At 48.3% G+C, this 70,165-nt stretch overlaps 2 protein-coding genes and 1 pseudogene across 11 annotated transcripts; 2 read left to right on the top strand and 1 right to left on the bottom strand.

Annotated features, from left to right (window-relative positions):
* The first annotated feature begins 5,593 nt into the window (after positions 1 to 5,593).
* On the top strand, positions 5,594 to 7,330 carry LOC133752802 (ragulator complex protein LAMTOR5-like; annotated as a pseudogene).
* Positions 7,331 to 43,519: 36,189 nt separating this feature from the next.
* On the bottom strand, positions 43,520 to 53,092 carry SLC38A5 (solute carrier family 38 member 5). Of its 5 annotated transcripts, none has more exons than XM_062184020.1 (16): positions 53,067 to 53,092; positions 52,501 to 52,557; positions 52,341 to 52,416; positions 51,634 to 51,749; positions 51,464 to 51,536; positions 50,687 to 50,780; positions 50,473 to 50,551; positions 47,830 to 47,912; positions 47,492 to 47,550; positions 47,259 to 47,396; positions 46,984 to 47,063; positions 45,945 to 46,045; positions 45,558 to 45,673; positions 44,640 to 44,784; positions 44,445 to 44,548; positions 43,520 to 43,945 (listed from the first exon to the last, which is right to left on the bottom strand). In XM_062184020.1, exons 2-16 carry the CDS (start codon positions 52,554 to 52,556, stop codon positions 43,844 to 43,846), a joined length of 1,422 nt encoding a protein of 473 aa, XP_062040004.1. In that variant the 5' UTR covers position 52,557; positions 53,067 to 53,092; the 3' UTR covers positions 43,520 to 43,843. The 5 variants fall into 5 exon arrangements, with proteins under 5 accessions (XP_062040004.1, XP_062040003.1, XP_062040002.1 ...); XM_062184019.1 differs by lacking the exon at positions 53,067 to 53,092 and adding an exon at positions 52,916 to 53,017 and having other exon boundaries at positions 50,687 to 50,770; positions 51,463 to 51,536; XM_062184018.1 differs by lacking the exon at positions 53,067 to 53,092 and adding an exon at positions 52,916 to 53,017.
* A 6,349-nt stretch (positions 53,093 to 59,441) lies between these two features.
* FTSJ1 (FtsJ RNA 2'-O-methyltransferase 1) lies at positions 59,442 to 67,014 on the top strand. Of its 6 annotated transcripts, none has more exons than XM_062184067.1 (14): positions 59,442 to 59,459; positions 59,700 to 59,913; positions 60,311 to 60,469; positions 60,758 to 60,827; positions 60,933 to 61,023; positions 61,620 to 61,698; positions 62,825 to 62,877; positions 62,970 to 63,023; positions 63,111 to 63,213; positions 63,306 to 63,389; positions 63,915 to 64,018; positions 64,123 to 64,320; positions 64,487 to 64,530; positions 66,253 to 67,014. In XM_062184067.1, the coding sequence occupies exons 3-13, from the start codon at positions 60,349 to 60,351 to the stop codon at positions 64,523 to 64,525; spliced, it is 996 nt and encodes a 331-aa protein (XP_062040051.1). In that variant the 5' UTR covers positions 59,442 to 59,459; positions 59,700 to 59,913; positions 60,311 to 60,348; the 3' UTR covers positions 64,526 to 64,530; positions 66,253 to 67,014. The 6 variants fall into 6 exon arrangements, with proteins under 6 accessions (XP_062040051.1, XP_062040050.1, XP_062040055.1 ...); XM_062184066.1 differs by lacking the exon at positions 59,442 to 59,459 and adding an exon at positions 59,466 to 59,554; XM_062184071.1 differs by lacking the exon at positions 59,442 to 59,459 and having other exon boundaries at positions 59,519 to 59,913; positions 63,921 to 64,018.
* Positions 67,015 to 70,165: the final 3,151 nt, after the last annotated feature.

Here is a 70,165-nt window from a genome sequence, read left to right as displayed (position 1 = left end):
CTGAAATAATAATCATTGATGTATATATACAGATTTCACTACAGGAATCTTTAAAACAGCTTTGTCTTTAACACCATAGTATTGAAAATAACCTAAATGCCCAGCACTAAAAACTGGGGGTTGGGGAATATGGAACTTCTAAAAGGTGGAAAAGCAGGTGACCATTCAAAATAACACTGTAGATTATATAAAAGAGGTTCAAGGGATACAACCAGCAAATATAAAATGTAGACTTTGTCTGGGTCTTAATTTGAAGAGACAAAAACTCAAGAAAATAATGCAAGACTGAGTCCTGACAAGATATTTGATATCTTAACTACTGATGCTCTAAAGATATTATTGTTAATCACTGTACCTTGGGTAACAGTACTACCCCTTGAGTTCTTATCGTTACAGATATACAATGAGGTATTTATGGATGATATGCTATGTCTTGGATTTGTTTCAAAGTAATGAGGACTATACATGCAAAAATTTATTGAGCCAAACACTTAACATTTGTGCTCTTGAACCTCAATTTAAAAAAAGAAAACAACAATCTTGGAAGAGGAAATGAGTGGGTAGTTTAGATCAGGAGTTGGCAAACTTTTACTGTGAAGCAGGGATGGGGACCCTCTTTTTTCTGTCAAGGATCATTTGTATATTTATAACATCATTCACAAGCCATACAAAATTGTCGATTTAAAAATTAACCTGCTATACATTTACTGCATTTTGAGTTCTGCCTGCAGTTGCCTTAGCAGGGCCAGACCAAGTAGTTATATGGCCCATGGGCCAGATGTTCCCCACCCCTGCTGTAATGGGTCAGATACCAAATGCTTTAGACTATGTGAGTCTGTGGTCTCTGTTGCAACTTCAGGTTGAATATCCCTTACCTGAAATACTTGGGACCAGGAGTGTTTGAGATTTTGACATTTTGAGGATTTGAGAATATTAGCATAGACTTTACCAGCTGAGCCTCTCTAACCTGAAAATCCCAAATCCAAGATGCTCCAGATGATGGTGGGCACAATGGGAGCCCCTTATATGATTCCCTGTATTTGTATGAATGTTCAAAATTTTTCATAAAAGGTTTTTAAGTATTATCATATAAATAAATAGTACTATGGAAATAAAACTAATGGCATTGAAATACAGTTGCAAAATGAGGAAGAGGTAGATCACAATTGTTTAATGACAAATAACCATATAAATCATGCATTCTCAATGAAAATCATATTGCTCCAAAGGAGACAAGAATTGGTTCTTGGAGATTTAAAAAAAAAAAAAAAGCTCTTAAATATTACAATGGTTTGCGGTCCTCCAAAGCTCAACCCTACCTAAAAGAATAATCTTATTCCTTGGCATTTAATTCCTTGAATTGGTTGGATTTTCTTGGGTATCACATGAGCATCAGTAACCTTGAATTCATGTTAGAGCCAAGATCAATGCTACAAAACTACAGCAGATAGGGGCCGGCATGGTGGTGCAGTGGTTAAGCAGCCACTTGGGATGCCAGCATCCCACATCAGAGTGCCGGTTTGTGTCCTGGCTACTCCACTTCTGATCCAACTTCCTGCTAATGTGCCTGGGAAGATGACTCAAGTGCTTAAGACTCTGCAACCCACGTAGGAGACCAGGATGAAGGTTCTGGTTCCTGGTTTTGGCCTGGCCCAGACCTGGCTTTTGGAGCCATTTGGGGAGTGAACCAGCAGATGAAAGATAGCTCTTTCTCTCTCTTGCCCTCTCTCTCTCATTCTTCCTTTCAAGTAAATAGATCACTTTTAAAATCTACAGCAAATAGATAATAATCAGGTATGAAATCACTTAATTCTCAGCCCAAGCCTCACAGGGCGGGCTCTGATATTATCTTCATTTCAAAGTAAGGAAACTGAAGGCCTAGAAAGATTAAACAACATGCCCAAGATCACAGAGCCAACGTGATTAGAGGGTGAAACGGGAGAACAAGAAGCAGAGAACGCCTCCCTAGCTGTGGCAGCTGCAGGATTTTCTGAGATTCCACTGTGCTTGCTCTGGATACCTTAAAATACCAATTCCCTGAAACTACAGAAGATATTGTCTGTTAGTCAACTCGGGAATAACGAAACATTCCGTTAACACCGTGCTCTGCAGTTTAAATTTAACAAAATCTTCATCTTCAAGGCCATGAGAAGGAAAACAACAACGCAAAAACTAAAACGAGCTTTGTGTAGAACACATACCATTGGTAAAGCAGTGGTATTAGAATATATAAAAAAAATTCTACAAAGCACTAAGGAAAAGACATAGAGGCTAACAAGCAAAAAGGATCTCCAAGTCATATATATATATATGAAATATTTATATTAATATAAATATATAAAAATTGTTCAATCCCAGCATCATCAGGGAAATACAAATCAAAACCACGGCATCTGGCTCCTCCATTGGAATGTTGACAGCACAGGGGCAGAAGCAGTTTCTTCACAGATGTATCATTAACCTCAACGAGCCACCCATCATGGACCCCAACAGTATCCCAACACTGATGCCACGCATTCCCATTCCTGTCCTCATGTACCCTTATCCTTCACACCACAAAGTCCGCTATTATTTAGGTATGGACCACTGTCACTCAGCCTGCAGACCACCTGTCACTCACTCCAGTTTCCCTGCACCCATCCAATGGAAGCCCCATCACTCCTCTGAAAACTCTCCACAGCATAGTGGATATACCGTTATCCCTAGTCCCACAGACTCCCCTATCACTGTTCTCTACATCACTCAGTCCAAAGGATCCCTCCTTAGTCCTATCATGTGTTACCATACATCACTGACAACAGAGACCGGCATCACTCAGCCAGGACCCTCACCCCAGCTCTGCTCTCACAAGGACTTGACGCCCCTGTTGCTCAAATGCATCCAGCACTCCCTCAAAAAGCCCCCTCCCTTCCAGCCTTCTTGGGTGAGTCTGCATGACTCAGTGTCTTACCTTTCCCACGCTCACACACAACTGCGAAGTCGAGCTTTACCGGTAACAAGTGATGTCATCCCGTCGGCGTCCTGCTACGTAGCTCACACGTCTTCCTGAGAGTTCCATTCCACGAAGAGAAGTAGCGTGTTCCGGGAGGTCCCCATTATATCTTGGAGGCAGCATATTCAGAATTAGTCCTACAGAAGCCTCGTTAGCTCGGACGTTCCGGCTAACTCGCGGCTGGACGAGTGGGCGTTCCTGGCCCTCAGGAGAGGCATGGCCTGAGCTAAGGTGTGGAGATGTGCGGGCAGGAGCGGGGCGGAAGTGGTGGGGTTAGAATGTAGGAACACGGCCTGGGAAGTCCTCTGCAGAAGTCTCATTTCTAAGACTTCTTGAGACAGTGAAAAGGCCTTTGCCATGATCTGTTCACTTTAACGGCTCATACACACACAACCTGCCTGCCACTCACAACGTGGCGTCGATGTTCTCAAAGCACCAGGGCCCGCCCTCCTCTGTCACTCAGCGCCTGCAGGGCCTTCCATTGGCTCCTTCTAACACGGAAAAGCCCGCCTTCACTCAGCCTGGTCTTTCTTCCTGCCTTCCTTAAAGTGGTCAGGTGCGTGTAGCACTTTGCAGCTCTTACCAACGGAAAAGAATTAAAAAGTTAGAGGTTTGGGGCCGGCGCTGTGGCGCAGTGGGTTAACGCCCTGGCCTGAGGTGCTGGCATCCCATATGGGCGCTGGTTCTAGTCCCAGCTGCTCCACTTCTGATCCAGCACTCTGCTATGGCCTGGGAAAGTAGTAGAAGATGGCCCAAGTCTCTCTCTGCCTCTCCTCTCTCTGTGTAACTCTTTCAAATAAATAAATAAATCTTTGAAAAAAAAAAGTCAGAGGTTCAAGGCAAAACCTAAGGAACCCTGACTTTGGAAGAGTTAACACAGAACAGGATTGCAAAGTTAACAAAAGCTCAGTTATATGTACACACACACACATAGAGAGAGAGAGAGGGAGAGAAGAGAGAGACAACAACAAGAACTCTGATGATGTGATACTTAAGATAGTCCAAGGGCTCATAGACCTATAGACGAGGATAGGGTATGTGGATGGAGAAAGCATTTAACAAAAACCCCCACTTCAAGGTTAAACCAGAGGGGGAAAGGTGGAATAATGGCCCAGTTCCAAAGTCATTCTAGAGAGACTTTGAATAAAATGTTAACTTAGATCCAAATTGAGCTATATATCAGATAAGTACTAATACTGGTGTGGTTAATAAAGGCTCATGATTCGCAGCCTATACCAAAGGTGCAGTGTTGAGGAAAAAGTTAACGAAGACCTGGCTTCAAGGTCAAACCAAATGGATGGGTGTTACTGATAAAAGCATTAACTGGGGACTGGAGTTGATGCACATAGGAGAAGAGAGAAGGTGTAAAATGACAAAAGAACACAAGTTTGATTTTCTGCCAGATTCAAAATCAAAAAAGAGGAACTAAAATCTATAACTGAGTGCTAAAATGTATAACTGAGATCTGAGTATAACATAGATTAGAATAGGAAAGTAATAGTGTCAAGAAACATGGATTTGATTCACAGATCAAAGGCACTGATGGAAGAAGAAATGGAGACCAGGTTTGGTTTTCATGCCTGCAGGGTCTTAGTCCACCCGAATGAGGATGGACTGGGTCCAAGGAAAGGTAAGTGCACCACTTGCATATTCCCCAGTCTCCCTTGATCCCGGAGACAATCAGACGCTGCTGGGAGTTGAATCAAGCAGGAACTCGTTTATTATTGCGCAGTAAGCCTCTTAAAGCAAAAAACCGCAAAGCTATAGGGGAGGGAAAGAGAAGCCAGCCAATCGTTTCAAAGGTGACCCTATCATGCGCTTGGTTTCCATAGAGTCTACGTGCTGACGTCATCTCTCCTGATGCCTGTGCCCAATCAAGTTTCCTTGTAAACAACTCGGACTCCGCCCATCTAACTTTCCTCTCAGCGCTATCCTGGGGGAGCCCGCACGGCTGCGCCAGCATCTTACGCAGACACCTGTGCACCCCGGAAGCAGAGCGCACCATCTTTGCCACCCTCATGCCCCGCACATGCCATAATTTAATTGATGATGAAATAGTATGCCCTAACTTAAACTGAAACCCAAGTTAAATGTGCCAAGTGAGGTATTAGTGGCAGAAGCATTAACAAAAGCCTACACAGAGGCACTGGCACTGTGGCACAGCAGGTAAAGCAGCCACCAGCAGTGCTGGTATCCCATATGGGCACCAGTTCAAGTCCTGGCTGTTCCATTTCTGATCCAGCGCCCTGATAAAGTGCTGTGGAAAGCAATGGAGGATGGTCCAAGTCCTTGGGCTTATGCACCCACGTGGGAAACCCAGAGGAAGTTCCTGGCTCCTAGCTTCAGCAGCCCAGCCCTGGCCATTTTGACCATTTGGGGAGTGAACCAGTGGATGGAAGATCTCTTCTCTCTCTCTCTCTCTCTCTCTCTCTCTCTCTCTCTCCCCCTCTCCCTCTGGTGTGTGTGTGTGTGTGTGTATCTTTCTCTGCCTCTGCCTCTCCCTCTCTGTAACTCTGCCTTTCAAATAAATAAATAAATCTTTTACTTGAAATAACCCTATATTGAGACTGAACAGAGAACAAGGTGTAAGGTCAGACCTGAATGGCACTGAGGGTGGATGAATTAACAGAGGACCAGAATCAAACCTCAGATCCGAAGGCCATATTGGTAGGAATGTGACTCCAGACTCAGATTCAATGTGGAGAAGAAAGGACACATCGTTTTCTGAATGGTCCTGACTAAAGCAATAATCATATCTATACCCCATTGTGGTCAGATGGAGTGGCTATTTCTTATTTTTTTTACATATGTGAAACATTAATATTCATGAAAAAATCAAAACGCTACAAAAAGGAATTACTCAGAAGCACTATTCCCTGCTCATCCCTAGTTCCCATCTGTGATATAGCCTGCCTCTTATCCTGGAGGAAGAAATGCTACATGCAGGGGCCAAGAAAAATCTGAATAGGCTTTGCTGGGTTTCTCCACCCAATCTAGCAACAATCATACATATATAATGTACTCTCCGGGGACAGGGTTTGGAGGGCTCCCTGATAGCTGAGCATGTGGAGGGCCTGGGAGGGCGGTATGACCAGAGAGGGCATGCAAGCTCCACATCCCTTTTCTTATACTGGATCCTATACAACTCTTCTTCTGTATCTTTTGTAATAGTCTTTATAATTAAAGAGCAGGGGCCAGCATGGGGGTACAGTGGGTTAAGCTGCTCTTTGCAATGCCAGCATCCCATAGCAGAGTGCCAGTTCCAGTCCTGGCTGCTCTACTTCCCAACCAATATTAAGAAGTGGAACCTTTAAGAGGCAATTAGGGGCCACCTGCAGTGTCAGCATCCCATATGGGCCCCAGTTCAAGTCCTGGCTGCTCCACTTCTGATCCAGCTCTCCGCTGTGGCCTGGGAAAACAGCAGAAGATGTTCCAAGTCCTTGGGCCCCTGCACCCACATGGGGGACCCGGAAGAAGCTCCAGGCTCCTGGCTTCGGATCAGCAAATCTCTGGCTGTTGCAGCTATTTGGGGAGTGAACTAGCAGATGAAAGAGCTTTCTCTCTCTCTCTCTCTCTCTCTCTCTCTCTCTCTCTCTCTCTCTCTCTGCCTCTGCCTCTCTGTAACTCTGCCTTTCAAATAAATGGATAAATCTTTAAAAAAAAAAAAAGAGGCAATTAGGTCATGAGGGTACTGGCCTCACAAATGGGTTAATGCCATTACCATATGGGTTAGTTTTCTCAGATTGGATTCCTGATAAAAAAAAAAAAGATAAGTTCTCAGCCCCTTCCACTCTCTTTCTTGCTTTTGCTCTCTCATGTGCTCTCTTCCCATAGGATGGCTTCCATCATATGGAGACACAGCAAGAGGCCCTCACCAGATTCAGCCCCTCCACCTTGGACTTCCCAGCCTCCAGAATTGTAAGCCAAATAAACTTTTACTGTTCATAATTTTCCCCGTCTGTGTATTCTGTAATAGCAGCAGAAAATGGACTAAGATAGGGGTGTATGGCAGGCAGGCAGGATAGAGGCAACCTTGGAGCAACACATGGAAGACACAATGAAGAATTCATCCATCGTTGGAGTTCCGTGTGCAGATTCACAAGGACTTAATCTGGGCCGCCTTGGGCTACTGTCAGATGAGCATGCTGGAGTGATATCTGTTCTAGCCGGCAAGCAGCTAAGCTAACCTCTGACCCCACAGACACTCCTGTGGTGTGTCTAGAATCAGATAATGGGAACATTATGATCCAGAAACACGATGGCATCACGGTGGCAGTGCACAAAATGGCCTCTTGCCATCTCTCATCAGTTCTCCAGCAGCCTGTCACAGGGGCTTGATCCTACAGGTTACCTTCTGGAACTTTTAAAGTTCCGGTCGTGAGGCCATTCATTCAATGTACAACGGGCACTATTCTATTTATTTAAAGTCAGTTGCTTTTTAAGGATTATGTTGTGTGTTGTAGATTTTGTTATGCCCAATAAATCTGTTTGGAGGAAAGCTTGTATCTTTTATGGTTTCTTTAAACTCTTATGAAATGTTCATTATTTAAGGGAAAAAAAAAAGAAGTGGACTAAGACTATCCTATACACCAGTGTGGCCAAGTCACAAGTTACAGTCATTGGCTCTAGGGTAATTGCTACAAGAGTAGGAAATAAACACCATGGGAAGTTATTTTTCTAACTAAAAAACATGAATTAAAAATTTTATACAAATAAAATCTATTCAACTATGCAAAAAAAAACCTTTTAAGATATATATTTTAAGATATTTTTGCAAAAGCCAGCAGCTCATAGGTATCAAAAGAGGAAAAACATAGTTCTGAAAATCTGTAGTCTGGGTAGAAGAGAGGACTAAACAGATGGGCCCTTTCCAGTTGAAAAGACTTGGTGTGAAGCGGAAAGATGATGCTGGGAGTTCCTCATCTTTCCCTCATGGCCTCTCTGGGGGCTAATGCCATGTCACCAGAGATGGTTTGTTGGGAATTGTTTCATTCAAGGCTGGAATTGAATGATGCGCAAGTGACTTCAGCAGCACCCCCTAATGTGTGACAGTGACAAGTGCTTAGAGACAGATGTTTGCACCTCTAGATATTAGGATTTGGACAGTGGCTACCCCTGTGGGGCTGCCAACGCCTTAATCAAAACATAAGGAAGGAGGCTGGCGTTGTGGTACAGAGGGTTTAGCTACCAGTGGTGACACCTGCATCCCATATCAGAGTACTGGTTTTAGTCTCGGCTGCTCCACTTCAATCCAGATTCCTGCTAATGTACCTGAGAAAACAGCGGAAGGTGGCCCAAGTATTTGGGCTCCTGCAACCCACATGTTAGATGTAAATGGAGTTACAGGCTCCTGGCTTTGGCCTGGTGCAGCCCTGGCTGTTGCACCCATTTGGAGAGTGAGCCAGTGGATAGAATTTCTTTTCTCTCTACTTTCCCTCTCTCTGTTGCTCTGCCTTTCAAATGCATAAATAAATCCTTTTCTAAAATAAATAATAATAAATCATTTTAATAAACAATAAATAAAAATCCTTTTTAAAAGAATGAAAAAAGCAAGGCACAGACCATGGGGAAAACTGTAAAACATGTATCTGTTAAACAATTTGTATACAGAACACAAAAGAACTCAGAATTCAATAATGGGGCTAGCGCTATGGCATAGCAAGTAAAGCCACCACCTGTGATGCCAGCATCCCATATGGGCGCCAGTCCAAATCCCAGCTGCTCCGCTTCCAATCCAGCTCCCTGCTAATGTGCCTGGGAAAGCGGTGAAAAATGGCTCAAGTGCTTGGGCCCCTACGCCCATGTAGGAGACCCAAATGGAATTACAGGCTCCTGGCTTCAGTCTGGCCCAGCCCCCGGGTCATTGCAGCCATCTGGGGATGGAAGTTTCTCTCTCTCCCTCTCCCTCTCCCTCTCCCTCTCCCTCTCCCTCTCCCTCTCCCTCTCCCTCTCCCTCTCCCTCTCCCTCTCCCTCTCCCTCTCCCTCTATTGTGTCTCTGTGTAACTCTGCTTTTCAAATAAATAAAATAAATATTTTTTTAAAATTCTGTGTTGAACCTGGAACATATCAGAATGAGAAGCAGAATGAATACATGGTGTTGCTATTACCATGTTCGTGGTTTAATCCTAACAACTAATCTTTTTTTTTTTTTTTTTGACAGGCAGAGTTAGACAGTGAGAGAGAGAGAGAAACAGAGAGAAAGGTCTTCCTTTTCCGTTCGTTCACCCCCCATATGGCCCCTATGGCCAGTGCGCTGTGGCTGGCGCCCTGCGCCAATCTGAAGCAAGGAGCCAGGTGCTTCCTCCTGGTCTCCCATGCGGGTGCAGGGCCCAAGAACTTGGGCCATCCTCCACTGCCTTCCTGGGCCACAGCAGAGAGCTGGACTGGAAGAGGAGCAACCGGGACAGAATCCGGCGCCCCAACCGGGACTAGAACCCGGGGTACCGGCATCGCAGGTGGAGGATTAGCCAAGTGAGCCTTGGCGCTGGCCAACAACAACTAATCTTATAGCACAACATACCTAGCTATATGCTAAAGTACATTATCCCTGTGAAAGAGGTATAGTCACAAGTTACATAACCCTGTGAGAAAGGTATAGAGTTTTTTTAAATGATTGATTGATTGATTGATTTGAAAGGCAGAACATTAGAGAGGAAGAGATAGAGAGATCTTCCATCTACTGATTCACTCCCCAAATGAGTGAATCAGCCACGGCTAGGCCAAGCCAAAGCCAAGAGCCAGGAACTTCTTCCAGTCTCATGTGGGTGGCAAGGACCCAAGCACTTGAGCCATCTTCCACTGCCCCATCAGGTGTGTTAACAGGGATCTGGATCAGAAGCAGAGCATCTGGGACTCAAACAAGCACTCTGATGTGGGATGCTGGCTTCACAAGTGTCTCTCCTTCTCTGTGTTGTTTTGCCTTTCAAATGAATAAACTATTTTAAAAAGCAAAGAACAGAAGATGGAAGAGAGAAATCTGAGGGTGCTGGCCTCCAAGGTTGGAGGAGCACTGCCAGAGATCAAGCAATGGCACCAGCCCTTGGAGGCTGGAAAAGCAAAGGAGGGGCTGGCACTGTGGCATAGTGGGTTAAGCTCCAGTCTGCAGCACCAGCACCCAATATGGGCACCAGTTCTAGTCCCGGCTTCTTCATTTCTGATCCAGCTCCCTGCTGGTGTACCTGGGAAAACAGCAAAAGACAGCCCAAGTGCTTGGGCCCCTGCACTGGCATGGGAGACCTGGATGAAGTTCCTGGCTCCTGGCTTTGGACCAGTCCAGCCATTGTAGCCATTTAGGGAGTGAACAAGTGAATGGAAGATCTCTCTCTCTCTCTCTCTCTCTCTCTCTCTCTCTCTCTCCCTCCCTCCCTCTCAAATAAAATAAATAGATCATTTATTTAAAAAAATGAAGGAGAGGAGTCTTTCTAGAGCCTCTGATTTCAGTCCAGCAATACTGATTTCAAAGTTCTCGCCTCCAGGACAGTGAGAGAATAAATTTTTATTATTTCATGGAAGAAGTTTTGTGGTAATTTATAGCAGCCACAGGAAATTTTGGGTGACTGTAGGGAGTTATGTAAAGGTTAAAGGTATCTTATTGTTTGGGTTTTTAAAATGTTTTTCCGAAGATTTATTTATTTAGAAAGCAGGGGTAGAGAGGGAGAAGAGAGAGAAAGAGAGAGAGAAGAAAGAGAGGATCTTCCACCTGCTGGTTCACTCCCCAAATGGGTGCAAAAGTCAGGAATGGACCATAGTGAAGCCAGGAACCAGGAACTCCATCCAGGTCTCCCACATGGGTAGCAGGGACCCAAGTACTTGGGCCATCAACTACTTGTTTTCCCGGGCACATTAGCCTGGAGCTGAACCAGAAGTGGAGCAGCCAGGACTCAACCCAGCACTCTGATGCAGGACAAGGCATCACAATTGGCAGCTTAACCCGCTCTGCCAGAGTGTCAGCCCCCTCAGAGAAGCATTTTAAAGATAAAATGAGGTCAGGATGAGAAAGAAGAAGAAAAGATAGCTGCTGTGTTTGGAGAAAAGAAGGACTGCAGGATGCCCTTGGAGAGAAGCTCTCCCGTGGAGCTGCTGTGTCTTTCTTTTCCCCTGCACACAGCCCTCCCGTGGGTGGGGAAGGCATTGCAGGAAACACAACCAGGGACTTCAAAAACGCTATGAGCCCCAAAACCCGTCCTTTTCAATGACAGGACAGAAGCCCTGCTGACAGGGGAAGAACTGCGGGCAGCTTCCTGGGAAAAGGTCCTGAGTGTGGGTATCACCACATCTTGTTTCAATAAGATACCGACATGGAGCAGAAAGCTCACCTCCCTTTGCCTCTGCAATCAGGACGTGTCCAAAGCAGAGGCACGGAACACGTCAACAACTTTCTCAAAGTGACACCGCCAGAAAGTGATAGATAGAGCCTGGGTTTCCAGTCTCACGGTAAAGGGCCATGCTCTTATCCAGCAGGTGTAGCTAGGACAGCTCTCAGTGTCTGCAAAGGTGAGGAAGGGATTTGGCTCCAAATAGATTTGCAGCAAGGCAGTGGACTGAATCTGCATCTCGAGAATTCTGGATCCTGCTTCTATCACCATAATAAAGAGATTTAAACCAGCTCCAAATGTATTGAAAAGACCTAGGCTCTGAGGGTCGCCACGACCTCCACCCCAATAACCTAGGGACCCTAGGAGGAGGCTGCCTTCCTAAAGCAACCAATCCTCATGGATGCCTAAGCTGAACTGAGCCCCCAACACGTCTCAAAAAACAAACCAACCAAACGTTGCTCCGACACGTGGTCCTAGCCCATCCCCCCCAACCCAATCGCGAACGTGTGCTGGGAGCGCGCGGGTGCGCACACACACACTCGCATAAGATTGTCCCAGGTCGAGCCTGCCCCAATCCCAGAGCCGTGGCCCTCACCCAAAATTACGGAGCCAGGTTTGTCTCCTGATCCCACCTCCCACAACCAAATCTGCGGCATCAGACCTCCAGGAGAGCTGAATTGTGCTCAGCCCCCGAATGTCAGGGACGCAGACCTCTCCCCATCATGACCTAGATTTGCTGTCGGCCAAGTCCATCCCCACTTCCAGCCAAAAGAACCCCCTCAGATCTACGGGACCACCTGCCCCACCCTCACCAGAAGAGCAGCAAATCCCACACACTGAGGACCTAGGTACCTCGGTAACCCCATAAAATCGTGGCTGTTTACTGCGCGAATGTCTCCCCTCATCCCGGACTCATCCCACGGCCCTCCCAGAGGAACCACTGCACTCTCTTCCCCGAGCGCGGAGACTCCGGGCGTGAAGTCTCCGGATGCTTCGGGCCCCTGGAAACATCTGCCATCACCCACAGGCCCGGCCTTCCCCAGCCCTACTCTCCAGGCGGGAGGAGCACGCTGGAGAGACCGACAAGACAGGGCGGTGAAATAATCAGTGGTTGGACATGAGCGGCTCAGGAGCCCTTACTTTGTTATTTTAAGATGCATCCCTTCCTTGCTTCATTCATGAAACCAATCAACAAACAGTTGAGGCAATATAGAAAAAGAATTGAAAGCACAGACTTGGGAGCCAGCCTTCTGGTGCAGCAAGTTAAGCCGCTGCCTGCAATGCAGGCATTCCAGATCCGAGTGCTGGTTCAAGTCCTGGCTGCTCCACTTCCCAACTAGCTCCCTGCTAATGTGCCTGGGAAGGCGGCAGAACATGATCCAAGTGCTTGAGCCCCTGACACCTGCATCCTCCCCGCCCCAACTCTGCCGCCGCCGCTGCCTCTGCTGCTGCCAGCAGAACACAGGAGGCCTAATTTAAACTTTTATACACTTGATCTTAGCCAAAAGGCCGAGAAGTGATCATAGATATTTTTAAAACACTGTTGCTATAAATATTTTTAATATCAAGGCACGACACATATATCTGATGCTTGTACCGTCAATAAAAAGCACATATGAATATATGTTGTTTACAATTTTTCTACATTTCTTTGTATGAAGTTTTTTTTTCAATGTAAGTTACTATGGAGGTCCTAGAAAAGATCCCGGATGTAAGGAAGTTAGGAGCTGCGAGGATGGACTTAAGATGGCAACATGCCCCATACACACCCTTTTAAGTGAAAAGGAAAATCAGAGCATGCGTGTTGACATGCATTGAACCGGACCTACGCATCGCGCATTAGTTTTTCCTCATAGTGCACAACATCCGTTCAGGCGGGAAAATCAGAGCCTCCGCCCCTTTGAGATTTCCGGGCATTTGAAGCCTAGATTGTTACGTCATTTTTCTGTCTCTTTTCCCGCCCATTTTCCGGGCATCTGATTGGCGAGACTGAGTTCACGCACTGCCCTGATTGGTTGATGGTAACTACAACAGTAAAGAAACTTCATTGCGCCCCTAGTGGAGCCGCAGTTGGCTGCCAGACCGCCAAAACGGAGGTAGGTTCAATTTGGGGGAAGCCTTCGTGCAGGTTAACAGGGGCAGGTAGAAAATCGGGGAACCTCTAGAGAGTACACAAGTGCTTAGGCCTTTCTTGTGTATCCCAAGATCTTTACAATCATGATTTTAGCTTTGCATGCTGGTCCCATCGAGCAGAGAGAAAACTCTTAAGTCTGCGAAAACTCCTTACTTGCTGATTATAAAACTTCCCCCCTCCTGAGGAACCCCCAAATAATATTTCTGTACTCACAAATAATACCAAATAGCCTCTGCCTGCCTATGGAACTACTTTACTATGTTTTCTGGGAGAAAGCTGCAATCCTGTTGGCCCCCAGAAACCCCTAAGTGTCCTTTCCATAATACACACTTCAGTTTGGGAGCGGGGCGGGGGGGGGGGGGGGGGAGCTCCAGATTGTCGTGTGTTAAAACGACTCCCATTCCTTCGGTCTGAGGTCTGAGTGACCGTTACCCGGTGTTTGGTCTCGAGACTTCCGCCCTCTGCGCTTTAATGGCTCCCAGATAGCCCAGTAATACTTAGAAATTCGCTTGTATTAGTGATCCCTGTTTCTCTTCAAAACAACGGAACCCCACACATAGCCCTCCGCCGGAAAATCAATACCGATAGACCGAAAGCTCCCTGGGACTCACCTCCCCACTCCACGACGTCTTCAGGTCAGAAACACCGCCCCCCCCCAAACCCCACTCAGCGAAGGGTGTGTCGGTTGCTATGGTCTGAACAGTACAAGACCCCTACAAATACTCAGAGATCAGTGTTCCCCATAAACATGTACAATTGTTAATTAGAAGTTTAAGATAAAACAAAAGGTTAACAAGTGATAAAAGGGTCTAGCGTTATGGGGGGGGGGGGGGGTTAGTTGCTGGTGGAGTGCAGGCTGCTGCTACTTCTGATCCAGCTCCCTAGTAATGCGCCTTGGAAGGGAAGGCAGCCGACAATGGCCCAAGTACTTGTGCCTCTGTCCTCCACGTGGAAGACCAGGATGGTGTTCCTGGCTTCTAGCTTCCGCAGGGGGTTGCAGCCATTTGGGGAATGAACCAGCAGATGCAAGATTCTCTCTTTATGTCTCTCCCTCTCCCTTTCTATTTTGTGTAACTCTGCCTTTCAAACAATAGAAAAAGTAAATATTTAAAAATAAGGTCCTGCATTATGGAGTAGCAGGGCATGGGGTAGAGTCCCAGCTGCCCTACTTCTTCTACAGTTCCCTGCTAACATGCCTGGGAAAGCAGCAGAGGATGGCCCAAGTCTGCACCCTTATAGATGACCTGAATAGAGCTCCTGGCTCTAGGCTTCCACCTAGCCTATCCCTGGCTGTTGGCAGCCATTTGGGGAATGAACCTGCAGACAAAAGATTCTCTCTCTCTCTCTCTCTCTCTCTCTCTCTGGCTCTCCTTCTTGCTGTAACTCTGCCTTTCAAATAAATAAATATTTTTGTAAAAAAGTTGTAAAAGGGACAAAAAACTAATTTCATGGAATGAAACATTTTTGTTTTTTAATTGTAAAAATTCATTGTGATTCTTCCTGGTGTTTTTTTTTTTCTTTTCCCTTTAGAAAAATAATCTTAACCTCCCCCCTCTTAAAACAAAAAAGCTAATTACACATTCACTTCACTGCTTCCCCAACAAGGGTCTTTTCTTTTCCAGACTTTTTTTTTCTTTTTAATTAACACATAATTCTACATAGTTATGGGGTACAGTGTGATAATTCAAGACATGTATACAGTGTGTGTAATGAACAAATTGGATAATTAGCATTTCCATATGATTAAATATTGATCATTTCTTTGTGTTGGGAGGCTTTGAACTCCCTTCTTTTAGTTCTTTGTAAAATATGTACTGGGGCCGGTGCTGTGGCGCAGCAGGTTAAAGCCCTGGCCAGAAGCGCCAGCATCCCATATGGGCGCTGGTTCGAATCTTGGTGATTCAGCTTTCTGCCATGGCCTGGGAAAGCTGTAGAAGATGGCCCAAGTCCTTAGGCCCCTGCACCTGCGTGGGAGATCCAGAGGAAGCTCCTGGCTCCTGGCTTCAAATATGTGCAGCTCCAACCGTTGTGGCATCTGGAGAATGAACCAGCGGACGGAAGACCTCTCTCTGTCTCTACCTCTCTCTTAACTCTGTCATTCAAATAAATAAAATAATTTAAAAAGTACTAAATCGATGTAAAATGTGTTACCCTGAGCTGCAGAACAGAACTCATTCCTCCTATCTAAATGTATTCCACACCTGTTACCCAACCTCCCTCTAGCCCTTCCTCCTCCATCCTTCTAATCCCTACTTCCCCTATGCGTCTAGCCTCTAATAACCACTGTCCTATACTCTACTTCTAGGAAATCAATTTCTTTAGCTTCCACATATGAATATAATCATGCAGAATTTGTCTTTTGTGCCTCATTTACCTAACAAGTGTCTCTCCATTTTTCCTTCAGACTAAAACGGATACCAGGGAAAGTACGGCAGTACTTCAAGAACTTCTTGAAAGAATGAAAATAAATGGTGAGTTTATTTTGGTGCAAAAAATATTTTGAATTCTATTTGGTATTTAGTTACAAATATTGCTTCACTGAATCATACCATGTAAACGGTGATACACTTTTCTCTCCCACGTTAAAAAAAATGAAGAATGGGGAATAATAAAGATGCTTGGGGTACTAATAATGTGTTCTTAATTTGGCTGTTGGTTATGAGTGTGCTCAGAGGACCAAAAGAAGCCCTCATTTATTTGTACACTTACGTGCATTTCTTGGTATGTATACTTGTATCTCAATAAAATGCTTTTTAAAATTGAAATCTGGGGCTGGCATTACGGCACACTAGGTTAAGCTCCCACCTATGATGTCGGCATCCCATATCGGAGCACAGGTTCCAGTCCCAGCTGCTCCACTTCTCATCCAGCTCCCTGCTAATGTGCCTGGAAAAGCAGTAGAAGATGGCCCCTGCCACCCATGTGGGAGACTTGGATTGGAGTTCTAGGCTCCTGGCTGCTGCCTGGTTCAGTCCCAGCCATTGTGACTGTTGGGGAATGAACCAGCAGATGGAAAAATCTCTCTCTTGCTGCCCCCACCCCATAACTCTGCCTTTCAAATAAGTAAAATAATTTTTTTAAAAATTGAAATATACACATATGAAGGATCTTTTAAAAGTTACTGGAAATGCATATTATGAAAAAACTATGCATGGATTTTTTTAAATAATTTTTAAAGATTTACTTATTTGTTTGAAAGGCAGAGCTACACAGAGAGATGTACAGATACAGAGATCTTCCTTCCTCTGATTTACTCCCCAGTTGCTTGTAACACCTAGGGCTGGACCAAACCAAAGCCAGGAACCAGGAATTCAGTCTATGTTATTTATGCAATTTTTGTTTCATGCATGGATTTCAAAAATTTTTTGCACTGGGGCCCGTGCTGTGGCATAAGGTGGTAAAGCTGCCACCTGCAGTGCCGGCATCCCATATGGGTGCCAGTTCAAGTCCTGGCTGCTCCACTTCTGATCCAGCTCCCTGCTAATGCACCTGAGAAAGCAGAGAAAGATTGCTCAAGTCCTTGGGCTCCTGCACCCACGTAGGAGACCTGGAAGAAGCTCCTGGATCCTGGCTCCTGGCTTCAGTCTGGCCCAGCTTTGGAACCAGCAGATGGAGGATATCTCTCTCTCTCCCTCTCCCTCTCCCTCTCCATCTCCCTCTCCCTCTCCCTCTCCCTTTCCCTAACTCTGCCTTTCAAATAAGTAAAATAAATCATTTGAAAACATTTTTTTTCCATCAACACTAACTCCACAAACTTTTTGAAGTTTGCCCCCACTAACAGTAGCTAACCCTTCTGAAAGACTCCAGGCTGGCTGCTTTGCTCATGTCCACAGCAAACCTGTCATGTAATTAATACTTTCCTCAGAGACTCCCATCCTTCATTCTCATCTGGCTCCTCCACTGCCCTCTGTCCTTACCCAGGGACAGATAAGCCCAGTAGGAAGAAAAGTAGAACCTAAATTGCACTGGCTGGCCGAGAGTGGCCATCCCCCGGTGCTTTCTTCCTCCTCTGTACTTTTGGTCTTGTGCCTGCAGATACTGAGGCTACATCTCTTCAAGATCAAACTGTTCCGGATGCCATGAGCACAAACGGATCCCTTGCAATGAGCCACAGTGCTGATTCTCAGAAATCAGAGAAGACATGCAAGGTGAGATGACCTGGAGGGGGCAGAGGAGTGAGCCAAGGGAGAGTATAGGTGACTACATTTCTGAGGATAGAGGCACCAGGGACAAGAGTGAGGTCCAGGGCTTTGGGGGTTTCTCACTCACACTCTGCCCTCATCCCACAAGCTTGGAAAAACAGGTCCTTGACTTTGTACTACACTTGATGACTCCCAGTCTGGTCGGGAAGGTGGGAGGGGAAGCAAGCTAGCAGCAATAAGTACCTACTGTGTGTCAAGGGAGAAGCCAGGAAATGTCACCCCTGTTGACTCGGTTTGCCATAACACTGAGTCCGCCAACATTTCTTTTTCCTTCTCTTCTAGGCCTTCAAGGATATATCCCAGTACTTTTCTAAAAAGGAATGGGAAAAGCTGAAATACTCTGAGAAGATAACTTACGTGTACATGAAGAGAAACTATACCACCATGACTAAACTAGGTATCAGGAAGGGCTGGGCACACACAACACCTGTCTCCTCTTCAGCTGCAGCAGGTGCCTCACACTTCCCTTTGGTGCAGGAAGAACTCCCAAGGCAGCCTCTAGGCATCCTTCTCTTTTCTGTCCTGTACGGGGCTAAGGGCAAGGAGCATCATCAGTGGAGCGTGCACCTGCCCTTTTCTCTCCCGTCAGCCTCTCTATGAACTCTGCTGTCTGCAGCATGGCAGCGCCCTCCCCTTCCTTCTTTTTGTCAGCTTGTCCCTTTAGCAACAGATGTTTTGCTTCTTTCTAGGTTTCAAAACTGTCGTCCCAGCTTTCATGTGTTCTGGTAGAAATGCTGAAAGATCCCAGGAGGACGGTCCTGATGAAGGTCAGGGCGTCAGCACTGCAGGTCGTGGTGAGTGGATGGGAATTGGGCCTGATTGCTTTTCGTCCAGTCACCTGGGAAGTTGCTGCTTCACACACATCATGGCTAAGTGAAAACAGGCTGATGCCCAAGGTTGGGTACAGTAGCCATTTACATAAAATTCTTTTTATTTTTTAAAGCTTTATTTATTTATTTGAAAGGTAGAGTTAGAGAGAGAAAGAGAGAGCAAGCGATCTTCCATCAGTTGGTTTACTCCCCAAATGCCTGCAAAGGCCAGGGCTGAACAAGGTCAAAGCCAGGAACTCCATCTAACATGGGTGCCAGGGCCCAAGTACTTGGGCCATCCTCCACTGCCTTCCCACATGCATTAGCAGGGAGCTGGATTGGAAGTGAAGCAGCCAGGACTCGAATCAGTGCCCATATGGGATACGGGCCCTGCAGGCGTAGGCTAAACCTTCTACACCACAGCACCAGCCCTCACATAAAATTCTCAAAGATGCAAAACAAGAATATGCGTTCCTATGGAAAATAAGTAGATGGTTAATGTACCCAAATCTGAATTGGAATAAAACCCATCAAATTCAGGGGAGTGGCTATAAGTGGAGAAGAGGGAGTGTGAGAATTGGAGCCAGCTGCACAGTTTAAGCCATGATTGTTGGCAGTATTTTATATACTTTTTATGTTTATTTAATTTTTATTTATCCAAAAGGCAGAGAGAGAGAGAGAGAGATCTTCCATTTGCCAATTCTTTCTCCCAAATGCCTGCAATAGCTGAAGCTGAGCCAGGCCCAAGCCAGGAGCCTGGAACTTCATCCGGGTCTCCCACATGGGTGGCAGGGACACAAGTACTTGAGGCATCACCTGTTGCCTCCCATGATGTGCATTAGCAGGAAGCTATATCAGAAGCAGAGATAGAACTGGATTTCAGGTGCCTTGATACAGGATTAGGGTGTCCCAAGTGGCAGGTTAACCTGTGCCACAACTCCTGCCCTGTTTTAGAGCTGAAGTAGTTATGGGAGAGTGTTGAGATCCAACTGGACTCAATATTACTCCTCATGGTTTCCTGTGTGTTTGAAATATTTATTCTTTAAAGAATTGTTTGTCTTACTGAACATAGTGAATGAATCGAAGTGTAAAGCCACCAAAAATTTCCAGTCAGTTTCACAACAGCACATAAGTATGGATAGACAGTGATGAACACATTATGTTATGAAAATTCCAATTTCGTCTTACTATCAATCAAACTTGAGCCTGTGTGTTAAACTTGGAAGAGTTTGAGAGATCAGTACCTCCTATACACACACATTGAGCTTTCCCACGTGTCAGAGAACAGAGAAAACAGAGGGTTAAAAAAAGAGGGGCAGACAGACTCTGGGGCAGAGAGCTTTGTGCTTTTGAGTAATGTGTGTAACCATCATAAAGGGGGCAAAATGTGCATTTGCTCTTCTGCTCTGACAGCACACTTGTGGGAAGATAGGGTCAGAATGTGCAAACCTCTCCCCCACAGACCTGTGACTCCCTAGGTAAGCAAACCAGACTGTCCACACCCCCACAGTCAGTGGGAGAGCTCAGAAAGTCCAGTGCTTGAGTATCTGCCAAGTTTGTTGATATTAAAGGAGTGTCTTTATACTAGAAACATTTCAGAACCACTGAACTAAATCGGCCATGCTTCATCACGCATTCAGCAGGTTAATTGAAGTATAATGGACATCGTAAGACTCAAGTGTACGGTGATTTCTGGCTCTCACATATCTTTAAGTAGATACAGTTCAGATTCTCAGGCAATCAATTTGATTTGAGGAGCAAAAGAGAGATATGTAACAGAATAGAATGAGGTAGTGATGAAGTTTAATCCCCATTTTATAACTCACCACAAGGAAAATTCCAAATTGATGTCACAAATAAATTCATAAGCCATAACTACAGATCATTCAGAATCCAGTCTCAGATAAGTCTTTGACAATGAAAGAGTGGACAAATAACCCTCTGCCTCAGAATCCTCTGATACCACAGGTGTCTCTTGAATTTGGAAATCTTTACCAACAAAGAAAAATTCTGATTGCTTGCCTAATTTCAGATGCTCCTGTGCCGGAGCCTTCTGGCATGCATCAGAGAAAACACCTGAAGGTGAGTATCTGCCCAATCTAAAGAACCAGAGAACTTTTGCCCCCCCCCCCAACACACACACACTGTGGATATGAATATTGATTGCTCAGAGTGGGAGAACATCCACTCCCCTTTCCTGATGGCTTCATCCCAGTGCACGATGCAGCACCAATGGCTTTACAACATCTAATAACAACAACTGTGATAGCTAATACTTTTGTTTTCATAGTAATGCCAGGTTTTAAGTCGTTCCCACAGATAAATCTATTTAACCCTTAAGAAAATCTCTCTAACATTGTTTCTATTATTATCTTCAAACAACAGCAGTGTGATTGTACGTTAAATAACAATAAAGATGAGAACATCGTGGTGCTAATTTTACCTGATCTGCGGCAGCAGTGGTAGTCTGATCCAGAGCTACAAAGCATCTCCAGGCTCTTTCACCATTTCATGTATGAAATTCAAGCAATGCCCCCGACAGAGCCTGCTGATGCTTCCATTTAGACACCCATGCTCGCACCAGGATGTACCTGCTGGCCTCTGCTCTGTCCCAGGGCCACTTGGACGGCAGAGGAATTAATTTGCTTGTTGTCCCTCTCTCCTGTGAGTTCCTTGAGGGCCTTGTACCTCTGAAGCCTGAGTCCCAGCCCAGAGGAGCCCTCAGAGGCACCTGAATGTGTATTGAATGACTGTGATTCTACAATCACAGATTCAACTCTAGCTCACAGGGTAAAGGGATCTGCCAGTTGGATTGCCAATGTGGAGATGGATGGAGAGCAAATTCTAAGAAGGCTTGTGAAAAGAAGTATTAATGTTGATTATTGCCACATTTAAAATGTTTGTGAGCTTAGAAAGCAACTTCTCTTAGTTCGTTTTACATGCAGTGTTCACATTCTTGGTCCCACCTTGCCCAATTTCACATTGTCTTCTTGCCAAGGTAGGGCACTATGCCACATGTGGCACTGTTATCTTTGTTGTCTGGATTAATTTGTCAACCATTTCTTCCCTCTCCCTGACACCAACCTTTTCCAGCAATGCTCTGTCCCACTGTATATTTTTGCATTTATACATGATCCCTGATAATTTTATAGAAGCCTTTCCTTTTATAGACCTTGTAGATTCTTTGACTGCTTTATCTTGTCAAATCTTCCATATACCATACTCCCAATTACACAGAGACTCTTGCTGTTTGTGAGAATGCCTGAGTAGAGTGTGAGGACAAGCATTGTAGTCTTGGGAACACCATTCATTTAGGCCATTACTTTTCATTCAAATCTCCCAGAGTCCTCATGATTTAAGTATGAATAATGTAATGATATCCCAGTTATTGAGAACACTAATTAAAATAATGCATATAAGGACACTTTATAATAAAGCTCTAAAGCACTGGAGAAACGCCACTGACACTGTTTATGTGTGACCTTCATACTTAAAAGGTGACCAAGAAGCCCACAAAGAGAACAAATAATTCACGTGGAATGCCAAGAACATCTTACTCAGGACAGGCTAAGAAGAAGCGAAATCTGGAACACCCAAGTACCTCTGGGGAGCATGATGTGGTGTCAGGTAAGAGAAAACCACTTGGGAACAACCCCTGTGGTCTTCCTGGCTATATTTGTGTGTGGTCTAGGTGTATGGCATGGACCTAGGACAGCCCTGGCTCCAACCTGGGCTGAGGCGCTTGCCCAGCACCTGCTGAGGTGTTAGACTATGACTTCTGAAATCACAGACTTGAGTTGTCATCCATATAAAATCCATGCGACTTTGGACAAGTCTTCCAAACTCTGACAGTTTCAGATCCCTCATCTATAAAATAGAAATGAAGATTTCATGGTTCATAAATTGTGTGGAGGTGTTGAATTAAATCTAGAAGGCTTCATGACACGAAAGGTTCTCAGATCATTCTATCTGTGATGAGCTGAGAACACAGCTTACTCTGGGTTATCTTTGCAGCCCTTAGCTCAATGCTGGATGCACACTCTGCCTTTAACAGATAGAGGCTGAGTGAAAGAAGATGGAATGTTCTGGTAATTGAAGAGGTTGAGAGTCTAAAACCTGGCATAAAGTCAAAAGCTAAAACTTGACCTGACACTTGGTTTGTGTCGGTGCAGGTCTTGACAGCTCAGCCTGTCTGAGGTGGATGTGAACAACAGCAGAGGCTGTGGAAGACCAATGCACACTTGGGAGGGAAAAGGCATCTCCTTTTCTGGCAAAACAGGGCCCACCCACCCCTCATGTACTAACTCTTCTCCATCGTAGAACCCAGAAAGAAGGAGATTAACATCTGGAGCCACCGCCTGCGGGAGAGAAAGTATGTGGTGGCCTATGAAGAGATCAGCGACCCCGAGGAAGAGGACTAATTGTGTAAGTGACCCTTTGGCCCACCCCGCACCCCCCTGCACAGTGCTGTTCTGCGATGCCACTGGGATCCTCTCTTGTCCCCAAATCCTTCCCTTTGCCTCATCCCTTGGCGGAGTGGCGGGGGAGCACTGAAGCTCCACAAGGTTTCCCCATGCTCTGTTATGAGGGGTTTTCAAAAAGTTCATGGAGAACTGTACATTATGGAAAAAACTGTGCATGGATTTCAAAAAAAAAGTGTTTGCACCAAAATAAACCTGACCTTTTAATTCCATTTTCCATGGAAGTTTTTGCAATCCCTTATATATCCAGGAATCTCCCCTGCCCAGGATGCTGTGGGCTCCCAAACCCCATGCCAGCTCCTAATGTACAGACTATACCTTCCAGTAGCCTAGCAATTCCTAAGCCAGGTGAGGAAGTCACTGTGGCCAAAGCAGAAGGTTCACTTGGAGGAGCAGTGGGAGATGCGCATGGGTCCTGAGGCTGGGCAGGGTCAGAGCACGGGTCCTCTCTGCAGGTCGGGGGCAGAGTTGGGGGGCCCAAGTGAGCAGGCACCGGGAGCTCAATGCCACCTGTTTTCCTTTCTGTCCTTGCCTCAGCCTCTGGAATGTGCCTTGCCCATGATGATAAGCAGAACCTGGTGGCATTTGAAGAACACGGGCATGGCTATGAATCCCTGGCCATCAGCAACTGAAGTTAAGAACTGCTAATAGTGAAAATTGAAGCATCGGTTTTGCTGCTGTGTACTGAACGCATTCTTTTAGTGTTTTTCTATGTGGCAAAGCACTCTGTTAGATATAAATGTAGCATTATCTCTGTTAGAATAGCACATCCTTGCTTCCCAGTTGTGACTACTGAGGGCAATTCTAAGTATTCAATTCCAGACATTTTTCTGTGCATTTGCATAGGCACACATGGAGTACCAACGGCAAACATCTCTCACCTGATTTTTCCCACTATTATTTGTGTCCTGGACCAGTCCCTCCAATTGCTGTTTGCACATGATCTATACTGCAAACTCACATCATCATTTACTCTGTACTTGTTACTGGGAATAAATATTTGTAAGCATTCTCCTGTTGTTTGCTCCTGTCATTCCCAGGCACACAGCTCTGTGCACTCATTGGAGTGCTTCTTTAGGACAGATTTTTAGAAGTGGAATTGTGGCATCAAAGGAGTCATTCACTTAATAGACACCTAGTGAGTACAGAGCCTGTGCCAAGTGCAGTCGTAGGTGCTCTGTGAAAGATCTTCAAGTTCAGCAACTGAGATGGTCCATTTCCATCTGGGAGTGTGTGAGGGGGGCCGAGATGAAACTGCTAACTGGGGCAGGGGTAGGGAATGTCTGGCTTGTGTGCTGTGTAAGGCCTGCAAAATCATCTTGTCTGTCCCCGCCAACTGGAAATTCAGTATATCTTTAGCAGGCTAATTTTTAAGTTGATAATTTTCTATGGCCCACAAATGATACAAAGATCCAAATGGCCCTTGGCAGATAAAAGGTTCCCCACCTGTGAACTAGGGTAATGTGGAAGAATCAGAGAGGAGCTGCCCACTGTGGTCAACTGGGTAGACAGTGACAAAAGAGCCCACTTGGTGCAAGTGAGCAACAGTGGAAAAACCCACTGAGGGGCTGCCGGCTGTGGCCCCCAGCCTGCAGTGCCAGCATCCCATAGGGGCGCCAGTTTGAGTCCCAGCTGCTCCACTTTTGATCCAGCTCTCTGCTGTGGCTTGGTAAGGCAGTGGAAGATGTTGAGCCTTTGGCACCTACGTGAGAGGCCCAGAAGAAGCGCCTGACTCCTGGCTTCAGATTGGCCCAGCTCTGGCCATGCAGCCGTCTGGGGAGTGAGCCAGTGGATGGAAAAACCTCTCTCTTTCTCTGCCTCTCTGTAATTCTACCTTTCAAATAAGTCTTTAGGGAAAAAAAAAAACACTGGACAGAGGCATGACACTGCCCATCAAGTGTCTTACAACCAAGGGCTCGGTTGCTGGGGTGCGGATGAAGACTTGAGAATGGGAGAGTCCTCTCCCAGATATACCATTGCAGAGTGCAGAGGGAACAGTCAGCTCTGGGGAAGCGAGGGGAGTCTGATTTGAAATAAACTTGTGTGTGTTGGGAGACATAAAGGCCACCAACAATGTGAAACACGAGCCCCAGATCACCCGCAGCCCATCACCTTAGCCTCCAGGTTCCCACCCAGCCTTGGAAGATGGGCACTGTCATTATTACGGTCACATTATAGATAAGACAAGATCAGGTGCGTTCAGGGTGGTATGGCCGTAGACACATTATAGATAAGAGACAGAGTCCATGGGGCAGGCATTTAGCCTAGTGGTGAAGATGCCAGTTAAAGGGACTGGTATTGTGGCACAGCAAATTAAGCTGCCCTTTGTGATGAGCCCATAGCAGAGCACCAGTTCAAGTCTCAGTTGCTCTGCTTCTGACCCAGCTCCCTACTAATGCACCTGGGAAAGCAGCAGAAGATGGCCCAAGCACTTAGGTCCCTGCACCCACGTGGGAGACCTGGATAGAGTTCCAGGCTCCCAGCTTCAGCCTGGCCCAGCCCTGGACATGACAGCCATTTGGAGAAGAATCTAAAAGATTCTAAATCTGAAAGATACAAGGTATTTTTCTCTCTCTCTCTCTCTCTCTCTCCCTCCCTCCCTCCCTTTCTCGCTGTCTCCCCATCTCTGCCTTTCAATAAATGAAATAAATCTTCAAAAAATGATACCAGTTAAGATACCCACATCCATCATCAGAGTCCCTGGATTCTCCAGCTCCTGATTCCAGCTTTCTGCTAACACAGACCATAGCACACAGCACTGATTGCTCAGGTGATTGGGTTCTTATCATCCACAACAAAAAACCTGATTGAGTTCTCAGCTCCTGGCTTCAGCACCTCCCTCCCCGCCCCCCCCCCCCACCAATGTGCACATTTGAGAAGTGAACCAACAGTTGAAAGCATGTTTTCTCTCTCTCTTCCTCTCCCAGCCTCTGGTTCACTCCCCAGATGCCTACAATGGCTGGGGCTGGGCCAGGCCAAAGCCAGGAACTCAATCCAGGTCTCCCAGATAGGTAGTAGGAACTCAATTTGAGCCATCACTAGTGCCTCCCAGGGTCTATGAGCAGGAATGCTGGAATTGGGAACCAGAACCAGGCATGAAACCCAGGTACTCTAATATGGCACGTGGGTGTCTCAACCAGCATTTCAACACCTAGGCCAAACACTCACCCCCTAGATCATTTTTGAAAATGAAAGAGATGTGAGCCAGCATTGTGGGGCAACAGGTTAAGCCAGTGTCACAGGTGGCTGAGTCATTCCTTAAATGGTTTCCATATCAGACCAGTTCCAGTCCCAGCTGCTCTGCTTCTGATCCAGCTCCCTGCGAATGTACCTGGGAAAGTAGCAGAAGATGGCCCGAGTACTTGGGTCCCTGCCACCCATGTGGGAAACCAGGATGGAGTTCTGGGCTCCTGGCTGCAGCCTGGCCCAGCTCCTGCCATTGCAGTCTTATGGGGAGTGTACCAAAAAATGGGAAATTTATCTGTGAGTGTGAGTGTCTGTCTGTCTGTCTCTCTGTTACTATTTTTTTTTTTGACAGGCAGAGTTAGAGAGTGAGAGAGAGAGAGACAGAGAGAAAGGTCTTCCTTCCGTTGGTTCACCCCCAAAATGACTGCTACAGCCAGCATGCTGAGCTGATCTGAAGCCAGGAGCCAGGTGCTTCTTCCTGGTCTCCCATGCGGGTGCAGGGCCCAAGCACTCGGGCCATCCTCCACTGCCTTCCCAGGCCACAGCAGAGAGCTGGGCTGGAAGAGGAGCAACCGGGACTAGACCCCGGGGGTGCCGGCACCACAGGCAGAAGATTAGCCTAGTGAGCCACAGCGCCGGCCTCTCTGTTACTTTTTCAAATAAATAAATAAATAAATCTTGAATTAAAAAAAGAGAGACAGAGCCCCAGACAGATGATGGGCATCGGGCCAGAGCTCCTGGCTGGTATGTGTAGGCGGGGCAGGTCTGGAACTAATTGTGATTTCAAAGACATTCTGGAGGACAGGTGTGTGTAATGAGGGGAGGGGGGATTGAATGAGCCCTGCGTTCTGTTCCCAACCTCAGGGCAGAATACATGAGGTCATTTTCCTGAGACAAGGAGTCCCCATCAAGGGAGGAGGTGCAGGGAGGGAGAAGCAGGAATCCTGGAGGCAGGGAGGGCAGCAGAAGGCAAAGACCAGCAGGGTGGGCAGGAGAGGGACAGGCAGAGAAGCAAGGCAGAGCCAGGGCCAAGCGTGAGTTGTCACAGCTCCTGAGGCTAGTGGAGTAGACAAGAGTTTTCTGCCCCTATTCCTTCTATTTCTCTTTCTTCTCCTCCTCCTCTTCCTCGTCCTCTCATGTGAAAGATCCAAATTCTGAGATGCAGGGAGTCTCTGGCTTGGCCTGTCCTAGAACCAGCCCTCTCCCACCAAGCCCACTGTGGGACCCAGTGTGAATGAATGTGCTCTTCTGATAAGGGTCCAAACTGTGTGGGTTTTTTTTTTATTTATTTATTTGAAAAGTAAAGTGAAAGAAAGGGAGAAACACACAGAGAGAGAGAATCTTCCATCAGCTGTTTCACTCCCCAAATGCCCACAGTTGCCAAGGTTGAGCCAGGCCAAAGCCAGGAGCCTGAAACTCCATCCAGGTCTCTCATCTGGGTACAGGGGCCCAATTGCTTAGGCCATCTTCCACTATTTTCCCAGGCACATTAGCAGGGAACCGGATGGAAAGTGGAACAGTCAGGACACAAACTTGTGCTCATATGGGATGCCGACATTGCAGGAGGCTATTTATTTAACCCGATGTGCCATAGCGCCAGCCCCCAAAGTGGCTTTTTTTTTCCTGACTTTGCAGTCTTAGTTTTGTTTTTCTTTCAACAATTTGTAAAGATTTATTTATTTGAAAGGCAGAGTTACTTAGGGAGAGACGAGAGAGAGAGAGAGAGAGAGAGAGAGAGAGAGAGAGAGAGGTCTTCCATCCACTGGTTCACTTCCCAAATGGCCACAACAGCCTGGGCTAGGCCAGACCGAAGCCAGGAGCTTCCTCTAGGTCTCCCATGCGGGTGCAGGGGCCCAAGGACGTGGGCCATCTTCCACTACTTTCCCAGGTGCATTAGCAGGGAGCTAGACTGGAAGTGGAGTAATTGGAACTCTAACTGGCACCCATATGGGATGCCAGTGCTGCAGGTGGCAGCTTAACCCACTAGGCCAGTGCCATCCCCTCATTTTTTAATCGTCTCTAAAATGAATCGCATGAGCCCAGTACAAAACCGGGGAAATGTGGAGTCATCTGAGAGAGAAGAGCAGAGCCAGCACCAGCAGAGTTGTGAGCTTTGTTCACCAACATCCACAGGAAAGGCTACATTTTGCAGGCAACCTACAAATAAACCTGCACAAAACAGTACAGCCCCTTTCACAGATGCTATGCACTTGGGTACTTTCCATTCTGTTCTGTGATGTATTACTTTATTTCATTCTAATTCATGAATAACAGGAAAGTGTGTCTCAGGGCTCACAGTTCTATTGATCAGTTTCAGGCTTGCACCAGTGCACTTTGGAAAGTTCCTCTCCAGGGTGCCAGTGTGTACCCCCTCCACTCACCACTCCAGGTCCTGCAACCAGGGTTCAGAGAAGCAGAGCCAGTGTCCCCTGCGGGATGGTGACTGGGAGGCTTCATGAACACTTGATCCAGGACTTGTCCTGGCAGGGGTATATATGTGGGATTTGTGAGGGCTAAGCTGTCTCAGGCTTAACCCTCCTGAGAGAGCAGGATCTGTGATCAAAGCAGCAGATGGGGTTATGCTGAGATGACAGGGACCACAGTTTGTTTCTCACTCCTGCTACTTGTCCATCCCACATTACCAACACCCTCACTCCAGATCATAGAGCTGCCACACCGGTGGCCTGGCAGAGAGAAAAGAGGGTAGATAAGCATGAACTACTCTTAGCTCATCCACTGGCCGAGTATGACCTTGGCAAGGGCAGCTGTCCTAGAAGAGTGGGAGAACGACATTTGTGAACATTCCAAAGTTGGTCACAAGGAGGATGTAACATTCTAAAAGACAAACTGGGGAGGGGTAACTACCTCAGCCAGCGCTTCTCACCAGGACAGGGGCCAGGGAGTGTACCCACATGGGTGGCAACACCATCTTCCACTGCTTTCCCAGGTACATTAACAGGGAGCTGGATGGGAAGTGGAGGAACCAGGATTCAAACCGGCACCCCTAGGGGATGCGGGTGCTGCAGGTGGCAGCTTAACCTGCTGTACTGCGGTGCCGGCCGCAAGTTCTTGCTCTTCCTATCTGTGGGCCCTACACTTGGAGTTTCTTTGGATCTATTCTTACTTTCCTAGTTGCTTTTTCCATCTTGTTTTGGCTTATGGTTCCCTTCACCCCTGTAATCTGATCTAAGCTATATTTTTCAGTGTTTTAAAGACTTCTTAACAATTTTTGGTCCCTAAATGTCATCCTTCCTTGCTCCTAGTATTTTATGAATTATTTTGTTATTTCGGCAGATACGTGTGGAAGTAGACAAGTTTACCCAAACAGGATCTTCAGGTAGTCTTTAAGGATATTCTGAAAAGTTCACAGTGGGGTCAGTGTTGTAGCACAGAGAGCTAAGCTGCCACGTGAAACACCAGCATCCTATATCAGAGTGCTGGTTCAAGTCCCAGCTGCTCTGCTTCCAATCCTGTTCCCTGATAATGTTCCTGAGAATACAGCAGAAGATGGGCTAAGTCCTTACCACCCACATAGGAGATCTGGATGGAGTTCAGGGCTCCTGACTTCAGCCTGGTCCACCCCTAGCCATTGAAGCCATTTGAGAAGTTAACCTGCAGAAGGAAGATTCTCTCTCTCTCTCTCTCTCTCTCTCTCTCTCTCTCTCTCTCTCTCTCTCCCTTCTCAAATAAATCCTTTTTATAAGTTCCTAGTATATAGGGGCAGGCATTTGGGGCAGTGGTTAAGATGCCACTTGGGTCACCCTCATCCTATATTAGAGTGCAGCTTTGAGTCCTGGCTGCTCTAGCTCCCTACTAATTCACCTTGGACAGCAGCGGAAGATGGCCCGAGTGCTTGGGCTTCAGCCATGTATGTGGGAGACCTGGATGGAATTCCAGGCTCTTGGCTCCAGCCCTGGCTGTTGCAGCCATTTGGGGAGTGAACTAGCAGACAGAGGATCTCTCTCTCTCTCTCTCTCTCTCTCTCTCTCTCTCTCTTTCTCTCCCTCTCTCACACACACAAATTTTTAAAAAATATTTCTAAGTTTCTAGTATGTAAAGGTGTTATAGTGTTATTATATTGTATTCAGAGAATGTTATTTATTTCTCTATATTGGGAGCAACATTATCAAGATTGTATTTGTTGCCTAAAACATGGTCAAGCTGTTCATGTATATTAGAGAAAAGGTATGGACGGATTGTTCACTTTCTCTAATGAGCAACTCTTGGGATTCCATCCTAGAGGTCAAAGTACTGCTGCCAGCCAACCTATATGTGCTGTTGGAGGAGAATCTGATTTAGATATTGCAAAGCAACTTTTAGGTTAACTTACCTCATGATTTTTTTAAAGATTTATTTGTTTATTTTAAATTCAGAGTTACAGAGAAGGAGAGGCAGAGAGAGAGAGAGGTCTTCCATCTGCTGGTTCACTCCCCAGATGACTACAATGGCTGGAGCTGTGCCAATCCGAAGCCAGGAGCCAGGAGCTTCCTCCAGGTGTCCCATGCATGTGAAGGGGCCCAAGGAGTTGGGCCATCTTCTACTGCTTTCCCAGGCCATAGCAGAAAGCTGGATAGGAAGTGGAGCAACCGGGACTCGAACTGGCGCCTATATGGGATGCCGGCGCTACAGGCGACAGCTTTACCCGCTATGCCACAGCACCGGCCCCTACCTCATGATTGCCCTAAAGATTCACTCCTACTCTTTGCATTTTGGGATTCTGTGTTTGGAGTTTTTCAGTTATGTTACCAAGAATAACTCTTGCCTGTGGTGATTTGAGCTGTAGTCTTATTTTTCTATCAATCTGACCCCATGTAGTGTCTATCTTCCAGGAATGTCTCAGCATCTCTGGTGGTCCACAAGCACCTACTCTTGTTTTCCTGTGTACTGATAAGAATTTATTCTTGGGAGCTGGCGCTGTGGCATAGTGGGTAAAATTACCGCCTGCAGCACCAGCATCCCATATGGAGACTGGTACCAGTCCTTGGCTGCTCCACTTCCATTCCAGTTCCCTGCTAACGTGCCTGGGGAAGCAGCAGAAAATGGTCCAAGTGCTTGGACCTCTGCACTCACATGAGAGAACCAAATGGAGTTACAAGCTCCTGGCTTTGGCCTGGCCCTGCCCTGGCTGTTGCAGCCATTTGGGGAGTGAGCCAGCAGATGGAATCTCTCTTTATCTTTCCCTCTCTGTGTAACACTGCCTTTCAAATAACTAAATATTTTACTTTTATTTTTTTGGCAGGCAGAGTTAGACAGTGAGAGAGAGAGAGAGAGAGAGAGAGTTCTTCCTTCCATTGGTTCACTCCCCTAATGGCCGCTACGGCCAGCGCTGTGCCGATCCGAAGCCAGGAGCTGGGTACTTCCTCCCGGTCTCCCATGTGGGTGCAGGGCCCAAGGACTTGGGCCATCCTCCGCTGCCCTCCCGGGCCACAGCAGAGAGCTGGACTGGAAGAGGAGCAACCAGGATTAGTACCCGGCACCCCAACTGGGACTAGAACCCGGAGTGCCGGCACCGTAGGCGGAGGATTAGCCAAGTGAGCATGGCACCGGTCCCAAATAACTAAATCTTTAAAAAAAATTATTCTTGAAAACATTTTTCTTCCCAGTTCATGGGATACTGAGTACAACGTGGGCTATATCTACCAATTTGCTCCAATCATCCTTTTTTTTTTTTTTTTAGATATTTTCGGTATTATTTTCACCAAGTAAATGTAATTTTCCCCCCTTTGGCTTTCTAAATGGTCATTGCTGGTATGTCGAAAAACCTATCAATAATTTTGTAGAATACTTTGTAATCTAACTGTGTACAGCTGCCCCTTTGTTTTGGCATGGGATTCCATCTGTTTTATTGACCAAAAGAAAAATCACTCCACAGGAAAGTTATAAAAGAATCATTTATGGAAGATGTCATACGAGAAACTGATGGAAAGGAGAGAAGATACACATTTTGCAGAGCTGAACGGCTCACTGCAAAAATTACCAGAACTGCCTCAAACCCCCACCCCCAAAACAAAATCATCCTCAAGTGATTCTACCATGGATTCTTCCACATATTTCTTCCCTCTATCCTCAATCCTCAAATTTTCCATGTTTTTTATGAGGACAATGGGTCATGCACAGCATTTAACAGTTCAACTGTTTGAATGCCCATTGTTTTAGCCCAGGATCCCAAGGAAACAGGCTTTGGGCCATGACAGGACGTCTCTAGACAGACTATACAAAGAAGTCCCACTTGGAAGAGTGTGTAGGAGGCAGAACAGAGAGGGTTCCCATGCGCTTGGCTCTCACTCTCAGTTCTTGTTCTTTTTGGTTGACGTTTACCCCACAGGCATCATTAAGTCCCCCGCACTTGTAGTTTATGGCAGCAAAAGTGGTGGGAGTAAGCAGCAAGGCCTGTGTGTGGCTCATTGTCTCTAGCTGTACAGTAGCATCCAAGGGTGAAGACCAAATACTCCCAGGCGAGTTCCAAGTTCACCTGGGAATTGGAGTAGACATCTGTGCGGGCTAATGGCCTCTCTCTGAAGGAAAAATAAAACTCATATCTCCATGACAAGCAGGTGGTTCCAGCTAGAAGGCAGGCACCTACGCAGTACTCACCTGGAGACAAAGAGACAGGGTCAGTGTCTTCTTTGATGTTCACATTTCAAAGAGATGGCTCCAAGGCCCCCTAAGAAAGACAGACATTCCTGGGTTTTCTGCTGGTGAAAAAGCTTACATGCTGGCCAGCGCCTCAGCTCACTAGGCTAATCCTCCACCTGCGGCGCCAGCACCCCAGGTTCTAGTCCCGGTCGGGGCGCCAGATTCTGTCCCGGTTGCTCCTCTTCCAGTCCAGCTCTCTGCTGGGGCCTGGGAAGGCAGTGGAGGATGGCCCAGGTGCTTGGGCCCTGCATCCGCATGGGAGACCGGGAGGAAACACCTGGCTCCTGGCTTCGGATCAGCGCAGGAAGGAAGACCTTTCTCTCTGTCTCTCTCTTTCTGTCTAACACTGCCTGTCAAAAAAAAAAAAAAAAAAAGCTTACATGCAAGTTTTCTCAAGGAAATACACTTTAAAAAAAAGTGAAGAAGGAAGATCCTTTTCCCTTCTGTCAACAAGGAAAATTCAATTTTATGCTTATTTGCTTGTGCAATTTCCTCCCTTTCTTACCCTTTTTTATAATAACATTACAGTTTTCTTTTTAAAAAGATTTCATTATTTATTTAAAAGGCAGAGCTTTGGGGGGGGAGCAAGAGAGAGAGAGAGGGAGAGAGAGAGAATCTTCCACCCACTGGCTCATTCTCCAAATGACCACAATGGCTGGGACTGGGCCAGACCAAAGCCAGGAATCTAGAGGTCCATCCGGGTCTCCCACGTGGGTACAGGATCCGAAACACTTGTACCACCTTCTGCTGCTTTCCTAGGCACATAAGCAAGGAGCTGGATTGGGAATGGAGCAGCCGGGATTCAAACCAGCACTCATATGGGATACCCATGTCTCGGGTGGTAGCTGAACCACAATGCCAGTTTTCTAGTTATATCTGTTTCTGTTTCTTCCTCTGGGTAGTTTGCAGCTGCCCAACTATCCAGCAAGTCCATAGTGAGATGCAAAGAAAAGCAATTATCAGAATGACAATGGAATGAATTTCAAAATTCAGTATACAGTAGTTCCCCTTTCTCCACAGAAGATATATTTCAAGATCCCCAGTGGATGCCTAATCCTGAAATCAAACCCTGTAGAGTTGTCCTTTAGCATTGTCAGGGGATTGGTTCCAGGGCCTCTGCAGATACCAAAATCTGTAGTCGCTCAAGTCCTTACATAAACTGGCCTAGTAGCTGCATCAAACCTATGTATATCTTCTTGTGTCTTATAAAGGACCTCAAGATCACTCGCAACACATAATGAAATATAAATGCTTTGTACATCATTGTTATACTGCATTGGTAGGAAATAATAGAAAGAAAAATGGTTTTACATACTCAGCACAGGCACAATTTTTTCAAGTATTTTTGTTCCAGGGTTGGTTGAATCCCCATATGAAGAACCCATGGATACAGAAGGCCTCTTGTTACTGAATGCCTTTTCCATCTTTAAGCACTGGCCATGCGCAGTGGCTGTAACTTTTGCCGTATAAGGCACAACAGTATAACGAGCATAAATTTCATTTCCCTTCTTCAGATTTCACAGATGAAAGAGCCATTCATACTGTAGATCTTAGCAATGTCAATATAAATGTTTCATTTCTTTTTATGTCAAGACCTTTCACCTTTTCACTTAAAGGAAACATATTATAGCTTCTCTTTAGCATATCTGAATTGCCAGCATCATTACCCTTGCTCTTCAGGGCCATTAGTAATTAAAACAAGGGTTACTTGAACACAAGCACTGTGATAGCACCACAGTTGATCTGATCATCCAGATGGCTAATAAGAAAATAATGAGCAGGCAGCATATACAGCATGGATATGCTGATAAAGGGATGATTCAAGCGCCAGGATGGATGGTAGAGGATGACACAAGATTTCATCAGGGGCTGGCATTGTGGTGCACCGGGTTAAGCTGCCACTTGCAACACTGATATCCCATATCAGAGTGCTGGTTCAAGTCTAAGCTGCTCAGCTTCCAATCCACCTTCCTGTTAATGTGCTTGAGAAGATAGTGCATGATGGCTCAAGTACTTGGGCCCCTGCCATCCATGTGGGAGACCTGGGTGGAGTTCCTGGTTCCTGATTTCAGTTTGGCCCAGCTCTGACTGGTGTGGACATTTGGGGAATGAATCAGTGGAGGGAAGAACCCTCTTGTTCTTCCTCTGCCTCTGTCTCTTTTTCTCTGTTCTTCTGCCTTTCAAATAAATAAATCTTTTTAAAAAATATTTCATCGGCCGGCGCCGTGGCTCAACAGGCTAATCCTCCGCCTTGCGGCGCCGGCACACCGGGTTCTAGTCCCGGTCGGGGCACCGATCCTGTCCCGGTTGCCCCTCTTCCAGGCCAGCTCTCTGCTGTGGCCAGGGAGTGCAGTGGAGGATAGCCCAAGTGTTTGGGCTCTGCACCCCATGGGAGACCAGGATAAGCCCCTGGCTCCTGCCATCGGAACAGCGCGGTGCGCCGGCCGCAGCGCGCTACCGCGGCGGCCATTGGAGGGTGAACCAACGGCAAAAGGAAGACCTTTCTCTCTGTTTCTCTCTCTCACTGTCCACTCTGCCTGTCAAAAATAAAAAAAAAAAAAAATTTCATCAAGGTGCTCAGAATGGCATACAGTGTAGAACTTACAAGCTATTTATTTCTAGAATTTTCCATTTAGTATTTCAGATAATGGTTGACCAGCACTGTGGTGTAGAAGGTTAAGCCTCCATCTGCAGTACCAACATCCCATATGGGCACCAGTTCAAGTCGCAGCTGGTCCTCTTCCAATCCAGCTCTCCGCTATGGCCTGGGAAAGCAGTGGAAGATGATCCAAGTGCTTGGGCCCCTGCACCCGCGTGAGAGACCCAGAGAAAGCTCCTGGCTCCTGGTTTCGGATCAGCACAGTTCCAGCCATTGCGGTGAATTGGGGAGTGAACTAGCAGATGAGAGACACCTCTCTCTCTCTCTCTCTCTCTCGCTCTCGCTCTCTCTCTCTTTAAATAAACATCTTTGCAATTTTTTAAAAATTTATTTGACAGCTAGAGTTAGACAGTGAGAGAGAGAGACAGAGAGAGAGGTCTTCCTTCTGTTGGTTCACCCCCTACATGGCCACCATGGCCGGAGCTACACTGATCTGAAGCCAGGAGCCAGGGGCTTCTTCCTGGTCTCCCACGTGGGTGCAGGTGCCCAAGCACTTGGGCCATCCTCCACTGCCTTCCCGGGCCCCAGCAGAGAGCTGGCCTGGAAGAGGAGCAACCGGGACAGAATCCGGCACTCATATGGGATGCTGGAGCCTCAGGATTAACCAAGTGAGCCACAGCACCACCACCACCACCACCCCGCCTCTCTGTAACTCTGCCTTTTAAATAAATATTTCAAAAGAAAATAAAGTTTATTGGGCTCGTAGTCCTGGAGGCTGTGAAGTCCAAGGGCATGGCCACTTCAATCAAGGTAGAAAACAGAAGGGCAAGTGGGCACACGCAGAAGAGAGCAAACACAAGGGGCAGCCTCACTTTACAACAACCCACTCTAATGAATCCAATTCCAGAAGAGCAAGAACTCACTACCTGGAGAACTAACCCAGTCCCTCGAGAGAGGCAATAACCCCTTTTTACTAATCATCTCTTAGAGGTCCCACCTTTCACCACCACCACAATGGCAGTCAAATTCCAACATGAGGGGCCGGCGCTGTGGTGTAGCGGGTAAAGTCACCACCTGCAGTGTCGGCATCCCATATGGGCACCGGTTCAAGTCCTGGCTGCTCCACTTCCAATCCAGCTCTCTGTTGTGGCCTGGGAAAGCAGTAAAAGACAGCCCAAGTCCTTAGACCCCTGCACCCACGTGGGAGACCCAGAAGAAGCTCCTGGTTCCTGGCTTTGGATCAGCTCTGTGCCAGCTTTTGTGGCCATCTGGGGAGTGAACCAGCAGATGGAAGACCTCTCTCTCTCTCTCTCTCCCCCTCCCTCTCTGTAAGTCTGCCTTTCAAATAAACAAATCTTTAAAAAATTCCAACATGAATTGGGGCAGAGATAAACTACATCCAAACCATAGCAGAACCATGCTTTTTCTATGAGCTGTCCAGCCCTGCTGTGCCTTGATGCTATCATGTCATCTTAGACTGGCCCGAGGCCAGTCCTGCCAAGTTTCTGCCCTGTGGTGTTTACAGGACAGGCAATGAGCCTTCCAGGAAAAGATACCATCTAGAAAGTCCCACCTCAGCCGATCCCCTGTCTTCGATCTCTGACCTTTGTCCTCTCAAGGCTATCCCATTCCCCTTTCGAGGTCCCAAAAAGTTGTGCTGTTGGGAACTACTCGGAAATTCATCTACCTGCTCACCTCTTCTGTGGCATCTGCAGGGATGGACTAGGGAAGAATGCTAATAGCTATTGCTGGTTCACCATCTTTTTAAAAAAGATTTATTTATTTATTTGAAAGTCAGAGTTACACAGAGAGAGAAGGGCAGGCAGAGAGGTCTTCAATCCTCTGGTTCACTCCCCAACTGGCCGCAGCAGCCAGAGCTGCACCGATCTGAAGCCAGGAGTCAGGAGTCAAGAGCTTTCTCCGGGTCTCCCACATGAGTTCAGGAGCCCAAGGACTTGGGCCATCTTCCACTGCTTTCCCAGGCCATAGCAGAGAGCTGGATTGGAAGTGGAGCAGCCGGGTCTCAAACCGGCACCTATATGAGATGCCGGCACTGCAGGTGGTGGCTTTACCTGCTACACCACAGCACTAGCCCCCACCATCTTTTTTAAAAATATTTATTTTTATTTATTTGAAAGAGTTGCAAAGACAGGTAGAGACAGAGAGAGAAAGGTCATCCATCCACTAGTTCACTCCCCAAATGGCTGCAATGGCTCCAAAGCCAGGAGCTTCTTCCAGGTCTCCCACATGGGTGTCGGGGCCCAAGGACTCAAGACATTCTCTGCTGCTTTCCCAGACATATTAGCAGGGAGCTGGATTGGAAGTGGAGCAATTGGGACTCAAACCTAAGTCTATATAGCATGCCAGTGCTGCAGGCCAGGGCTTTAACATGCTGCACCACAGCACCGGCCCTTGGTCTACCATCTTCATTTGGAGAGTGAACAACAGATGGAAGATATTCCTTCCCCTTCTTCTATAGTTCTGCTGTTTGAATAAATAAATGTTTATTGGGGAGCAGATGTTGTGACCCTGAAAACTAGGCTGTCACTTGGCATTTGGGATGCCCACATTTCTTATCAGAGTACTAATTTGGACTTCTCAGCTTCCGATCCAGCTCCCTGCTAATGCACCTTGGAAGACAGGGGAAGATAACCCAAGTGCTTGGGTTCCTGCCACCCATATCTGGTTCCTGGTTCCTGGCTTCAGTCTGGCCCAACCTCCGCCATTGCGGCCATTCAGGGAGGAATCCAGTGGGCGTAAAATCTCTGCCTCTCCCTCTCTCTGTCACTCAGCCTTCCAAATAAACAGATAAATTGTTTTAAAATATATCAGATTTGGGGCAGGTGTTTAGCACAGCAGTTAATCCACTGTATCTCATATGTAGAATACATGATTCAAGTCCCAAGCTCGGCTTCTGATTCTAGCTTCTTGCAAATATGCACCCTGGAAGGCAGCAGGTGATGGCTCAAATACTTGAGTCCCTGAGATCCACGTGGGAGACCTAGATTGACTTGCAGGCACCTATTTGGGGCATGAACAAGCAGATGGAAGATTCTCTCTCTCTCTCTCTCTCTCTCTCTCTCTCTCTCTTTGTGTCACTCTTTCAAATAAATAAAATAAATCTCTTTTTTAAAAAAAAGAGGGGTAGGCATTGTGGTGTAGTGGGTAAAGCCACTGCCTAGGATGCCAGCATCCCATATGGGCACTGGTTCATGTCCCAGCTGCTCCATTTCCCATCCACTTCCCTGCTAATGCACCTGTGAAAGCATCAGGAGATGGCCCAAGTGTTTAGCCCCCTGCACCCATGTGGGAGATCCAGCTGAAGCTCCTGGCTCCTGCCTTCGGTTTGGCCCAGTCCTGGCTGTTACAATCATCTGGGATGGAAGATCCCTTTTTGTGTCTCCCTCTCTCTTTGTAACTCTGCCTTTCAAATAAATAAACAAATAAATATTTTTTAAAAAGAAAGATTTGTTATATCTTCATAAATTTTCATCTAGGTCTTTATGACTTCACATTTTCACATTTAAACCTCTAATTTTTCATGAATTTATTATGCGGCATTAGGGAAGAATTTAATCTGGATTTTTTTTTAACTGGATAGACACTTGTCAAGCAATAATTAATTATACAATCCACCTTTTGCTGTCTGTTGGGAAATGCATGCTGAAGTTTTGGATATAGTTTAGTGCATTCCTTGACTTTCTATTGTGTTTCATGTATTCATTTGTTTCAGAAAATAGAATTAAAAGGTAAGTTTATTTGGGAAAATAAAATTAAGGAATAAGAATAGGTATTTGGCCTAGCAGTTAAGACACCCGCATCCCATATCAGAATGTCTGGGTTCATTTCCCAGCTCCAACTTGCAATTCCAGCTTCCTGCCAATGCAGACCCTGGGAGGCAACAAGTGATGATTCAAGTTCACTTGCATTGAGTTCCTTTGCTCCTGGCTTCAGAACCCCTGACATCGTGGGCATTTGGGGAGTGAAACTGCAGTTGAGAGTGCTCTCTCCTCTTTCTAATAAATAAAAGGTAAATTAATAAATTAAATAATGAATCATTCTTTTTTTTAAAAAATGGAGTAATTAAGACAGTCCCAGATAAACAAAAACTGAGAGTTCATTGCTAGCAGACTTGCCCTACAAAAAAGACTGAAGGGAGTATTTCAGGCTAAAATGAAGACACTGAGCAGTAACCCAAATTCACATGAAGAAAGACAGTGTTGACGGTAATTACTCAAGGAAACCTAAAATTCAGTATTCACATAGTTTTTTTGTTTATACTTCCTCTGTTTTGCTATAACCCACACTGATGGGCATATAATATATAAAGATGCAACATATGGCAACAACGACATAAAGAAGCAAAACTTTTTTGCATTATCAAAATTAAACATATATTAATCTGAATTAGATTGTTGTTATCAATTAAGATGTTAATTTTGGGGCCAGCATTGTGGCATAGCGAGTTAAGCCACCACCTGCAATGCCAGCATCCCATATGGGCACTGGTTTGAGTCCTGGCTGCTCCACTTGCCAACCAGCTCCCTGCTAATGTTCCTGGAAGAGTAGTAGAAGATGACCCAAGTCCTTGGGCCCCTGCCACCCATGTGGACCCCTGCCACCCGGGAGAAGCTCCTGGCTCCTGGCTTTGGTCTGGTCCAGCCCCGGCAGTTGAGTGAACCAGTGGATAGATCTCTTCCTCTGTCTTTCCTTCTCTTCCTCTATAACTCAGCATTTCAAATAAATAAATAAATTTTTTAAAAGATGTTAATTTTAATCCCTGTATGGTTTGAGTGCATCCACTTCAAAATCCACATTGCCAATGCAACAGAAGAGGAGCCTGTAATTGGCTCCTGACTGGGATTAAATACCTTTATAAACGGACTTGATGGAGGCATCTGGTTCCCTCTTGCCCCTCTGCCTTCTGCCATAGGAAGACACAGCAAGAAGGCCTCACCACATGCTGTTACCTTGAATGACAGCATCGGTCTTGGACTTCCCAGCCTCCAGGTTGTGAGAAAATAAATTTCTGGATCTTTATTAATTACCCCGTCTGTGGTATACATAGCAGGAAAAAAAAAAAAAAAACAGACTAAGGCATTCACTCCTACATGACACTTGCACTTCGAAGAGTCTAAGACTTCTACATTGGAAACTACAACATTGCTGAGAGATTAAAGATTTAACTAAAGGGGCTGGTGCTGTGGCGTAGTGGGTAAAGCCACTACCTGCAGTGCCGGCATCCCATATGGCCGCCGGTTCGAGTCCTGGATGCTCCACTTCCGATCCAGCCCTCTGGTATAGCCTGGGAAAGCAGTAGAAGATGGCCCAAGTCCTTGGGCCCCTGCACCTGAGTGGGAGACCCGGAAGAATCTCCTGGCTCTTGGCTTCGGATTGGTGCAGTTCCAGCCATTGCAGCTCCAGCCGTTGCGGCCAATTGGGGAGTGAACCAGAAGATGGAAGACCTCTCTATCTGCCTCTCTTTCTCTCTCTGTATAACTCTTTCAAATAAATAAATAAATCTTTTTAAAAATCTAAGCAAAAAGAAAGATATACCATTTTCATTGCTTGGAAGATTGCATGATGTACTGATCCATGCTATGACATGAAAAAAACCTTGGAAATTATATTAAGTGAAAGATGGCAGACAGACAAGGCCACACAGTGTATGCTTTCACTTATATAAATGTCCAGAAAAGGCAAATCCATAGAGACTGAAAGTAGATTAGTGGTTTCCAGAGGTTGGAAGGAGGGGAGAATTACTGGAAATGGATATGAGGTTACTTTATGAAAATGTTCTGGGGCCCATGCTGTAGGTTAAGTCTCCACCTACGGCACTGACGTGACATTTGGGCACCGGTTAGTGTCCTGGCTGCTCCTCTTCTGATTCAGTTCTCTGCTGATGGCCTGGGAAAGCAGTAGAAGATGGCCCAAGTGCTTGGGCCCCTGCACCCACGTGGGCGACTTGGAAGAAGCTCCTAGCTCCTGGCTTCGGATCAGCCCAGTTCTGGCCATTCCAGCCATTTGAGGAGTGAACCAGCAGGTGGAAGACCCCTCTCTCTCTTTCTCTGCCTCTCTTTGTCTGTAACTCTACCTCTCAAATAAATAAATAAATAAAATCTTTTTTTTAAAAAAGAGAAAATGTTCTGGAATTAGATAGTGGTAATGGTTGCACATTATGAATATGCTAGAAATCATGGAGTTGTATACTCTTACATGGTAAATTTTATGGTATGAGAATTATATCTCAAAAAATAAATATCAAAAAAGATGAAGGCAGGCTGGCATTTTGACATAATGAATAAAGGTGCCACCTGCAACAGCAGTATCCCATATGGGTGTCAGTTTGAGTTCCAGATTCTCTACTTCTGATCCAGCTCCCTGCTAATACTCCTGGGAAAGCAGTAGAACATGGCCCAAGTATTTTGGGCCCCTGCCATCCATGTGGGAAACCTAAATGAAGCTCCTGGTTTTGGTCTGGCCCAGCCTCAGCCATTGTGGCCGTTTGGGTAGTGAACCAGAAGATAGAAGTGCTCTCTCTCTCTCTCTGTGTGTGTGTGTGTGTGTGTGTCCCTCTCTTTGTAACTCTGCCTCTCAAATAAATAAATAAATCTTTTTTAAAAAAAATATGATTGGGGGTGGACATTTAGCCCAGTGCTTAAGAAACTGGTTAAGACATTCACGTCCCCTTATCAGAGTACCTAGGCTTAATTCCCAGCCCTGCTTTATTGATTCCAGCTTGCTGGGAAGCAACAGTGCTGACTCAAGTAATTGGTCCTTGTTACCCATCAGGAGACCTGAATTGAGTTCTTAGCTTCAAGCTTGAGCCCAGCCCAGCCCCAACCATTGCAGATATTTGGAGAGTAAACCAGTGAATGGGAGCATATTTCTCTCTCTCTCTCTCTCTCTCTCTCTCTCTCTCTCTCCCTCTCTCTCTTTCTCTCTCTCTTCCCTTCTACCTCCTCTGCTCTCAAATAAAAATAAATAAGAAGCTTTTTTAATTATAAAAACTTTTTTGAAATAATGACAGAGTTCTTTATGTGATATACTCACAGTAGTACTAAAGCGTCAGGATAATACTCTAAGTGAAATTCAACATTATTTTTCTGCATGGCATGAATTCCTAAAACCTTCAGAATCCCCCAAGACAGATTTGCCTTAACAGAGGATAGGGTAAGTCATAACCCTTTCCCCAGATCTCCAAGCTTCTTGGGAAAGTAGGCTTTAAAATGTGGTGAATACGTTCACTTTAGCATCCAAGTGTTAACAGGTTCTTCCATCAAGTTCACCTAACAAGATTATCTGCCAGGAGTGCAGGGGGCAGGGGCGCGGGGCATGTACCATCTTCATCTCCTTGCAGTGCTTTTTGATAAATATGAAGACTTGTGTTTTTTAAGGCCAGGCACTGAAATTTCAGGTTGTCATTATTAATAAGAAGCAGGCTTGTTGAGTTTCAGTAGAGTGGCAATAAGGAATGAAGAAGGATGAGACAAGGATCCTATAGTATTAACCAGCTACAGTCAACTGCCGTACAAAGGACCTTCACAAAGTGCACGGAAGGGGCTGGCATGGTGGCAATAGAGGGTGAAGGCGCCACCTGCAATGCTGCCATCCCATAAGGGTGCTGGTTTGAGTCCTGGCTGCTCCACTTCCAATCCAGCTCACTGTTAAAGCACCTGGGAAAGCAGCAGAGGATGGCCCAAGTCCTTGGGCCCCTGCACCCATGGGGAGACCTGGAAGATGCACCTGGCTCCTGGCTTCAGCCTTCATTTGGATTTCATACAATTTCCAAGGATCACAAAATAATCTTTTTTCATCTCAAAATATGATAATTCTTAGCTCGAGCACCATAGGAAGATTGGCAGCAGGCCATAGCTTGCCTATTCCTGTGCTCCAGTGCCAAGTTCAGGGCACTCCTGTCTGCCTCACTCACAGCCGTATCCCTAGCACCTACAACGTTCTCTGCTATCTCCCCAGCCACTGACACCCAGGAGGTTCTCATAAATGGTTACTGAATCCAGTTATTGAAGAAGTGGAGAAGTGAGTGAACACAGGAGAGTGGGCATTTCTACTCCCAGAGCCTCAGCTGACCCCTGCCTGCACCGAGACAGGCTTCCCCAAGAAATCTTCAGAAAAGATCAAAAGTCTGAGTCCAGGATGGTGTTTCAGCATCTTTATTCTCCTCTTTAGCCCGAGGTTAATCCTGATGAAAAGCTTTAGACAAGAGGAGGTGGAGAGGACTGGGCTTGGGCTTCCCAAGGACCCAGCCTTCTCTCCCCCTGTGAGGTTAGGGATCGGGGTGGGGTTAGAGCCGTGATCCAAGCTCAGCTCCTTGGGGAGGAGGGACACCTCTGCTGTCTCTCACCTCAGACAGCCACACTAATGGGAACCAGCCACCTCTACATACCAGGCTGGAGGGTCCCTGGAGAGTACCCCCGCCCCACCACATACACTTGCACACGTGCACAGGGACCCAAGCCATGCATGGTCAGTGTCCAGACATGTGGTTGTGGCCTGTCGCCCAGTTGGTAAACATAAAGCCTAGACTGATGGCCATGAAGAGGACCCCCAGGATGCCAAAGCACAGAGCCTGCAGGCAAAAGAGAGAGTGAAGATGAGGCTGCCTGGGACTCCCTACTCAAGCTCCTCCTGAGAATGTGCCTCAAGCCCTCCACCCCTTCCAGGGGAGCCCATCTGTCCCTGACCTTGGCCCTCTTCTCCTTCCTTAAAGTAGCCCTTTCCTGTGAACCCAGAACCCCCTACCCCCTGGAGTCTCCCTTCCATCCTCCCTCCTAGATGGGTTCAGGCTCTTCCCAACAGCGCTTCTTCCCTCCGTCTGGAGAATGCTCCCTTCTGGAATGTTCTCTCTGTCTTCCAAGACCCTGGTGGTGCTGACTATTCTGCTCCTCCCTAGGACAACCACCTTCATTCTTCCAGACCATAGGTCCCTCTTCCTGGCCATTCCTTCTCCCCTCACCCCCACTCCGCATCCCCCACCAAGAACATTCCTCCCATCCCCAGGTATCCTGCAGCAAGCACTCTCTCCTCCAAATGTGGAGTCTTTCCCTAACCCCCTCTGGAATGCTCACTTGGATCTTGGGCCAGGAGAAGAGGGGCTCCGTGTCAGAGGGTACAATGCGGAGGTAGAAAATGCTGGGAAGGATGAAGATGAGGCTGGGAGCTGAGGTTGACCCTGGAGGACCAGAACAATGTGCAGGAGACAATGTGAGCTTGGGTACAAGGCCATGTTAGTTGGGATCTGGGACTGGGGTGGGGACACTGACCAATAACTCCAAAGATATCCCGGATGGTTGGCACACAGATGACAAGGACGTTGACCAACACCAGCAGGATCAGAGCTATGGCCACATGCCGTAACCAGCTGAAGGCTTTGCTTGGGAAGAGCAGCTGCTGCAGGGCCCGGCGGATCTGTGGCCAGAGTGGGGTATAGCAGGGGTCAGGGCTCAAGTGTTGCCCCCTTCAATGTGATCACCTGCCTTTAATTCCACCCTCTATGTGAGATCCCTACCCCCCACTGACTCCCACCAGATCCACCATGTCAAAACACTCAACTGTGCTTCCACCGTCTGAAGGAGCTTCCTGCCTCCATCCTTCAACAATTCCTGTCTCTTCCTTCTGTTTGTCCATCTGTGCCTCCACCCATTGTCTGAAAGCCTCACCTCCTCTCTCTCACCATCTTCACTTCCCGCTGTGCCTGACCATCCACCCAGCCTGCCATTCATTTTGAGTCCACCCCGTAGCTGCCTACCATCTGTCTACCTCTGCATCTTTTCTCTGCCTAATCATTCCTGCCTCCCCTCTGAGAGCCTTGTCCCTTCTACATCTCACCACTTCCACCTCTACCCTTTTTCTGTCCCATCCCTGTTTCTTTGTTGCAACTGACCACCTAGCTATGCTTCTGCCCTCTGGCTGAGCATCCCTGCCTTGTTCTTCTGTTTACCCATCCATTTGGGCTTCCTCCCTCCAACAGTCCACCTGTCCCCCTGACCCACTCTGTCTGGAGATATCTCCACTTTAGTCTTCTCTGTCTACCTGGCAGCTCTGCCTTCCCTGTCTGTCCATCTCTGCTTCCATCCATCCATCCACTTGTAGCTCTACTCCCCATCCAAACATGCACACCCACGCCTTCCACCCATCACGTATGTCCCCCACTCCGTGGGCTTGCCCTCGCCCCCACACACAGGGAACAGAACAACTGGCACGGTGAGGGTCACAGCAACCAGCACAGCCAGGCGCACGCAGAGGATGAGCAGGTCCCTCTGGCTGTACATGTGTAGCAACTCTGCCTCCACGCTGCCTGAACCAGGACACAGGGGAGACACACATTGCAGGTTTTGGAGGGAGTGCCGGGACTAATGTCCCAGAAACCCAAAGATACATACACAGTGACAAAATCTACACAGTGACTAAATCTAGACACATGACGTGCATCCTCCCTTAAGAAACTGATGAGTCCAAGGTCATGGAAGGAGAAAGCTCGGAGGCTCCTACCCTAACCTTCTGCCTAATCCCCACCCCAGCACCACTCCCCAACCCCTGCCACCAGCCTTGGCACTGGCCCCACTCACTGTAGAAGGTGAGGTATCCAAAGGTCGCTGTGAGTGCATACATGAAAAACATGGCCCCAATGGACACATTGGCCACGGCTTGCATCCTGCGCTGGGTGGGCCTGAGGTATATAGAGGTCATGGAAGTGTCATGCCCAGACCCCTTAACTTGGCCTAGATCCCACAAAACCAGCTCCCACCCTCTACCTCCCCTATGTGACTAGCCAAGCCACCTCCCTCTATCCATCCATATCTCACCCTATTTGATCACCATTTTTTCTCCTTTGCATCTGACCACCCACACTGTACCTCTCTGTCTAGTCATCCATACCACCCCCCCCTAATTTTTATCCCTGCTTCCCCTTTCCCATCCATCCCTCCTTGTCCATTAGTCCATGCCTGTCTCCCCATCCTCACCATACATACTGCCCCCTCCATCACATTATCTGCACTCTACCTCCCAACTCTGCTCATTGACACTCATACTGAATGTTAAAATGATAGGCCACTTGGGGCTGGTGCTGTGGCATAGCAAATAAAGCCACTGCCTGCAGTGCTGGCATCCCATATGGGTGCCGGTTCAAGTCCCAGCTGCTCCACTTCCGATCCAGCTCTCTGCTATGGCCTGGGAAAGTAATGGAAGATGGCCCAAGTCCTTAGGTCCCTGAACCCATGAACCCATGGGGGAGACCCAGAAGTAGCTCCTGGCTCCTGGCTTTGGATGGGCCCAGCTCTGGCCATTGGGGCTATTTGGGGAGTGAACCAGCAGATAGAAGACTTCTGCCTCTCTCTCTCTCTGCCTATCTGTAACTCTGTCTTTCAAATAAATAAATAAATCTTTAAATAAATGATAGACCACTTCAGTTCCAATCAGTAAACACTCACTATGGTGAGTCCCCTGAAAGCCCAAAGTCCCCAAAGCCCAAAGCCCTCCCTTGGTACAACATAGTCACCATCAAGCTGACAGCCCCCAGATGACTGTAAGGATTGTCAGACACCATGACTGTCCACCCTGCCCCTGGCTGGCCCAGTATGCATGGCCACTTGCCTGCCCACTCACCGGCAGAGTTCCGTGTAGATGGGCAGCACCTCAGGGTGGCAGACAAAGGCGAAAGCCATGATGGGAATCGTGTAGGACATCTGCACATAGGATCAGAATCCATGGTGGGTTAGAGAAGCCACTCCTCATCCTCCTGGCCCTCCCCTTGCCCTCCATATCAGACACATGGCAGTGCCTGTTGGCCAATACCTGACCACACTCTGATGGGGATGCACTAGGGGCCAGGCCCATTGAGTCTGGGAGTGGTGTAAGCTCCTTCAGGCCTGCCCACCCACCTGAGAGTCAACTGTGAACATGTGGGCCTCACAGCTGGTGTTGAATCCCTGCTTGGGGACGTCTGGGGAGTCTTCACTCGTCACTGCTGTCTCATTGCGGCCTATGGCACAGCCAATCTGGAATTTCTTATAGATGACCTGAGGGTAGGGAAGTGGGAAAGTGAGGTCACAGGGCTCCACCCCAGTGTCCCAAACTCTATCTGCACTTTAGCACAACCTTTTCTCTGACTCACCGAAACAAGAAAAAACAGCATACAGGTCAGAGAGAGACCACTGGTATATCCCAGATAACCTACAAGGAGTAACACACAGAGCCTCAGAAATCAAAGAACCCCCACCATAGCAAACCCCAAACCCCTGCAACGTCCCCTCACCCCCACTACCTTTGCAAAAACTTCTACTTCCACTTGAACTAGCCTCCCCTCCACAGCAAACATCTACTAATCTTTTAAATCTCACACCAAATAAGCTCTCCTCTGCTGCTTTGCAGCCCTCAACAATGGGGATTTTCTCAGTGCACTCCCCTCTGTCTAAGATCACTCTCCAATGACCACCCCAGGAAATCTCTTACCCAAGTGTTTCATGAGGGCCAGGGGCAGGATGATTATCACACTGACAATGATGATGAGAAAGTTGCCCTTCAAGTACCAGTCCCTGAGAAGAGAGGAAGACACAGTGACCGGCTGTGGCCAAAGAAAACTACTGGGTACTCATTCACAAAACAACAGTCAGCCAACCACCCAGATTCCCGTTCACAAAGAGATGAGCTAATACTGCAACTAGAAGCCATTCAGGGGTGTACAGTGACACATGGCACAGCAGCACAGATAGCAACATTCAGACCGATTGAGCAACACCACCAGTAGGATGCAGAGGAAAACACGTGCACAGGGAGATAAAAGTCACCGCCAGATTTGCAAGAGGACACACAATCAGATGAGCAAACACCTCTAAGCAGTCAGACTCGATGTTAAAATCAGCCCAACACAAGATGCCAGACACAAAGATAGCGTGAGTCAAGATCCTGGTATGTCAGACAAGTAGAACAACAATGAGATAATTTGTTATGGAACAGGCAATGATGCAGTCAGTCAAAAAAGTCAGAAACACACATTTGAACAGCTCAAAGTTTGCAGGACACCTGAAAGTAGCTAGGCTGATTTGGCCACACAGACAAAGACAGACTGAAATAGAAACAGAATGAGATGGCTGACCACACTGCTGAAACCAAGCTCAAAGAAACAGTGGGGAGATAAGCATTGTGGTGCAGCAGGTTAAGCTGCTGGTTGCAACACTGGCATCCCATATTGGAGTGCTGGTTCAAGTCCTAGCTGTTCCACTTCCACTCCAGCTCCCTGCTAATGCATCCTGGGAGGCAGCAGATGATTAATCAAGTGCTTGGGCCTCTGCCAATGTTGCAGGCATTTGGGGAGTGAACCAGTGAATGGAAAATCTCTCTCTCTCTCTCTCTCTCTCTCTCTCTCTTTCTCTCTCTCCCTCTCTCTCCCTCCCTCACTTTCACATATACGAAAACAAAGTAGATAAATATTTCAAAAAAGAAACAGTGGGATTCTGTACAGATACTGGAGGGAAATACATAGGCAAGACACTCAGTTAATACAGAATCAGCTGAATAACAGTTCATTCATTCAAAAGAATTTTACTGAATGCTTGCTATGTTCCATGCTTTCACATGTTCTCTTTCTATCTCATACACATAGCTACTAAGAAATAGACCAATGAAGTACCATTAGCCCTATATACAGTAGGAAGTAATGATAATAGTTAGACATACTAAGTCACATGTCAGCTACCTGGATGGTCTCAGAATCAGGACAAAGATCTAACAAGACACACACATAGATGACAAAAAGAAAGGTCTCTGTTACTATTACGGGGGGGAGGGGTATTGGGCCTAGGAGATAAGACACCTGTGTCCCATATCAGAGTACTTGAGTTCAATACTCAGCTCTACTCCTGACTCCAGCTTCCTGCTAACATGAATCCTGGGAGACAGCAGTGATGGCTCAAGTTGTTGGGCCCCTGCCACCCATGTGGGAGACCTGGATTGAGTTCCAGGCTCCCATCTTTGTCCCCTGGCCCAGGGCCGTGGCAGGCATTTAGGAATTGAACCCATGAATGACAGCTTTCTCTGTAGAGCTTTCTCTCTCTCTCTCTCATAAATAAATAAGCTTTAAAATGATGACAAATGGGGGGTGGCACATACACACCGTGCAAAGTCTATGAGACCAGAGTCAGGCTCAGCCTCTGGACAACCACAGGTATGGATTAACCACACAAAGGCAACTAGATATTTGCAGTTGGAGCAAAAGCACCACAGTATACTGTGCATGCACACATACACACACACACATACACACATACACAGCTGGAGTCCCATCATACACAAGTAAGCATACAGACCTAGCCAGCATGATGAATCCATTGTCAAACACAAAGCAGGATGCACAGAGCAGATCAACAACCAAACATCCATGGCTGCAACCATAAACAGAGGACATATATGTACAGGCACAGGAATCACATGTACAAAGCCAGAGAATTTTCTAGAACAAGTGTCACTGAACCAAATATAGAGATAGAGGTGGCTGGTCACATACAATCAGAGCAAGTTATAGGCACAGTCAGTACCACAGTCCACTGGCGTGCACACACATACACATACACATCACTGGAGTCAGCTATCATTCACAGAACTAGACAGGATCAACAAGGTTGATGGACCCAGAATCAGAGTCACAGAATCAGCTGGACAGGCAGGCAGAGTGACCAAGTGTCAGACACATACACTGGAATCACACTGAACAGAACACAGCTATAGTCAATCATACAGAGAGAATCAACTAGTGCAACAGTCACTAAATCAAGTCACTAAAGTCCCCATCTACTGAATATGTACTGCCACACACTCACAGCATCACTGAACACTGGACATGCAGAGCCAGCCAGAAGCGATTGGAATAGCAATCACAGAATCAGCACATGGTCTACTGGGCTGCTATAGTCAAAGCAACAGTCACACACACTGCTGGCATCACCATACACAGGAATCAGTCTGACCCAACTGGCCTGCCCAACAGCCTCAAAATAGAACGACTGGGTATCAGCTGGACACACAGAGTTGAAGATACCAGCTGCACCTCACAAGCAGACACAGGGTCTGTGCATCAGCCAAGGGGTATTGCTCACTCACCCCTCAGGGCTCATGGGCAGGAAGGAGCCAATAACCAGGGGGAGTTCGGATTTGATGATGAACAGGTAACTGGACATGGCTGGTGCGGATGGGGGAGGTGTAAGCAGAAGGATTCCCCTCACTCCCTTACCCCATCTTTGCCAGCCCAACCTGGGGAAGCCCACCTCACCCCAACTTCTTCCCCCAGCTGACCGCCACCTCCCAGAGTCCTCACCCCCAACATTGTGCAGACAGATGACGGCGGCCACCACTACCTTCCCTGCAGGCCCGAATGCCCTCTGTCCCAGCTGCTCATAGGCTCGGATGCCAGGAGGGGAAACAAGAAGCAACGGGTTGTGGGTGCAAAAGGCCAAGACAAGGGTGAGGAATGGGAGGAGGGTAGAAGGGCTGGGAGCTAGGAACTTGTGGTTTGGGAGAACTGGGGCAGGCTGATGGAGACTGGGAGTGATACTTAAGTAGATAGGGTGGAACTTGAGGTAGAGTCTGGGTGGTGGGATCTGACGCCAGGTAACAGAAGTTGGGGAGAAGGGTAGGGGTGGGAGGTAGGAAGTAGGGATCCTGGAGCCAGGATATGGACTAAAACCATGGTGGGCATGAAGCTTAGGATTAGGGAAGTCGGGAGCTGAGGAGTGGGTGTCTCAGGGTTGTGGGGCTGGCTTTCGGGGGGCAGAGGTAGAGTGGTCTGGGACCGGGGAGAGCCTGGACAATGGGGTCTCATAACCAGACTGAGGGGTGAAGTTGGGAATCCAGGATTCCAGATAAAGTCTGGGGGCCAGGGTTCAGTGTGGGGTTTGGAGTTCAAGAAACAAAGTGTGGGATCTGGGGTTGCCTGGTCTGGGATCTGGGGTCTGGGTGGTATACCCAGAATCTGGGTTTCGGGTGAGGTTTGGGGTGTGAGGTCCAGGATCTGGGTTGAGCTCTAGACCTGGGTCTAGAGTCTGGGGTCCAAAGGATGAGGGTGGGGACTGGGATCCAGGCTCTGGGTCTCACCTACAACACCGGCGCAGGTCAGCAGGAGGTGGATGGAGTATGAAGACAGAAGGGCAATGCACAGCAGCAGGGCTCTGAGGCAGAGGGCACAGCTCAGACCCGGCCCCAGGCCTTCCACTCACCCTCCCCAAACCCGCCCCCCCCCCCCCCGCAGGCCACCCATGGACTCACAGGAAGAAGATGACGCCTGTGTGGGACATGGCATAGGCCAGCCCCAGGATGCCGCTGCCCATGATGGCATTGCTGAGATTGAACACTGACATCCCGAATGATGTGTTCCCCTCAAACTGTAGGCAAGAGGCAAAGTCCGGACACACATGGAGAGGGGAGACTCAGGAAGGAGGCCAGTGCTGGGGCCGGGGAAAGACTGCACGGGGGAAGAAGCCCAGGCAGGGCCATGGGAGAGGGCAAGAGGCTAGAAGGGGAAAAAAGAGTTGTAGATAGTCAAAAGCTGAGAAACGGAGACTGGGAAAGGCAAAAGTTGGAAGAGAAACTTGGGAGCGAGCAGCTGGATGCGGAGAGGGGCAGGGGAGGGTAGAACAGCTACTGAAGGCAAAACCATCAGGGAAGAGAGTAACTGTGGACAGAGATCAGCTGAGGATGGGGAAGCACTGAGGAGGAAGAGCAGTTGGGGGGAGCTAGAGCCCAGCACGAACGGAGAGGAGCCACTGGGGAGGGCGGTCGTTCAGTTGGTCCGGGGAGCAACCAGGGCGGGAGGAAGCTAAGCAAGGGAGAGCGCTAAAGAGGGAGTACCTGGGAAAGGGGAGAATCTGAGAATAGCTGGGCAGGGGGCTAGCTGGGCAGGGGAACAGCTGGATTAGTCTGGGAGATGCGCTGGGGCAGGTGCGGCTGGGACACACCATGTGGGGATCACTCACATCCATGAATTGGACCGGCTTCCTCTCAGGGACAGGATCATCGCTGGGCAGAAAGTCCTCATGTTCCTGACTGGGGCTGGACAGGGCAGGAAAACACAAGTAGGGCTGATAAGAAGGTAACCCTCACCGCGGCCCCTGACTCCATGGATCCCTGACTCACCCCACAGCATCGGCAGGGAGGGCTCCTCCATTCATCTTTGGATCCTGCAGTTCCATCCTGTGGACAGAGACACGGGGTGGGCACGGGGATCGGACACGGAGCAGGAGGGCTACAAAATGAGAAGTGTTGCAGGAAGGAGAAAAAGGCCCCACAGAGACCAGCAGATATAAAAGCCCAGGAGCAGGTGGAAAGCCCGAGAAACAAGAACAGGGAGGGAAGAGAGAGAAAGGGAAATACATGGTGAGTGTTAAAGACAAGCCTAAGGGGCACCAGAGAAAGAGACTGGGGAGAGAGCAGAAAAGCAGAAGGGGAAAAAAAAAACCGCCAAGAGTTACTCAGACACAGAGCACAGAGGGCAGGGAGAGATCTTCAGAGAGAGAAAGAGAAAGAGAAAGAAAGACCCAGAGAGACCAACCCCACAGCAGATGAGATGTCCATTCAGAGCTGAGACAGCTTCTTGTCCCGGACCCTAGACTCACAGTGCCTCTCTGGCACTGTCCTTTTAGTTCCTGTCCCCCGCGCCCTCCCCTCCTCCCTCCCCCATCACTACGTGGCCAGCCGCTTACTCCTTGCAAGGACACGTGTCAGCGCGACTGCCCCACCTCTCCTAATGCTCCCCCCCTCCCGCCTCCCCGTCTGGCACCGCAGCCCAGAACTGATGCAACCTGTTGAAGGGGCTGGAGGTGGGAAGGGGGGCAGGCTCAGAGACTCCAGCAAACTGCTCTCAGCCACAGGGACAAAGGGACAGAGGGGCAAAAGACAGAAGGCAGAGAACATCAGATTCAGGCAGCAGGACAGATGGCGTGGATCGATAGGCCTGGGGATGGCAGTGGGGCAGGTGCAGGGGTAGATACTGCCAGGCCATTACAGGCAGACCTCAGTCAGCCCAGCCAGGAGAGGACCCTGAATCTTGGGGGCTCCCAGGGGGAGGCAAGAAGGTGGGTGTGGTGGGGTGGGGAGTGTGCACACTGCAAACTGGGTGCGTCCCAGAGTCCTGGTCTCCAGCCCAGGCATGGGGTGGGGCCTGTCCACACCCCAACTGAGGGGCCCCATGCTCTGTCTGTCTTATCTGGGGGTCTGCCTGTTCACTCCCATCCAGGCATTGGGCAGGCGTGTCTGTCCCAGGCAAGGTACATGTCCCCTACAGGGAATCACACAGGGTGGACTTGGGGTCTGGCCCCAACTTGACTGGGCTACTTGAAGGCCAGGTGGACAAGAGGCCTCTGTCCAGGCCCCTCTTCTGCCTGCCCACCCCCAACAGGGAGCACAGAATTCCCGGAAAAGCCAGAAGCTGGCTAGGGCTTCAAAGCGAGCCTAGATGCCCCTACCCCACATGCAGCTGGAGGAGGGTGAGGGATGGGGTGTTTACTTCCCCACAGCAGGAGAGAGAGGCTCCTGCACACTCAGGGATCACAGCTACAGCACTGGCCCCAGCACAGCCCCATCTAGGGGCTCAGAGGTGGGAGGCAGACTCACCGTCACTCACAGGGTTTGCACGTGAGTGAGAGCAAACGTGCAGGCAGACTCCCAGGCATATGTAGAGCTTGACAGGGGCACACCTGCACTCCTCACTGCCTATGGAGAGCCTAGGCTCACAGGACAGTCACACACCCAGCCGCAGAGTGCTGATCATGTCACAGGCCTTATCGTCCACAGACTGAGAGACAGCCAGACACTGTTGACTCACAGACACCCATGCATTCATAGCCAGGCTGAAGAGAACCAACAGGCAGCTCACACACAGACTCACCGGCCACCACACAGTCTTGTACACCCAACTCCCACCACACAGACTTCCGGGTGCAGATGGCTCCAGAGGCCAACTTCCAGAAACATACCCTAACGTGATAGCTTGGTGCGCGGTGGGCTCGCGTATGAACAGGTACAGCTCTGGTCACACAGACAGAGGTACTCCCAGGCAGATATGTCACTTGCACGCACAACTGCATTTAGGCGTCTGGTTGCAGCCCACCGTGTACACCCAGAGCTATTGACAAATCTAGTCAGAGAAGAAAACATCCAGGGCAAGTGTATACAGGCGCATACACAAGAAATGCAGGAAGATACAGCACACCTACTCTCCTTGCAAAGAGGAGATCTAGAAAATATACCGAAGGTTGCCTGGAGAGGAAATGGGGAACCAAATAGCATTCATAAGAGAGCGCTTCAAAAAGCTCGTGGGAAAGGCATCCTCTCCATTAATTCCATTTGCCATGAACTTTTTAAAAAAAAGTATTTATTTATTTATTTATTTATTTGAAAATCAGAATTACAGAGAGAGAGAGAGAGAGACATTCTATCGGCTGGTTTACTCCCCAGATGGCTGCAATGGCCAGGGCTGGGCCAGGCTGAAGCCAGGAGCCGGAAGCTTTATCTGGATCTCCCAGGTGAGTAGCAAGAGCTCAGACATGTGGGCCATCCTCTGCTAATTGTCCCAGGCACATTAGCAGCAGGGAGTTGGATCAGAAGTGGGACTCGTTCTGGCACTCATATGGGATGCTGGCCATGAACTTGTACAGTGGCACCAAAAGACAGTTCCACAGGGCACACACCTGCAGCCACTCATCAGGGAGACACAAACATGGTAGCAGACATGCAGGGAAGAAAGACACACACACGCCTAAGAGAGACAAACGCCCAAACACACGCATCAGCCACAAGCATTACAAAGGAGACACATAATAAACACCTGAGCAACACCCACACACAACCCCAGAGAGACACACAGTTGCCATACATAAGTTGGGTAGGAAGCCGTAGAGAGAAGACACCACCAGGCACGTTATACAGGCAGACACACAGGCAGCTCACATGCACATGGCCGCAGCTGAGAACATGCACAGGCGGATGAGAAACACTCAGGGTGCTCACAGGTACACAAACACCTCAGCAGCTGCCTCCCCCCCCCCGCCCCGCCCCGTCCCTGCCTCCTCTGTTTTCTCTCTCCTCTGGTGCCCTTCCCCCACTCAGACTCATGACACATCTGTGCTACAGGTTGGCCAGGGAAAAAGACACCTGTCAGCAAAGGCCTTGGCCCAGGTGGCTAAAAGAGGAGGAGGAGGGGCTAGGTAGGTACACACATTTCGAGAAAATTGGATCAGAAGTGGCCTGTCCAAACAACTAGACTACACTTAGTACGAAAAACAGATGCCTCCCTATCCCCTTCCACCACCTCCCAACTACAACCTCCTGCTCTAACTGCTTCCCTTCCCTCCCAGAACCTTCCCTGGCTCTCCAACACGGCCCAGCACATAGCAGATGCTTAATAAACGCCACCTACCGAGTGTCATACTACTATCATTATTATTTTTATTTCTGTCAAGGAAATTCTTCTAGAAGAGGAATGAGCATTCATTTAGCTCTATATGCTGTAGCTCTGTTATGTGGTTGGGGCAGGTGGTTGGTTTAGCAGTTAAGATACTGGTTAAGACTCCCACTTCCCATATCGCAGTACCTAAGTTCATGTCCTGGTTCCAGCTCCTGACTCCAGCTTCCTGCTAATGAGGACCCTGGGGGACAGCAGGGACAGCTCAAGTAAATGAGCTCCTGCCATTCCCATGGGAGACTCGGATTGAGTTCCCAGCTCCCAGGTCCTTGCTTTGGCCTGGACTGCTATGGGTATGCAGGGACAGAGCAAGCAGATAGGAGCTCATGCTGTCTCTCTGCCTCTCAAATAAATACATAGACAAATAACATAGCAAGTTCTCAGCTTATGCTGGTAGAAAGAGAAAGAAAGGGAAAGTGGGGTTTGGGTTGTGTGGGGCAGCTGGTTGTACAATGTCCACATGTGTGTGAGAGTGCCTGGGGCCAGAGGCTCTGCCCGGTGTTATAAAGCGGCTTGAGACGCCTGAGTGCCATTTGGGATTCCCATGCAGCTTATCAAACTTCATTTGGGGTTCTTATCAGCTCGTCCAGACAGACCCCGGTGTTTATGGAAGTCGGCCCACTGCTCAGGAGCGTTCCAGAGAGGGAATAACTTGACCAGAGCAGCCACAGCACAAGCTTTCTCAGCTGGGTTCCCCCCACACACACCCTCGGTAGCTCTGTGGCCACAGGCAAGTTCCTAAACCTCTGCTCCCTTAAGGGCAAAATAACGCCCAACTCCCAGGGCTACGGCAATGAGGCAGGACACGGAAAGCACTTGGGACAACAGCGCGTCTGTGACTTCAGCAACTGCTCTCCATCTGTGACAGCAAAGCCCCACTTGGCTGCCTTTGGCATCCGACTCAGCCCTCTGCTTTCATGTGGGCTCCCCACTGAATAACTGGTGAGTTTCTCTTCCAGCTCCCCCTCCTTGGCCTCTTGGGGTGGCTGCTGGGAGGACAACTTTTACACTCGGTGGGGTGCCGGGTGGGAGATACTGGGCTGACACCCTTCTTCAGGAAGAGCCTGGAGAGTTCAGAGCCTGGCTCTTGTCCCCCCAAACCCCCTGGGTCCCTCCGGAGGAAGCAGGTTTCTTTGCTAAAAATTAAACATCCTCTTTGTGAACGGGCAAGAAAACAGGACGTGGGAAGCATCCCACAGGGTGAACATTGTAAGCCCACCACAAAACACACCAAACGCCAGAGTAAGGGGAAGGGTTTTATTCACGGTGTGTGTGTGTGGGGGGGGGGGGCTGGGAAACAGGCCTTGTTATAAACAAGGGCATGGGGACAGCGAATCCGTTAGAGTGGGGGTGGGGTTACCGCTTATGGTGGGGCCTTTCGGTCACCTGACTCAGAAAACCAGGCTGCGTCCTGGAGAGGCTGAACCTAATGTACACGGTGGTGGCTGGAGCAGAGCCCAAGATGGCGCTTTAGATAAGACGGCACCATTTCACTAACAGACATGGCTTTTTCCCCCGCCCCCCCCCCCAAACCTGGCATGGTTGAACCCTTCCTGTCTCACACTCGCTCACCTCCGGGGCTGGGGGGGGGGGGGCGTTGGGCAGCAGGTTCCCAGCAGTCCACAGCCCTCCAAGCTCCACTGACAAAGCTCTGGCTCCTTCCCTGGTCTCGGGCAACTCCTTCCGGAGTCTCCGCCTCCCACGGCCCCCGCAAAACCACGAGAAGCAGCACGGAGGCAAGAAGGCAAGCAGAATGCCCACAAACACGGACTGAACATCAGTTGTGCGCCAGGCCCCGTACCCCGCGCCGGGAAGCCGCAGTGGCCGGAACAGCACGGGTGACGCTCAGGGGGCAAAGGAAGGCGGACTCAATGGTTCAGCTCCACTTCAGGCCTTCGAATTTGCCGCTCCTTCTGCCTGGAATGCACTACCCGCAAATATTCCTACGGGGCGCTCTCCTTCAGGTCTGGGCTCAAAAGTCCGCCCCTCTGGACAAGGCTTCCCGGACTATGTCCTCCAAAACAGCAACTGAACCCCCTCTGTATTCTCCACCCCTTCCAGCTTCCTTTATTATTCTTTATAGCTTTGATCACCACCTGAGACAACATTATGGATTTACATCGTGAATAGAGTATATTTCATAGTTATTTTAGTAAGGAAATGTATACAAATACTAGTATATCTGCTCATACAATATTAGCATACACCCGGGGCCAGCGCTGTGGCATAGCAGGTAAAGCTGCCGCCTGCAGTGCCGGCATCCCATATGGGCGCTGGTTCGAGACCCGGCTGTTCCACTTCTGATCCAGCTCTCTGCTATGGCCTGGGAAAGCAGTAGAAGATGGCCCAGGTCCTTGGGCCCCTGCACCCACATGGGAAACCCGGAAGAAGCTCCTGGCTCTTGGCTCCGGATGGGCGCAGCTCCGGCTGGCCGTTGCGGCTAATTGGGGAGTGAACCAGCAGATGGAAGAGCGCTCTCTCTCTCTCTCTCTTTCTCTCTCTGCCTCTCCTTCTCTCTGTGTAACTCTTACTTTCAAATAAATAAATAAATCTTAAAAGAAAGGACTTATTTATAAAAAAAAAAAAAAGAGTGAACGAAGTAAAGAATTGAACACTGTGCTGGGGCCAGGTTGTACAGGTGTTCAGGGACTGCTCGTTCAGTTTTCAAGAATGTTTGCAAACTGGTTGTTAGTTATTGTGAAAAATGAAATAATATCAACTTACAATTAAATGAATTAGATTTTTAAGTAATAAAGTCACCACTTCCTAGCTAACTGGATTTCACTACATCTCTATGCTCTTGAGGTCATTTAGCCCTGTTTTATCTGTCCAGTAGAAGTGCTATATAATGGTGCTTTTACTGCATTTTATCTGTCTGGTGGAAGTACTATATAATGGTGCTTTTCCTGTATCTCCGTGTTCTGTGACCGCAGTTGGTAACTGCTAAGTTGACAAGATGATCGTTATGTAAACCATGGGAAGTGGAAAATGTTAGAAACCAGAGCCTCCCTTCCCGAAAGCCGGTTAACCATTTACCAGCACTTAAGAGAGCACTTGATAGTGCCTAGCACATAGTAAATGCTATGATGTTTTCATTATTATTAATTCATTTATATCATTACCATGTTTATGTGCTGGGTCTAGATTTTTCATGTATGTGGGGGCAGCAGTCAAAAATGTGTAAAGAACGGAGAAATACAAAAAGCCAAACAGTGCGGTACGCTATAATTATTTCATCCTCCCAATAACGGCATCGAATGTGTACTATCGATTAGCCCCATTTTCCAGATGGGGAAACTAAAGCTCTGAGCTAGCAAACTTCAGGCAGTTCGGCTAATTAGCGAAATGGGATTCGAAAACGCGGCACAGTAGCTTCCGCGCGAAGGCGCACTTCGCCCACGCGCCATCCTTACTGTCGCGTGGATGCCCCCAGCGGTTATTTCGCTTCGCGCCAAGCGTAAAACCAATGGGTGTCATCGTGCTCGTTGCATCTTGGGAAATGTAGTCCTCGGGCTCGACGACCGACCACCACGATCCGAGAAGGGAGGGGCCAGGGAGGAAACCGAACTTGGCCTTGGAACAAAAGAACAAAGAATCAGCTCTCAAGCTTCGCGACGTTTCAGCCACGCCGTGCGTGAGTTAGGCCTTCTTTTGTCGTGCCCGTTGCATTCTGGGAACAGCAGTTTGCGTTTCTCCGATACGTCGACCCAAGATGACGGGACACACGTTGTACGTTCAGGTTGGGTCCAGGTCTCTCCGCTGTGCCGAGCTAGGCTGGTCGCGGTAACTTTTAGGCATGTGCGACCGGCGTTCAGGGCAGCTGCGAACACAAACTGAAGCTCTACGTTTTCTCACCTGTTTGCGCTCTTACCAGGGCTTGAGCTGCAGGCGGACAAGCCTCCTTCCTGCCCCTTCTCCCCACGCGGAAAGCTAAGGGAGGCCCCTGGGGTGCCGAGGACGGAGCTCCAAGCCGAGAGTGTGGAGGCACGTCTACGCGGTCCCGCCGGCCAGGGAAGGAGCGGGGACCGCCCTGAGCGCTGCAGCTGCACAATTCCGGCGGCTGCTACCTGGTGGACTTCAGACCCAAGGTTTGTCCGCATAGGGGACGAGCGTGCGGGGTGCGCGGCAGGGAGCATGGGAACTCAACAGTCCGGATACCCGCGGAGCTGCCTCGAGGAGGATCTCATGGTCCCACTGGAGTCAGGGGCTTTGTGGTCGTGAGAGTCTTAGAAGCCTGGTGGGAGGTTACCTGGGAATCAGCGGGGGCTGATAGGAGTGTGGTAGTCGACGTGCTCACCCCATTGATTGCTTAACGACGGAGTGGGAGAGTGGGCAACTAACTGAAAGGTAACGGGACATGGATGAGGATGTGATCCCCGAGGGGTGGGGGGGTAGGGATGGTCCACCTTCATGGAAAGGCTGTTGTCATGCGGGTGAGTCAGGTGAGCCCACTTTGTTGTGTGTGGTTCTCTCCGCCCTGCACAGGGAGGTGGTAGCAAAAGCCACCTGGTGACTGGTGTGAGATGGGACGGACCTCGAAAGACAAGCGGGATGTCTACTACCGCCTGGCCAAGGAGAATGGCTGGCGTGCCCGCAGCGCCTTCAAACTGCTACAGCTGGATGAGGAGTTCCAGCTCTTTAAAGGTCCCTAGCTGGTGACAACTCACAGGGGGCGGGGGGGGGGCAGTGAGGGGGAAGGACACGGGGGGGTGGGGACAGTGCTGTGGGCTAGGTCTCCAGAGCTCCCTGTGATAGGTGGTCTGACTTGGAAGGACTCTGGGACAGGGACATGGGCAGGAAAGGATGATGGACAGAGGACCCGGGCGGTTCAGAGATGTGAGTGCTCCCCAGAGAGAGGGGTGAACTTTGCAGGGACCCCAGGTTGGTGAGGTGGGTACAGCTTACCCATGCCCTTTGACTCTGTGTGTCTAGGTGTGACACGGGCGGTTGACCTGTGTGCAGCCCCAGGCAGCTGGAGCCAGGTGCTGAGCCAGAAGATTGGGTGAGTGTGGGGAGCCCAGATTGGGGGGCCCCAAGAGTGGGTGTTGGGGGAAGGGCAGCTAGGACTACACACTGGGCTAACATGGGCCCACTGTGTTGTCCTTAGGGGCCAAGGGTCTGGCCAAGTGGTGGCTGTGGACCTGCAAGCTATGGCTCCGCTACCAGGTGTGACCCAGATCCAAGGGGACATCACCCAGGTGAGAGCATGGCTGAGGGTGTTCGGGTGTGTTCTGGCTAAAGGCCCCCTCCCGGGTGCTATGAAAAATGGGAGACAGAATGGTAGAAATAAGATGGGGAGAAGGGCAGACAAACAGACTGAGAAAGTCAGCAGAGAGAGAGAAGCAGTGCATTGTATGCACAGTAACACTGATGAGACCAGATCCCCAGAGATCAAACTCAGTCTTAAAAACTACAGTCATATGTTGCTTAATTGTGGAGATTTGTTCTGAGAAATGTGTTCTGAGATTTCCTGGTTATGTAAATAGACTGTACTTACACTAAGATAGCTACAATGTTACTATGTGATATGATACTTTGAGACCATAATTGTATCCAAATATTATGCGGCATGTAACTATGTATTAAACTATTTCCCTACCAACACTGCATTTTACAAATGTTAAAAGAAAGAAGGAAAGAGAAGAAAGAAACCCAGTCTTAGTTGGACAAAGTCTGAGAATGTGGCTGACCCAGGGACTGGGAGCAGGACCGTGGGCAGGTGAAATTGAAGAGTGATGGCAGAAGTCCCTAAGGGCCACTTTCTCTCTCTCTCTCTCTCCCCCCCTCTCCGTAGCTGTCCACTGCCAAGGAGATCATCCAGCATTTTGAGGGCTGCCCTGCAGACCTAGTGGTGTGCGACGGGGCTCCTGATGGTAAGCACTGGGCCAGGGGGAGGGGTGGATGGAAGTCCAGGCAGGCTCCCAGCTGTGTCATCCTCTGTATCTCCTACTTCTTCAGGTACTCCAGGGCTCTCCCCACCCCTGCTGCCTGCTCTCTGCCTCTGCCCCCTCCCTACCCTTTCAAGTTTTGTGCCTGCTGTCCACCCTTCCCTCTGTTATCTCTGCACCTGTACAGTTCCATTTTCTGTTCATTCGTTCTTCCACTGAACACACATTTCCTGAGTGCCAGTTATGTAGTTAGATGGGCAACACCTCCCTGGCTTGCCAACAGAGACTGAAAGGAAGCAAGGGAGTGAGCCATGGGTGTGCCTGCAGAAAGAGCCCTGCAATCAAAGTTCTAGCCCATGCAAAGGCCCTGAGATGGGAGGGTGCTTGGTCTGTGTGAGGATCAGCAAGGAGTTCTGGTGTGGTTGGGACAGAGTGAGGGGGAGTGACAAGGGGACAGAGCCTCTAGGGCCTTGTGGGCCATGGTGAGAGCATTGGTGTTTTCATTGAGAGGAGAGCTCACAGAAAAGCATGAGAGGGTTGTGAGTGGAGGTACGACTGTGCCTGGCCCCAGTTATGCCGGGATCCCTCAGGCCACTGCTTTCCCAGGCCATAGCAGAGAGCTGGATCGGAAGTGGAGCAGCTGGGACTCGAACCAGCGCCTATATAGGATGCCGGCACTGCAGGCTGCAGCTTTACCTGCTATGCACAGCACTGGCCCCTCAGGAGATCTTTTGAGAGAAGACTTGATAGTGGCTGGGATGTGGGTGTGAGGAGAGGACCTGGGGGGGGGGGTCAAAGGCCATTGTCTGGGGCCTGCTCACCTGGAAGGAGCGGGTTTGGGAGGGAAGCTGAGGAGGTTGGTTTTTGATGTGTGGGAGATGGGGAATCCATTTGATGAGACTGGGGCTCGGGAGCAGTGGGGGCTGCAGAAGGAAGTGACGCTGCTTGCGTGTGAGGCAGCTGGGAGAAGTTAAAAGGAGCAGCTAAGGGTTGGGAGCTCAGCCTGTGTGCCCAGTGGCAGGCTGGGATTGCCTCGAGGACTTCAGTGGCAACGAGCCCAGAAGCTGCGGAGACGTGGACAGGCCCCCTAACACTGTCCCTCTCACCGCAGTAACTGGCCTCCATGACGTAGATGAGTACATGCAAGCCCAGCTCCTCCTAGCAGTGAGTAACCTTGACCCCCCACACACACACGCCCTCTTTGGCCCCCTGCTAGCTGTCTCCACCTCAGCCTCAGCGATCTGTCCTGCCCACAGGCTCTGAATATTGCCACACACGTCCTAAAGCCAGGGGGCTGCTTCGTGGCCAAGGTAAGTGTCGGGGATCCCAGCGGAGTGGAGCGCCAGGTCCCTGCGGGCCGCCCTCACCCCTGTACCCCTTGCCTCGGCCCGCTGCAGATATTCCGAGGCCGGGATGTGACGCTGCTCTACAGTCAGCTGCGCATCTTCTTCTCCAGCGTGCTCTGTGCCAAGCCCAAGAGCAGCCGGAACTCCAGCATTGGTCAGTGAGGGGCGGGGCAGGCAGGCGCAGGTGATCCTGGGGCTGTGGGGGTGGCAGCCAGTCACCACCCTCCCTCCACATTCCTCCCACAGAGGCCTTTGCTGTCTGCCAGGGTTACGACCCTCCTGAGGGCTTCAAGCCAGACCTGAGCAAGCCCCTGCTGGACCACTCGTACGGTGAGAGCCAGAGCCCCAGGCCCCAGCATGGGAGAAACGCTATCCCCCTAACGTAACCTGTTTCAGGAGAGCCCCTATTCTTACCCTTTCTGCGTATTTTGTCCCAGCGGGATCTTGAGCCCAGTTAAGTCCACTAAGGGCAACTAACTCTCAGAGCTGGTGACAGTTCTCTCCCTCCAGCCACACCCCAGATGGAAATCTCACCCCTCCGTGGAAGTGTGACCCACATAGGGTCTTCCACCTCACCCCTATGAGGATGAGACAAAGCACCCACCCTTATAGAGCTCATGTTACAATGAGACAAGCTCCTGGCAGCAAATAATAGAATGTCAGGTAGACATAGAGGCTGTGAGAAAACAGCAGGTGTTTTAGAAGGGGTGAAGGCTTTCTGGTGGGGTTTGGGTGCGTGCCAGAAAGAGGCCGGTAGATATGTGCAGAGGACCTGACACCCATGTCACAGCCTCAGTCATGCCTGGCCCCTGGCATCCCGGCCCTGTCTTGAGTTTCTTTCTGCCTGTTCCTAAGACCCAGATTTCAACCAGTTGGATGGACCCACCCGCATCATTGTGCCTTTTGTGACCTGTGGGGACCTGAGCGCCTATGATTCAGACCGCAGTTATCCACTGGACGTGAGTGCCCAGTTGACCGCTGGGTGGGCATGGAGGGAATGGGGGGAGGGGCTGTCAAAGGTTCCCAGGTCCTCACCTTCTCCCCATGTCTTGCATCCCTGCAGCTACAGGATGGCTCTGAGTACAAGTACACCCCACCCACCCAGCCCCCCATCGCACCCCCGTACCAAGAGGCCTGTGTGTTGAAGAAGACTGGCCGGCTAGCCAAGGAGATCCGCCCTCAGGACTGCCCCATCAGCAGAGCGGACGCATTGTCCCAGCCCCTGGCTGCCCCTCAGTGCCACACCCAGCTTGCCCCTGAGGTCTGGAAATGGGGTTCTGAGCCCACATCAACCCCTGCCCAGTGTGCCTCCATCTGCCCCCAGCCATGTGGTTTGGGGCCCAAGATTCTCTTCCCTGCCTCGCAGTAACTGGAAGACTCAGTAGATTAAGCCAAATATCTGAATCCCTTTTCTTTTTCTTGGGTAGATGGAAGAGAATGAAATTGAAATGAACTGTTCACATTAACGTGGGTAAGTTTGAGTGAGGGCCCCTTGAACTCTGTTAAAATTTCACCTTTGCGCTTTCTCTACCAACTGATAAGATTTTTAGTCAACCAACCTTTTTACTAAGGTGTGCCAGGGCCTACTTGAAGCATTGCACAAATTGAGGCATTTGGTAAATGTTGAGCATGTACCATGGGCCCCGGTGTGGTTCCAGGTTTGGAAATAGAGCCGAGAACAAAAGAGGCACAGGTCTTGGCCCTTGTGGAACTGCTGATTTGTGCCAGAGGCAGGAAAAATAAGGCAGCCTGTGAACACCTGAGCTTGCACAGACACTATACAGCTTGAGTTTATATATATATATATATATATATATATATATATATATATACACACACACACACACACACACACACATATATATATATATATCTCCTTTATTCCTTCTGATATAGGAGCATCTTTCAAAAAGCTCATGGGGAAATGGAATAACATCAGTTTACTTTGGTGCCTCCCAAATCTGTGAAATCTATGCCTCGTTTTTTCAGAAACCCACATTCACCATGAACGTTTTGAAGACCACTTATATGCAAGGATTTCATGAGTTTTTGTGCCAAAATAAACTTCCCTTCTAAAATCAATTTTTCTGTGAACTTCTTGAAGTACCCTGATATATAATAAGTAAAAAGAATATGGGATATGGAGAATAGAAAAAAAAGCAGGGTATAGAGAGTCAAGAATTCTAGGCACAATGTCTATAGTATTTCCATGGCTGTCATGGAAGACCTCTCTGGTTAATGTTTGGGCAAAGGAAGGAATCCACGTGTAGATGCCTTATTAAAAAAAAAACAACACTGAAGCAGCAAATCATACTGGGAAAAGGTGTTTACAAGCTCTGTTTATTGTATCAATATTAAAGAGGACTTATAAATCAGGAAGGAAAAAAATATGAAAATGAGGGGCAGGTGCTGTGGCACAACAGGTTAAGCCACCATTTGGGATGCTTACATCCCATATTGGGGCACCAGTTTGGGTCTTGGCTGCTCTGCAACCTATCCAGGTCCCTGCTAATGCACCTGGGAAGCAGCAGGTGATGGCTCGAGTGCTTAACCTGAGTTCTTGTCACCCACATGGGGGACCTGGATGGAGGAGTTCCTGGCTCCTGGCTTCAGTCTCAGCTGTTGTGGCCATTTGAGGAGTGAAGCAGTGGATGGAAGACCTCTCAGTCTCTGTCAATCTGCTTTTCAAATGAACAGATAAATATGAGAATGGCCAGTAAGCAGGTGAAAATCTGCTCCACAGGGAAATGCAAGCTAAAACTAACAAGATGGACAACGCTGAATGGTTGGAAGGATGTGTAGCAATTAGGATCCTCTGATACACTGCTGGAAGTGGAAAGACGTGGCCAATGTGGCAACTTAACTACTATCTATGGTAGCTGTGTGTATGCCTCGTCCACTCCTGAGAACTGAGTGCTAGAGTTCCTAGCAGCACTCTTTGTATCCCCAGGAAATCATGGTAAATGCCCTGGGAACAGTGCAAAGGAACACTCTACACAAAAGAATGCCTTAGAGCAGTCGCTCATGCAACTGAATTTATGTTTCATGCATTTTTGCTTTCTGTCTGCTACGGTTCACTGTAAAAGTAGGGGAAAGAGCCACCAAGATGTTAGCAGTTTAATGAACAATGATTATAGTAGAAGAAAGTGGGAACATACATCTTTATTTGACACTCTTTTTCTTTCACCCTCAGTGAGCTGGCAAGCTGATAGAAACACCAAAGCTGCTTGTGATCAGGAAAGCCAGAACTCGAACCTATTTTTAAAATGTCATCAGTGGAGCCCGAACAAGCAAGCCACATGTTGGAATCTGCAATGGTCACCACAAAGACACCAAGGAAAGAAACAACACGAGTCTGTCGAATTCCTGACTGAGGCTTCGCCTCGTGTCGATACCTCTCCAGGGGTGTCGTAATTATGTCCACAACTCCCTCCTAAAGCAAAGACTTTTAACTTGGATAGAAATGAGGGTATCCATGAATTTGATGGAGGAAAATGTCGCACCTTTTCATGAATGACTCAAATTTAGCTTGGTTCCCAGTTAGGAATGCTGGCAACAAGTCACAATAGGAAAAGCAATACGTGTGATTTTCTCACTGACACAAAATACCCTTTTTTAAGTTATGTTACAGTTGAAGGCATATGACAATATTTTTCATATTTGTCACTGCTATGAATGATGGCAGATTTTATAATTCGGTGTTCTAATTAAAAAAGAAGCCCCATATGTTACTGCACCCCAATTTTGTTTCAATTTCATACGTATTAATAATTAAATTTCAGTATAGTGGGTTCCCATTGTAATACAGTGTATAGGGTGCTTCAAAAAGTTCATGGAAAATGGAATTAGATATAAGTTTATTTTGGCATAAAAATGTTTGAGGTTCATGCATATGAGGAGTCTTCCCAAAAAGTTGTATAAAATGCATATTATAAGAAGACTGCATGAATTTCAATTTGTTTGCATCAAAATAAACTTTTTTTAAAAAATTTTTATTTGAGAGGCCAAGTTACAGAAGTCTTCCATCCACTGATTTACTCCCTAAATGGCTGTAATAGCCAGAGCTGAGCCAATCCAAAGCCAGGAGCCAGGAGCTTCTGGGTATCCCACATGGATACAGGGGCCCAAGCACTTGGGCCATCTTCCACTGCTTTCCCAGGCCATAAGCAGAGAGCTAACTTGGAAGAGGAGCAACCAGGACACAATCCAGCACCCACATGGGATGCTGGTGCCGCAGGCAGACTTAGCCTACTATGCCACAATGCCAGCCCCATGGTTCACTCTCCAAATGGCTGCAAAAGTCAGGGCTGGGCCAGGCTGAAGCCAGGAGTTTGGAGCTTCATTTAGATCCCCCATGTGGGCACAGGGGCCCAAGCACTTGGGTCATAGTTCACTACTTTCCCAGGTGCATTAACAGCTGGATCAGAAGAGGAGCAGCCATATGCGATACCAGCGCTGCAGGCAAAGGCTTAACCTACTATGCCACAGCACCAGCCCCAAAATAAACTTTCTTTTAGAAAAAGATGTATTTGTTTGAAAGGCAGAGTTAGAGAGAGGTTTTCCACCCACTGGTTCACTCTCCAATTGGCCGCGATGGCCAAAACTGTGCTGATCCAAAGCCAGGGGCCAGGAGCTTCTTCTGGATCTCCCACATGTTTGCAGGGACCCAAGGACTTGGGCCACCTTCCACTGCTTTCCCAGGCCATAGCAGAGAGCTGGATCAAAAGTAGAGCAGCCAGGACTTGAACCAGCACCCATATGGGATGCCGGCACTGCAGGTGGCAACGGCAGCTTTACCCACTATGCCACAGCACCAGCCCCCAAAATAAACTTCTGGTTCCATCTTTCCAGAAACTTTCTGAAGTACCATCATGCTTGTGTATGTGCACACACATGAAGACATGTGCACTTTTAAAAATATTCTGAGAGCAAGCATTTAGCCTAGAGGTTAATACACCCATATCCCATATCTGGGGTACCTGAGTTTGATTCCCAGCTCCTGATTCTAGCTTCCTGCCAATGCAGACCCTGGGTTGGCACAAATGATGATGTTCGAGGCATTGAGTTCCTGCCCCTTGTGTGGGAGACCTGGACTAAGTTCCTGGCTCCTGGCTTTGGCCCCAACCTTTGCAGATTTTTGGGTGAGCCAGTGAATGGGAGGTCTCCATCTCAAATAAATAATGAAAGGTAGAGTGGTTTTTTTAAAAATAATCTGTAAAGGGGTACACAGATTTAACCAGACACCAAACAGCTCCCCAGAATACATTTTGTAGGTTTATAAACTCTCTCTTGTAGAGTGTCAGAAAGCCCTGCTTACAGTCTTACATTCATACAGTTGAATGAGCAGGAGTGGACAGAAACTCCCCAGCTATGTAGGCAGAACCATTTTCTGCAGCTGAATTCTGTGTCTTCAAAAACATTCTCTGTGACTGACCCAGGAGTTGTCACACCACAGTCTAAGTGACCCCAGCAGAATGCACACATCTTTGACAATAGGTATTGAGTCCCCAGTCCAAAGTGATATTTAAACTCTAGAAGGGTGTGCAGTTAGAGGTGTGTTTATGCTCTAGTCTGACCACAAGAATAGCCACACCCAACTGTGTGGTCCCAGGACTATGCACGGCACAAGAATGTATGACCGAAGGCTACGTGACTGCTGACACTCCCAGGGTGTTTCTGCGCCATTAGGACGGAGTCGACAAGTGCCCACACTGAGTCTCTGGGAGCCTGGGGTGGCCATTCTACAATCTCTGTGGCTCGGGGATGTGATCCCCGGAAGTGTCCCTCAGTGATGCCCTCAGTGTACGTCACCCCTGGAAGCATCCACATCACACATGGTGTAACCACAGGGGTGGCCACAGCCAAGCTTGTGAGAATCCAGGGGTACCCCCCCTCATGTTTGACCACAGTTGTGTCTCTTCCCTATTGGTATCCTCAGTCCTGTCCTTGTCTCCATCTGTGCGACTCCCAGTGTTCACACCCCAAACTAGGTGTCCCCAGGAGTACACCGCCCCAGTCTGGGGTACTTCAGGAGTAACCACTCCAGATTACTTGTGACTATGCAGATGCCAAACCCCAGTGTCCACACTGCAATCAGCATGCCCCAGAATGCTTACCCCAAGTGTAGTGACGTCATCATGTGTGTACAAAGGATCTTCAAAAAGTTCACAGGAAATGTGTTACGCAAAACTGGATTGCAAGTATTTTTGTGCTGAAATAAACATCTTAAAAGATGTTTTCCACAACACCCTCCTCTGTTTGACTCTCAGGCATGTAGTGTGCACACCCCAGTCAGTGTGACCCTAATATTGCTCCCCCAAAATGTGACATCATATGTGTGTACACTCCCACCTGTGTGATCCCAGGAGTGTCCACATCCCAGACTGTGAGACCTGGAGGAGTCCACGCAACAGTCAGTGTGACCCAGGAGGAATATCAAGGGGGAAAGGGATCCAAGCAAAGGGAAAAGCCTGTGCAAAGGCCCTGAGGCAAGAGCCTGCCTGGTACAATTGAGGAACAAAGAGGAAACCAGTGGAGGCAGGAATAGAGTGAGTGAAGGGGCCAGTGGCAGGAGCTGAGGTCAGAGATGGTCTATGCCTCATGGGCCGCAGAGAGGACTTTAGCTCTTAATCTGAGTAAAGGGAGAGCCACAGCAGGGCCCCGAGCTGAGGAGGGCTGGGGCTAACTTGGGTTGTAACAGGATCCCTCTGGCTGCTGTGGCAGTGGTTATATAACCGCTTTTGTTGGTCCTAACTCACTGTACATCAAGAGGATGAATTTCATTGTGTGTTCATTATATCTTTTCAAATTATAATATGGCAAAAAAAAGTGCTGTACTTTGGATACAATAAATAACTCTATGTCAAAAAGAAAGGAAGGAAGGAAGGAAGGAAGGAAGGAAGGAAGGAAGGAAGGAAGGAAGGAAGGAAGGAAGGAAGGAAGAAAAAAGAGGTGGTGGGCATCCGACAGAGGATGGACACCTGCATCCCCTATCGGAATGCCTGGGTTCAAGTCTCAGCTCCACTTCGTTTTCCAGCCCTCTGCTAATGAACATCTGGAAAGCAGCAGTTGATGACTCAAGTACTTGGATCCCTGCCACCCATGTG

This window comes from Lepus europaeus, chromosome X (genome assembly GCF_033115175.1).
Source record: "Lepus europaeus isolate LE1 chromosome X, mLepTim1.pri, whole genome shotgun sequence".
NCBI classification, from domain to species: Eukaryota; Metazoa; Chordata; class Mammalia; order Lagomorpha; family Leporidae; genus Lepus; species Lepus europaeus.
Note: the sequence above shows the minus strand (reverse complement) of the source record. Positions and strands in the feature narration are given on the sequence as shown.

Excerpts from the sequence above, each read along its gene's own strand:
- FTSJ1 (XM_062184067.1), top strand. The coding sequence starts at position 60,349 with ATGGGACGGACCTCGAAAGACAAGCGGGATGTCTACTACCGCCTGGCC. Across the intron at positions 63,214-63,305 it reads CAGCCGGAACTCCAGCATTG|AGGCCTTTGCTGTCTGCCAG; the intron begins GTCAGTGAGGGG and ends TTCCTCCCACAG. Across the intron at positions 64,321-64,486 it reads ACACCCAGCTTGCCCCTGAG|ATGGAAGAGAATGAAATTGA; the intron begins GTCTGGAAATGG and ends TTTCTTGGGTAG.
- SLC38A5 (XM_062184018.1), bottom strand. The coding sequence starts at position 52,938 with ATGGACATCTCATCTGCTGTGGG. Across the intron at positions 50,552-50,686 it reads CTGTCTGCACAATGTTGGGG|CCATGTCCAGTTACCTGTTC; the intron begins GTGAGGACTCTG and ends CATCCGCACCAG. Across the intron at positions 47,551-47,829 it reads GGCCCTCATGAAACACTTGG|GTTATCTGGGATATACCAGT; the intron begins GTAAGAGATTTC and ends TACTCCTTGTAG.